Source organism: Choloepus didactylus, chromosome 12 (genome assembly GCF_015220235.1).
Source record: "Choloepus didactylus isolate mChoDid1 chromosome 12, mChoDid1.pri, whole genome shotgun sequence".
Classification (NCBI taxonomy): domain Eukaryota; kingdom Metazoa; phylum Chordata; class Mammalia; order Pilosa; family Megalonychidae; genus Choloepus; species Choloepus didactylus.
Genome location: NC_051318.1, coordinates 39,264,272 through 39,325,219, shown reverse-complemented (window position 1 = coordinate 39,325,219; position 60,948 = coordinate 39,264,272). Strand labels below are relative to the sequence as shown.

General features: G+C 36.6%; 1 protein-coding gene across 1 annotated transcript; it reads left to right on the top strand.

Annotated features, from left to right (window-relative positions):
• The first annotated feature begins 314 nt into the window (after positions 1-314).
• On the top strand, positions 315-49,467 carry RAP2A (RAP2A, member of RAS oncogene family). Its single transcript, XM_037800352.1, has 3 exons — positions 315-460; positions 605-958; positions 45,652-49,467. Exons 1-3 carry the CDS (start codon positions 432-434, stop codon positions 45,887-45,889), a joined length of 621 nt encoding a protein of 206 aa, XP_037656280.1. The 5' UTR covers positions 315-431; the 3' UTR covers positions 45,890-49,467.
• The last annotated feature ends 11,481 nt before the right edge of the window (positions 49,468-60,948 follow it).

Genomic DNA, 60,948 nt, shown 5'->3' with positions numbered 1-60,948 from the left:
AGGCATGCTCAGTACACAGACCTTGGTGTTCGATGGGGTGCGCTGGTAGGGTGTTGCTGAGTGGCCTGGGTGCTTGTTTGCTTAGCCGCGGGAAGAAGCTTCCGCCCGGCCTAAAGCCTCAGGCGAGCGCGCGAGGCGGTCGCCTAGGCGACTGAGGGGAAGGGGCGGGACCGCAGTCCCCGTCCCTCCCCAGGCCGCCGGGCCCCGCCCCCCCGTTGCGCTGCGGCTGGGGCTCGGGCGCGCGCTCCAGCGCCTGGGGAGGCGGCGGCGGCGGCGGGCGGGGAGCTGGGCGTGGAGGCGCGAGGGGCGGGGAGGGCGGCACTGCGGGTCCGCGGCTCGGGCAGCTCGGTCGGCTCGGGCAGTTCCGGCTCTCTGCTCGTCCTCTGTTCCTCCCGGCGCCGGCGGGGTCGCATTGCCGCCCGGCTTGGCTCATGCTGAGGGCCGCTCCTCGCTCAGCTGCCGGCGCCGCCGCCGCCGCCGCCGCCCGGGGAACCGCCGCGGCCGTGAGGTGGGGGCGGCCGCGGGAGGCGGCGGGGCCAGCAGCCGGGGCAGGGTCCGGGGGTGCTGCGCGGCGGGCGTAGGTCTATGTCGCGGGCGGCGGCGGCGGCGGCGGTGGCAGCACCAGCAGCAGCAGCGGAGAGACGATGCGCGAGTACAAAGTGGTGGTGCTGGGCTCGGGCGGGGTAGGCAAATCCGCCCTGACCGTGCAGTTCGTGACCGGCACCTTCATCGAGAAATACGACCCCACCATCGAGGACTTCTACCGCAAGGAGATCGAGGTGGACTCGTCGCCGTCGGTGCTGGAGATCCTGGACACTGCAGGCACCGAGCAGTTCGCGTCCATGCGGGACCTGTACATTAAGAACGGCCAGGGCTTCATCCTCGTCTACAGCCTCGTCAATCAGCAGAGCTTCCAGGACATCAAGCCCATGCGGGACCAGATCATCCGAGTGAAGCGGTGAGAGGGCCGGCTGGGGGCGCGGGCTGGGCGGGCGCGGCCGCGGGAGTCCCTTCCGAATGGAGCCCGGGGTCCTACTGGGGCGGCCCCCAAAGGGTCCAGGGAAGCTTCACAGTTGGACTCGCGAGTAATTGTCTCAGGGTCAGAAGTCCCCCGCGTGTGTCCGTGTGTAGGGGGAGCTGTCTAGGTATATGGCTGAGGTTTTAAGCGTTACTTTTGTTATCATTATCATCATTATTATTTTGAATCTCAAATTTGAGTGCTTTGTTTCACAACTTAAAATTTGGCATCCAGTTAACCCACAGCACAGCTCTTTGTCTCTTGGATAGTATTGGACGCGCTCGTACAGAACATCAAAGGAAACAAAGTTTAAAACTTGCAGGGGGGAAAGAGGTGGGTAGGTTTGTATTGGGAAGAGGAAACCTGTGCAAGTACAGGCGAGACATTTTCAGATTGAACAACAAAAAAAATCTACCTTTGCAATATTTGACAGCAAAAATTGCTCACACTTATCTGTAAAATGTCAAGTAGAAAGGAAAGAGACCTTTCTCATCTCATAATAGATTTAATGGTGCAAAAGCGTTTTACAAAAATGAACTCTAATTTAGTGCCAAACTTTAAAGACAGATTTGAAGACATCATAACAATTCAGTGGGGTTGGGGGACTTTTAGCATATAGGTGCATAAATATGCTGTTTACTAATTTTAAAATGCGGTTTAACTCTTTGGGGAAATGTTTTTTTTCCTTTTTTTTTTTTTTTCCTTTTCTTTTCTTTTCTTTTCTTTTCTTTTCTTTTCTTTAAATCTAGCCACCTTCCCCTCAAAAAAAAACCTTTCCTGGAAATGAAATAGAAACTTCTAAAAAGATGTGACTCAAGTATTAGCTCATTTAAAAGTTAAGGCAAATAAAGCCTTTGCTGATATAAACTCTTTTCTAAAGGATGCATTTTGGAAATGTGGCTGGTAGCTTAAATGGCTGAAAATGTTGGCTTTCTCTTAAGTTGACTGCATATATTTTTCCCTATAATTTTAAGCCTGTGAAATATAATATCTTAGTTCAAAGTTTTAGCAATTTTTTTCTAATTTCTATTTGATTATACATTACTGTTTTGTCTGGTTCTTATTATTAGTTCATCTTTGCTGATAATTTTGTGGATTTAATGTCACTTTCTTTTTCCTACCCAATTCTACCTGTAGCCATAAAATTGAAAACATATAGTGAAAATTAGCTTTAAGTTTACCATAAACACAATTATATTATAAATCAGTTTAAATCTATTAATTTTAAAAGAGTAAGAATCAAGTGTATACTCAGGGAATGCTCAACAATTCTTTACTAGTGGTGGATTTCTAATGCAACATATGAAATCAGAGGGGTGGCCCTCTCCTGGCTCCCTTAACTTATTGGGTATGCACTTTAATAGCTAAACTAAAATTTTGTATGCCATTTCTTGAGTTAAATTTCAAACTAGAATAAAGTGAATATTTTCACACCCTCTGTTGCTCTTCTGAGATCTATGAATCTGATATAGCTTTTTACTTTTACAGTCTTGTTTTCTTCAAGTTAATTGTTTATGGTTAACAGATGAGCAATTTCAGTGTTAATCTGAATATGTATATGACATTTAAGGGTCTGCATTCAAGGGACTCAAATGCTAAATTTTTACCCCACCCCCAACACCACTCAAAAAGAAAAAAAATCTATAGAACATGGTAGTCTAATACAGTGCCACATGGCGGCCTTTAGCCAAATACGTACATCAAATAATAATCTAAGTAAATGCCCACTGTCCTAACCTTCACATTCAAATATAAACATATAAAGATGCATGCATACATACTTAAAGTAAAATACTCAGGGTAAACTTCTTGATGCAAAACAATTTTGTTGTTTCTTTTCATTTAGTGCAGATTACTTTTCTCAGTTTATAATAAATTGTTAGTCTAAAATTGGTGTTCTGGAACATTTTCTTGCACTGTGGCCCAGGGAAAACAAAATTAGAGTAAAGTCCTACTTACTTGGATGTCATTTTACTCACTAGTTTCAGTTCTTGACTTAAAAAGACAATGACCAGCCAAAATAGTGTTCATAAACTCTTATCACTGGAATTCAGCCATTTTATCCATAAGAACCACGTGGACCCTTATACCTATGACCTGTTATTTTATACCCCACTCTAACCTCATCATCTGGCTTCCCAGCCTATAGCATATTATAAATAAATTAAAATTGAAACGGACAAAGCATCTGTGTATATTATATGCAATACCATACATATATAATGCATATATTATGCTAAAGCAGGCACTTAATATGCTAGTTCTTTAATTCTTCCTCCCACTTAAAGAGAATAAAACATGGTTTTCAAATAAGTATATTTTCTACTCTTTTGGGGACCAGTTTTTAAATTAACCAGTTACTGTAAGAGGTATTCAATAATTATTCCCTCCCCTCTGCCCATGTGCTAGATAGGTGCTTTACATAATACATACATGTCAAGTTGTTTTGTGATATTCAGTATTACCATAATGCAGGGCCAACTGAAGTACAGAGAGATTTGTTATCTTTCCCAGGACAGTCAGTGGTAGAAAAGAGATTCAAACCAAGATCTGTGTGAAACCGTGGGCCCCCTTTTTTTTCTTCTGTATCTGGTTGCCTTTCAACTTGGTATTTAATGGCAAACTCAACATCCAGCCTTTGGCCCAGGGCAGCACTGTTCAATAGAAATCAAATGTGAGCCACATGTGTAGTTTTAAATTTTAAGTAAAAAGATTTGGTGAAACCAAATTTTTTAATATATTTTATTTAATCCACTATATATATACAGAATACTGTCATTTCAACATGTAATCAATATTTTAAAAATTTTTAATGAAATATTTTACTTTCTTTATTTTTGTGCTGTCTTCAAATTCCAGTGTGTTCTCTATACATATGGCATCTATCAATTCAGATTGGCCACATTTAAAATGCTCAACAGCCACATGTGGCAAGAAGCCACCGTGTTGGACAGTGCAGGTCTATGGTATATATATTTTTAGGAAATGCTTGTCTGCTTCTCTTTCAGCCTCAGTTTCCTTCTGTGAAATGGAGAATAATATGTGCCTCTTAAATGAGATGATGCATTTAAAGTGCCCTGCTACATAGACATTGCTCAAAAAATTCTAGCTATCATTCTTACTTTTATTAATAAAAGTGACTTTGCCACCCTACCTGGCTTAAATTTTACCCTAGAAATAAATGTAATTTTAGAGGAAATAAATTAGTAATTGTAATTTGAAATTCATTAATTAGTGTTAAAAGGATGAGACTAAAAACAAAGCAATTAGGATTAAAATAATCCTTGGAAAATTTTTGTTGATATTCTTTCAAAATGTTTTCCTTTAAAGGGATCAGTTTTATGGGAAAGACTAGGAGAATGAATAGTTAACACAAATTAAATAGAGCACTATAACATGACTAAACAGTGAAATGAAACTTTTTATTGTATTATTATTTGAAATTTTTTACTTTTTAAAAAAATAAACCATACTCTCAATACTCTTAAGTATTTATTGGTCCACATACGTATTATACGTACACCCCTCATGCCAAAGTCAAGTAGATCAACAAGAAATGGCAGTGTTTGTAAGTTTATATGGCTTTTTTTTTTTTTTTTTTTTTTTTACATTAATTTTGGTAAGGTCACACACCACAAGAAGAGTGATAGGGATACAGAAAATGTCTCAACTGAAATAGAACTAGAATTCTCTGATTTCATAATTGTTTCTTTCATTTCTCCCAGGTGAGCTATGGTTCTGACTTCAAGTATCTTGAAATATAATATGTAAAACCTATTGGATAAAGCCCATAATCTTCAACATGACCTTATGAGGCCCAGTACACTCTTGTCCCTTTCCAACTTCCCCTCTTGCAACTCCTCCTCATCCATTACACTCCAGCACCTAGACCTTCTTTCAGTTCTTTGAAAGTGTCTTTCTCCCTTTCGCTTGTAGTGTTCTTCTACCTTCTTGCAGAATTAATTCTTACTCATTCTTTCATCCCTGCTTAAAAGGTCCCCCAAGCCCATCAAGGAAGCCTTGCCTGTCTTCCCAAACTAGATTAACATCACACCTCACCCCTTCCCTCAACCACCTGTACTTTGTGCTTTAGATTTGTCAACAGCATCCTGTACTCCCCCCGCCCCTTTTTTTGGTAGCACTCATCAAAACTTATTTGTTTGATAATTTATGTGCAATCTCTTTTTCTCACCAAACTCCAAGTCCACATGACTAGCACAGCTCCTTGCATATAGGAAACAATCAAAAGAAAAATAAATTGAAAAAAACAAATGTTCAGGAAGAAAAGTTTTTTGTCCTTGGGCCTGTTTCCCCAAACATTTTAATTTTATAGATGGAAGAGATAATTTTTCTTTTTTTTTTTTAACTTTGCAGAATGAGTAGATGATCTACCCTCAGCTCTAACATTTTGAGAAAACACTTCGGTTTGGGGCGATCAGGGAAGAGGTAAAGTTTAATATGAACCTTAAGGAACCAGGAGCTGTTTGTTGGGTGTTAAATAGAACAGATTGGCTAAGATAGGAATATGTATAGAAGTGTGAGAAGAGGTAAGGCTTAAAAATTTAAAGCCAAGTTAACAGCAATTTAAGACTTTGGACTTGATCCTGTAGTCTTGGAATGTGATCAAAATTGTTATAGAAGGAGTGATATGGTGGTGATATGATAGATGGCTTAGTAGTAATAGTCTATATTCAGGGAGAAAAGTTGCAAAATATTGTGATAATCTGCTTTTTATATGAAGTATGAAGATTCTGAATTAATGTGGTGTCTGTAGGGATAGAAAGTGTGGAAGTAAGTGATGTAAAGAATGAATTAACAAAACTTATGGTAGAGGGAGAGGGAAAGGACTAAAGAAACTTGGACATTTTGAACATGAGTGAATAGGATTATGAAGCAATAGCTGGGGAAGATTATTAGATTTTTAAAAAGCCTAAAAAGTTAGGTTATGTATGGATTTAAAGACTTGGCATCATATGCATAGTTTAGATTTGGAAAGTGGATGAAACCTACTGGGTATGGTATAGAGAGATAGAAATGAGTGATTATAGCCAAGGATAGAATGTAGAAACCACTAACTATGGCCAAGGATGAAACTTGAGAGTTGTGAGATGTATAGAGGAGACTTCATAGAGTACAATAGGCTAGAAGGTATAGGGTGTTTTAAGACTGGGGACAGAGAATAGGGAGATGGTTGATTTGGGCTATCCGACATGAATAAGTTAGGTTTTTTATTATCATTCTATGTCAGTAGAATGATCCACTTTCAAGTGACCCAGCTGCTTGTTCACACTTTTTCCCCCCTCATAATAAGAAGCCATAAAAACCGACCCTAAAATAGAGGCAAATTGCTAATTGCCACACAAAGATCTTTGATCTGTGACAGATTGATGCTGGGTCCAAAGTAAGTGAAACTTCCGGATCTCTGCTACTATTCCTTTCTCCACAAACATTGCCTTCCCCAGTTTGATAGCTGCAGTAACAAAACTGTAGTCCAAAACTGGACCTCCAAGCTACATAGCTTAATATCCATGCGCTATTTTTTATAGCCCATGATTTTTTCCTGACAGGGAAACTTCTGTTTTGCTGCATTGTAAAATGAGAACATCACAATAGAGTAGTTTTCTTTTTGCCATCCCAGGATTGCCATCACAGTCTGAGAGATGAAAACCTAGGTATGTTGTCTAGTTAAGATTTGCTGATAATATTATCAATAAAATCTATAATCAGAGGAATCACACTATAATGATATTTATTTTTTTAAAGGGGTAGTAGAAGTAATTCAAATAGCCAACCAACCATTCTGCTGCACACAGACAAAAGTACCAACTGCCCTGCATATCGGTAAATCCTCTGACAAGAACCTATGGATGATTTGAAAGGGCACATAACTAACCACTGAATGAGAAATATTCAGGCCACCAAGCAAAAGTAGATGATGTTGATTTTCCTGAAGTTATCCTTCAGGATAAAAATTGGATAATTAAATAATAGATAAACACTAAGGAGGAGGTGGGGAAGATGATAAACTGTCTAGATGATGCAACCAACAGGAAGAGCCAACCAAGGAGGAATCGTTGTATTTGCTAAAGTTTTCCAGTAGCGATACACTTGAGTGAGTTAATTTCTGCATGCAAGCTTCTAGGAAATTATATACGCTACATTAAAATGCGTGTATATTTCCGAGCAAAGTTGTTTACATAAGACCACATGCATTATACTTAATTTAAGGGATTCTTTTCAAGAGTAATTTTTATTTTAAACAGTTTTCCTCTTAGTCATTTTCTTTAGCTTCTCAGCCCCCAGGGAAGGATGTGTGGTTCTACTCTAGGGTTTCCTGTGCTTTTTTGACTTTTTCCTGTTACCTGTTTCTCTCCATCTGTTCTTACCTACTGTCTTCTTACATACTTTCATAATTCAGGCTTTTTTCATAAAAAGTGTTGTAAGTAAATTTTTTTGGAAAAAAGATTTGAGTTTGAATATTAGTGGCCTTACAAACAACAGATAAAACTGATGGAGACAGAATGGTTAGAAAATTAAAAATGTTAGAAAGATTATTTCTCTTGGAAATTTATCATGAACTCATAATGGCATGCAGAAATATGCCACTTATTTTATATATATATATATGTTTGCCTTTTTATTTGTTACTTGGACAGTTGTGGTTCATTCCATTAAAAAATATTCTCAGCCTGATAAAAAGTTACATTTCTTAAAAATGCCTTTATGCTTTACCAGATCAGAGTCTTTTAGTAGAGTAACATCAATAAAATAATAGTATGATTACAGACATCAGTAAGATGTGTACATAAAATATAACATTATTGGTGAAGTTTAAGGTTATAAAAAGATCTAAAATACCATATTTTAAGATGCAGCTTCATATTCCTTAAAAATTGAAACCTCTTTGGAAATGTGTCCTAAAACACCTATTTCTCCCTTTTACCTTGTAGGAAAACTCTAATAAAAAATAAACACCTACAATAGCCTGTTTTTTTTTGTTTTTTTTTTTTTTTTCATAAATTGCAGTTTAAATTAAGGGCATTACTATGAAATAAGGTATTTTAAGCATGTGAATCAGAATAAGATTATTGGGTATCTGATCACATATCCACAGTATATTATATTGAAGTCATGGTTTGGTAAGTCCAGTAACAAATCAACATTGGAAGTCTTTGGAATTTTGATGCATTAGTTACATAATACTGATTAAGCCTACTGGAAATGTACTTCTAATCATACATTGCTGAAAACCTAAATATATTGGCTATCAATGGTGCTGATATGTTTTTGTAACTCACAAGGAATTGTGATGATTTTTAGCAAAAAAATTTAAATATAAAAAATATTTTATTAAAAGTGATCGTACTATTAAGCATTTTTTGAATATTTTTCTTTAAAAAAATTAGTTGGTAACAATCATAGACCTGTTCATGACCTGAAAACCAAGAGTGAGCTGAATTTAATTTTGACAGTATTTATGAGTAGTTATAAATAGTAACATATTGGCAGAGCTGTTTAATAAATTGATTCCAGAAAATGTTGTGTCTTTCTTTGTATAAAAGTCATCATTGTCAACATAAAATAATATGGTTTAAGACACCTCATTTCCATAGCATTGCCCTGGGCATTATGCAGAATAAATACAGGAGTCTATCTTTGTCCTTCTGGTATGCTAAAATGCACTACAAATGAATATATATTAGACAGCATTGAGTTAATTATATATATGCATGTGTGTGTAGAGAGAGAGAAATAGAATTTTTAAAATAATTTGCATTCTAAATTTCAAAAACTTCTTCCACAAAAAAACATTGGTTTACGAGGCCGTGTTTCCAAGGCTGATTATAGAGTCAGAAATCTGTCTGTAAGTCTAGTGTTGGCAATTATCTATTTATTTTTGTACTTTTAGTACACTTTTATCCTCCCTGGAAGTGAAATCTTATTTGTATTTGGTTGTAGAATGGTTTGAACAGAAATTACTACTTTAGAAAACTTTAGAAAAGTGAATTGGTTTTTGGGAAATTGAGGGAAAATAGCAAATAGATTAGTAGGAGTCCAGGGAAGATAGTTGGGGACTATCTAAAGATAAAAATTAGCTATCTGGGATAATCTAATATAGATTAAGTAACAAAGAATATGCTTTATCTTCACTTTTTTTTTGTTTTTGCATTAGCACAACTAAAATATGCAAACATAATATATATATATAAAACCATACTGTCTGGAATATAATTCTCCCCTTCCCTCAATTGACCTACATACACTCAGACTGTGTTTCCTTTTTCTGTTTTGTGAACCAACACTTCAAACAAACTCTAGCCATCAGCAGTGTTGGCGTAGTGAAGGGCTGGATGTCCATTGTTAAGAAGACTAAATACATATGTGTGTGTACATATATATATATATAAATATATACACACACACACACACACACACACACACACACACACGTACTTGAAAGCTAACTAGAAATTAAGATTATTTTTAAAATTTATTTTTGAAGAGTGGAAGATGAGAAAAGGATTTCTCAATGGTTAATTCAGTTTATGCATAATACTAAATGACACACAAAACTTTTTTCAGTAGCCTAGCATTAAGGAGCAGAAATGTTTGCATAAGCCTCTATATCTGATCCTGCTCTGAAATGGCTATCAGCCAGTCCTGAAGTGCTGTTAACTTTATGAGGAAGAGTATAAAGGAGACTTAATCTTGGTAGATGTGGCCGTGTAGAAAGGTCCCTCCAGCCGAGTGTGGGCTCAGTGGAAAATGCTGCCATGATCCACTAGCAACATTTACCCTGAGAGAGCCAGCAAGGGATGGTTTTACCATCCCTGCCTAAGAAATCAGTACCTCCCACAGGCATATACATTTTAAAGGGCTAGTCTTGATGACAGAAAATGTCTATTGCTAAGGCTACCCTGAGCATATCTTTTGGTATAATTGAAAGAAATACAAGTACATTTATGCAGGCAGGGAATATTTGGGGGAAGGAGATTTATTCCACTGCTCCCATCAGTACATCCTACTAAAATAACAACTCCTGAAGCTTTTCTTAAAAGGCTATGCTGATTGACTTCTAACAGTTCTCTCCCTCTGTCAGTCTGTCTTTTTATCTATCTGTCTATCCTTTGAATTAGTACCACTGCTTGATCTGTTCTCTTTTCTAGAACAGTGGTCATATGTCTCTGTTTAATCCTTTCCATCTCAAAAGTGTCTCAATTTGGGTGATAAAGTATATGGACACTCTAGACCCTTACCTCAGATTCCCTAAGAATCATGGTTTGGATCACATTTTTGCATATATTTTTGTGGCCTCTAGTCTATATAAACAGTCTTTTTCTTTGGCCTGGTCAACATCATTTTGTATTGTATTTCTTAATTTGGGTAAACAAATTCTTAGGGACGGGAAATTTTGCTCGTTTAGCAATAACTATTTTAAAAGATGACATCTTTCTTAGTAAGTGTGTTTGATTACAGATGACTGCAGTTTCTTTGATACTTCTCCCATGGAAAGGTAGGATGTATTTCCCCTCCCCTTGAATCTGGTCTGGCCTGTGACTACTTCAACCAATAGAGTACAGTAGAAGTGATGCTATACCAGTTCTGGCTCAGATCTTTAAGGGCACTGGCAGCATCCACCTTGGTCTCTTGGATCCCCGAGTTCCATGTAAGTCCAGCTATTCTGCTAGAGGATAAGTGATGAGGCCCCAAGACTATGTGAAGAGGGAAAGGGAGCTTCCATTCCAGCCATTTCCACCAGGTGCCAGGCCTGTGGGTGAAGCCATCTTTGACCCTCTAGTGCAGCCCCTCCACTACCTGAGGATACCACTGAATGACCCCAGTCAGTACTCAATGAGCAAAAGAATCACCCAACTGAGCTGTGCCCAAATTACCCACAACATCATGAGATATAATAAAATGGGTATTTTAAACATTAAGTTTTGGGGTAGTTTTTTAAGCAGTAATAGATATCGGGAACAATAAGACATTTTTAGGTAAACATGACAATATTTTGAAGTTATTTTCATAAAATAATACTGTTGATCCTTTGGATTTGTTTGTAAAGATATTTAAAAATATTTACTGAAGATTTATGTTTTATGTATATTTCCACAATTAAAAAGAAAGATAGATAAACTGAAGAGATAATGACAAATGCAATACATGATACTGGATAGACTCTAAGAATGGAGGAGAAAAAGCTCAAGAAGGCTTATTGAGGCATAAGAAAAAATTGGAATATAGAATGTAAGCTTTGTATCAGCCTTAAATTTCTTGAACTTGATAACTGCACTTAAGATGATTACATAAGTGAATATTCTTGCTTGTAGGAAATGTACATGGAAGTATTATGTGTTCAAGGAGTATGATGTGTGCAACCTTTTCTCAGATGTTCGGTAGGTAGGTAGGTAGGTAGGTAGATAGATAGGTAGATAGATAAAGGTAAAGGTAAAGGTGGCAAAATGTTACAATTGAAGGATCTGGGTATCTGGTGGACCCGGGGGTATGTTGGAGTTCTCTGGGGTTTTGGTGATTATTCCACTGTCATGTAAGTTTGAAATTACTTCAAAATAAAAAGTTAAAAAAACACTCATAGATTGAGTGACTATGAATGAATGAATGAATGTATCTTAATTCTTAAAAAAGTGGCACATTGATGCAAGCACCTACCAAATGCCCTTGCAGTTTATCTGTACTGTGCCATTTTACAGTTCCTGCCCACACATGACTAATTACCCTTTAAGGATCACATTTAATTTTATTAAGAATGTAACAGCTAAGTAGAACATCTAAGTATCGTCAGTCCCTATCATTTGGAGACTCTGTATTTGAGAATTTGCCTGCTTGCTAAAATTTATTTAAAACACAAAAAATCAATACTTGGTGACATTTACGTGGTCATTTATGGACATACACAGAGTGGCAAAAAATTTGAGTCACCCAACGCACACATTCTCAGCTGAGGTCAAGCAAGGTGACATGCTTTGCCCTATTGCTTGAGCTCTCATACTGAGAATGTGTACTTACCACAGTATATTTACTGCCACATTTTTCACATTTTTGTGCTTGTTGGTGGGGATTTCTCTTTAAAATCCCCACAAGTGTAGTACTGAAGTGCTGTCTAGTGTTTCTGAGCTCAAGAAGGCTGTGATGTGCCTTTCAGAGAAAATACATGGTTAGACAAGCTTTGTCCAGGCATGAGTTATATAGTGCTTTTGGCTATGAGTTCAGTGTAATGAAACAACAATATGTATTAAGTAAGGTGTTTTTAAACAGAAACACACACGTACAACAAGGTTATATATTGATTGATTAATGAAATGTTGTGACCAGAGATTTGCAGGACTCTAACTCTGTATTTCCCCTGGGGGCATTTGTTCGGTAATTCATTGTTCATAGTGACTTGATTGAACATAAATACTGCCAATTATGCCCACAGTGCATTATTGTTTATAAAAGTTATTGACATATCCATCTAAATTATGTTAACAACAAAAAAAGTTACCTTAATGTATTTGATGGTACTCTGCTTCAATTTTGATATCCGGCACATGGCACAATGCCTGCCACATTGAAAGCACACAATAACTGTTTGTTGAATTCATGAATAAATGTCCCTTCAGGTCATTACATTCTGTATTTTGAACATTTCCCCCCAAAATCTCTAGAGACCCCTATACCTCTAATCCATTTAAGTATTTCATCATCTAATACAAGGCATAATAAGGAATACAAAATGAAACATTCTAAGTAGTGTACATTCAAAAATGCTTTTCAACCTGGTGACCATGGATATGATTCCTTTGCTTTCAGTACCATTTCCATTACTCACATACCATAAGCTACATGAGAAACTGTCAAATGTGAAAATCATCACTACATTAATGCATTCTACTTTGTAAGCTTGTAAGTAGCAAGAATTGATTCCACCACTGGGGATACAGCTACATATAAAACCTTCATAGCCCTTGCCTTCCTCAAATCCCAGATGGAACTTCAAAGGAAACACAGCTGGTTTAAGGCAAGCACAAAACTTTTAACTCCTAATTCTGTTCAGAGTTTTTTCTTTTTTCTTTTTTTCCCTTTTTCTTTTTATTGCCCCCACTGTCTTGTAAATTCTTCAGATCTATGGCTCATAACCAGTGATTTGACTTAGTATTGTCTGGAGCAAAAAGATGAATAGAATAGGGAAAGAAACCACTACTTTTTGGAGAAGATGGTAAATTGTCAGTCTGTGATATTAAAGTAAATAGTATCTATCCTGTTTTTCTCAAATCTTTTCCACAAGGGTTAATGGTCTTCAGACTTGATGGTTAGATTTGATCATCATTACCAGAGGATTGAAGGCAGAGGTAGGAGGTAAACTATTAAGTAACAACTTTTGCACATTTTTACAGCTTTATCAGTTAATCTACAATTAAGACTCTAGAACTACCTTTTACTAACAGATGATTTGAAAGAACTTAGAAAAGAATAATTAACATTTATGTAGTAATTTACAGTATACATATTGCTTTCATAGATAATTCATGTAAACGGCTTAGAACAGTATCTGGCACATACTAAGCCCTCTACAGATGTGTTAACTATTATTCATAGAGTCATCACCATCATTTTCCTTAACATGATAACAATTAAGTATTATTAATATTTCCATTTACAAATGAGGACCCTGAAACTTTGAAAGGTAACATGTAATATCCAAGGGAGCAGAGTTAAGACTCAATTCTCTGTCCTCTAAATCCAAATTCAATTTTCTCTTCCTTGCAGTGCACTCCATCTTGATTTTATCTAGTGACCAAATTGTCATTGGTCTTGATTTTTAACCTAGGAACAGTCTTTTTATCCTGGTCATTGGAGAGTTACCATATATTTTTATGGGGGAAGAGAGGACTGTGTCGAGGCAATGTTTTAAGATGATTATTGGACAAGTGACATATAGGATAGAATACAGGCTTGGGAGACAGGATATGGGACCAGTTAGGAGACTGTTGCAGTAGCTTAGGTATGAGTTATTTTGGAAATGAAAGGGATTTTGTATTGGAAATGCAAATGAAGGGACAGATTTCCTCACGTCCAGTAATTCTTGGCTATGCCCATCCTCTGTAATCAGTGCTATACAAGACCTGTTGTTTTAGCCTCTCTTCCCATATCTGATTACTGTTAGAGACTTTTTGCTTAACACCCATTCTTCCTTGCCCCCACAGTGATTTCTTAAAACTACATGTTTCTGACTTCTTTTATTTCAGTGTTGGCTTGAACCCTGTATCGGTAACTCATCATTCTCCCTTGGCTGCTGTTGGGAGCTATAATCTCTGCCACTAATGATAGTTTTCCTTATTCGTTTTACATTTGTTTTATTTTACCTTTTCCGTCTGTCACCTATTCCTTCTCCTGGTTCAAAAGACCTTTTTAATAGATAATACCAATCAATCTTATGCCAGTTAAACTAACCAGTTACAGCATGTTGTGTATAATCTATGTACTCCTCTTCTGAATTGTTTATTGCTGTAGAGAAGAAATATGAATTTTGTTGGTCTGATAACCTGAGCTTTCTAGAAAGCTGGATTATAAAGATTCAGCTTTTTTGAACATAATTGCTTTATTTGATGATATTTGCAGTTAGTAAGTTGGAAATTAGAAATATTTTAAGATCTTATTACAACTCTAGAAAAGTATTCTAGGATAAATACTCTCCTGTCTATAATTTTAAAATTTCTAAAAAGTCTTAGCTCTTCTTAGTTTTGAAACATCTTTAAATCTTCTCCATAAAGATGTAGCTTTAAAAAAGTAGTTTTAATTAAACTTAAACTTTGTTAACTGTGTATCAGATACATCTTAATTTTTCATTCATGCACATTTTTGTCAAGGATTCTGAAATGAAGGAGTGCTGGGAAGATACATCCTATCATTTAATCCAGATATAAATTCAGGTTATGAATAATTTGTGTATTCCAGAGCCATTGACTCAGTGTAGTCTCTTCAAGTACAATAGCTGGATCTGTTCTTTAATGCACAGTTTTCAGATTTCAACATTCACTAAAATAAAATGCATGTTTAATATCTACCTTTGATAGATGAAAGCTGTGTATTCTTCATACGTATGCCCAAGCTTGAATTTTCCTTGCTATTTAAATTATTTAAGAAGAAGCAGGCTTATTGACTGATTTTAAATGACAGATTTTTAATTTGGTGGTGGAATGGATGCTAAATTGCAAGTTGAACACTAAAGTATTGAAAATAGACTCAAAACTGCTTTCCTCTACCTTATTTTGGATTTCTTGGATATTATGCTTTAAAACAAAAAAGAATCAGCTGATTTATTTAGATAATTTTTGCATATGGTTTCTAAATGACAAAGCTTTAAGCTTCTAGTTGGAAGCTTTTCCTTACAAATAACACATTATTGGGGTCGATAATCTCTATTTCTATTAAAACAGTATATTAAATGTAGTCATCATCACATTTTCTCTTTTTAACATGGATTTTTGAAGTACTGAGGCATCTTGATGTGCCTGAAAAGAATTGAAGTCAGAGGGATGCAATTTATGGCTCTCATAATCACAGTGAAGAAAATGTTGGAAGTATTATCATTTTTATTTCCAATAACATGTACTTTAGTGTTAGTATTCCTTACGCTTTCTGTTTTTCAGCTAATAGTCCATTTTTGATACAAATCAAACAGCTTAAGACTTGGGCAGAAATTTGAAATTGAATAGCAGTATTCAGCTGACTAACAAACTGACTGATTGACTTAATCGTGCCGGCATTTAAAACCCTTAATCAACATGCATGCACATTCAGTGTTTCAGAGGTTATTTTACTGTTCCTTTTTTAAGACGAAATTGTTTATGTAATTCTTGTTTATTAATTTTTTGTTTCAATTAATTTTTATTGAGGATAACTTTTATGCAGTAAAGTGCACAAATCTTGCATATACAGCCAGATGCATTCACCCATGTAAACAGATCCCAGATAAAGATGTAGGACAGATAGGTCAAGCAACACAGCAGGCTCCCTCATGTTCCATCACAGTCACTTCCATAATCAGAGATCACCATGGATTACTTTTGTGTCTAATATTGAACTCTTGCCTTCCAACATCCTCTTTGTGAGATTCATCAATATTGTTGCATAAAGTAGTAGTTAATTCTTTTTCATTGATGTGCAGTGTTCCCCTTGTGTGAATATACCACAATTTTATTGTCTTTTCCTCTGTTGATGGGCATTTGGATAGTTTCTAGTTTGGGGCTATTATGAATATTGCTGCTGTGAACATTCTAGAGTATATCTTTTGGTGAATATTCGTACACCTTCCTCAAGGGAAATACTTAGGAGTAGAATACCAGGTGATCAAGTGTTCAGCATTAGTAAATGATTTTCCAGAGTAGTACCAATCTACATTCCCACCAGCAAGAGTTCCAGTTGTTTCACATCCTGGCCAACTAATCATTGTGTTTTTTAATCATATTTTTTTATTGTGGAATATAACATATATACATAGACGTGATAACTTTCCAAGTGCAGTTTAACAAGTAGAGAGCTAATTTCAAAGAATGCTATGGGTTACAGTTCCACCATTTCAGTTATTTCCTTCTAGCTATTCTAGTATTGTCTATATTTTATGTTTAGCTATTCAGATAGGATTCCAGTGATATCTCCTTGTGATTTTAATTTTTGTTCCCCTGATGTGTAATGATGTTGAGCACCTTTTTCATGTGCTTAATGGCCATTTGGTTATCTTCTTCTGAGAAATATTTATTCAAGTCTTTTTGTCCATTTTAAAAATTGGATCATCTTTTTGTTTTGACTTGTAGAAGTTCTTTATATATTCTGGATACATATCTCTTGTCACATATATGTATTGCAAATACCTTTTCCAATACCTTTTGCCATTTTTCTCTCTTAATAGTTTCTTTTAATAAGCATAGATTCTTAGTTTTTATGAAGTTCAGTTTATTAATCTCTTCTTATGGTCAGTTCTTTCAAAGTTACAAAGATTCATCCTTCATACTTACTTCTAAGAGCTTTATTAATTAACTTTACTTCTGTGATCCATCGCTAACTAATTTGTATGAATGGTGTGAGATAAGGAGTAACAGGTTCTTTTGCCTGTGAATATCCAGTGGACCCAGAACCACTTATTTAAAAGACCATCATTCTCCCAATGAATTCTAGATGCACCTTTGTCAAAAGTCAGGTAAATCTATGTGTGGATCTGTTTCTGGGCTCCTATTCTGTTCTGCTGTTCTATTTGTCTCTTTTTATGCCTAAACCACACTTAATTATTGTAGCTTTTTGATAAATCTTAATATATGGTGTCTAAATTCTCCAGCTTTGTTGTTCTTCAGATTTGCCTTGGCTCTTGGAGGTATTTTCACTTTCCATGAAATCTTTTGCATTCCAAGAATCACCGTTAATTTCCACATGCAAAAAACCTGCTAGCATTTTGATTACAATTGCATAGACTCTTTAAGTCAATTTGGGGAGAACTGACATGTTAATGATATTGACTCTTCCAATCAATGATCATAATAGTATTCTTCCATTTGTTTAGGTCTTCTTTAATTTCTCTCGTACTGTTTTGTAATTTTCATTGTAGAAGTCTTGGACATCTTTGATTAGATTTATTTCTGATATTTGATATTACCTGGTGTAATTGTAAATGGTTTGTTGTTAAGTGAATTTTCTAATTTTTTTTGTAATTCTAATACAGCTGATTTCTGTATATTGATTGACCTTGTATCCACAACCTTACTAAATTGAATTCACTTTTTAAGTAAAATAGTTTGTAGATTATGTTTATGTTCTTTCATTTTTGTTTTTATTGTTGTCTTAGTGTTCTGGCTGCCAAAACAAATACCATGCAATGGGTTGGCTTAAATAATGAGAATTTATTGGCTCATGGTTTTGAGATTAAGAGAAGTTCAAATCAAGGTATCATGAAGGCGATGCTTTCTTCCCAAAGATTGGCATTCTGGGGCTGGCTGCCAGTGATCCTTGGTCCTTGGCTCCTCTGTCACATGCCAGTGCACATGGCAGCCTGTCTTGTCCTCTCCCATCTCCTCCTGGTTTTGTTTACCCACAGCTTCTTGCTTTCTGTGGCTTTCTCTGTGTGTCTGCATTTCATTCTGTCTATAAAGGACTCCAGTAATAGAATTAAGACCCATCCTGATTGAGTTGGGACACACCTTAACTGAAGTAGCCTCATTAAAAGGTCCTACTTACAATGGGTTCATACCACAGGAATGGATTACATTTAAGAACATGTTTTTCTGGGGTACATACCTCCAAACCACCACCATTATTGTTATTGTTTTTGGCCTATTGCACTGGGTAGGAATTTAATTGTACTCAAGTCTCCCTTTTTTATACTCAAAGCTTCTTTTTACCATTTCTGTTATAAAGCATAAACTACATAAATCTTTACCTTACTTTTTTTTAACTTATTTTGAAATACTTTTAACATTTTAAACATTTTGCCACATATGCTGTATCTGTCCATCCATCCATCCATCCATCCATCTGTCCGTCTGTCTATTTCTCAGGCTGTTTTCTGAACACTTGAATGTAGTTTATGTACATCATGCTTCTCAAACAGCTGTGTATATTTTCTAAGTACAAGGATACTCACTTATTTAGTCACCTTAAGTAGTTATCTTATTAAAGATATTTAACATTGATATAAAGTTTACAGTCTATATTCCAATATTTTCATATGTCCCAATAATGTGCCTTTGAGCCTTTTGTCCTCCCTTATTTGATCTCATTCAGGATCACTTATTGAATTTAATTGTTATTGTCTCCATTGTTTTGCTCTGAAAGTTTTATTGTTTTACATTTAAGTCCATGATCCATTTTGAGTTAATTTTTGTATAAGGTGTGAGGTTTAGGTCAAGGTTTATTTTTTTTGTTTTTGGATGCCCAGTTGCTCCAACTTTTTGTTGAAAAGGCTATCCTTCTTCCATTCAATTACTTGTGAACTTTTCTTCAAAAGTCAGTTGGACCTATTTGCATAAGTCTATTTCTGGATTCTCTATTCCGTTTTATTGATCTATGTCTATCCCTTAGCCAATACCACATAGTCTTGATTACATTAACTATAGTCTTCAAATTGGGTAGACAGATTCCTCCTACTTTATTGTTCTTTTTTAAAATTCTCTTCCCATGTAAATTTTAGAAAAATCTTGCATATGTCTACAAAAAATCTTGATAGGATTTTGATAGTTATTGTTTTAAACCTGTACATCAATTTGAGGAGGAAAGACTTCTTTATTCTGCTGAGTCTTCCAGCTCATGAGCATGGTATGTCACTTCATGTATTTAGATCTTATTTGATTTCTTTCATCAACATTTTACAGTTTTGTCCATACAAATTCTGTACATATATTTCATTTTTTGAGCAATTGTAAGTGACATTCTAGTTTAAATTTCATTGTCTACTTGTTCATTGCTAGTATGTAAAAATACAATTGATTTTTGTATGTTTTTCTTGTATCTTGCAATCTTGCTGATCTCACCTGTTAATTCTAGGAGTTTTGTTTTGGTTTGGTTTGTGGATTCCTTGGGAATTTTTAAGTAGACAGTCACATCATTTGCAAATTGGTACATCTTATTTTCTTCCTTTCTGTATTAGTTAGGGTTCTCCAGAGAAACAAAACCAACAAGATATGAATGTGTATGTATATTTATATATGTATATGTAAATATTACGAGATTTATTATAGGAATTGGCTCTCTCAACCATGAGGATTGGCAAATCTAAATTCTGTAGGGCAGGCCCCAATTGGAAACTTGGTGAAAGCGAAGTTGAATTCCCAGTAGGCGCCATAATTTGGGAACTCCCAGAAGGTGATGATGAACTCCCCAGGAGAAACAGGCTGGCTGGAGTAGAGATAGAAATTCTTCTTTCTTCAGGTCTCCCTTTAAGACCTCCAACTGATTAAATGAGGGGACACTTCTCATTGCTGAAGGCCATCTCCTTTGTTGATTGTTGATGTAAACAAGCTACAGATGCAAACAACTGACTACTGATTTAAATCCATCTGCAAAAGACCCTTGTTCTAGTTTGCTAGTGCTGCAGAATGCAAAACACCAGAGATGGATTGGCTCTTATAAAAAGGGGGTTTATTTGGCTACACAGTTACAGCCTTAAGGCCATAAAGCGTCCAAGGTAACACATCAGTAATCGGGTACCTTCACCGGAGGATGGCCAATGGCGTCCAGAAAACCTCTGTTAGCTGGGAAGGCACGTGGCTGGCGTCTTCTCCAAAATTCTGGTTTCAAAATGGCTTTCTCCCAGGACGTTCCTCTCTAGCAAGCTTGCTCCTCTTCAAAACGTCACTCACAGCTGCACTGAGTTCTTTCTCTTTGAGTCAGCTCATTTATATGGCTCCACTGATCAAGGCCCACCCTGAATGGGTGGGGCCATGCCTCCATGGGAATATCTCATCAGAGTCATCACCCACAGCTGGTTAGGGCACATTCCAAGCAAATCTAATCAGCACCAAAACATCTGCCCCACAAGACTACATCAAAGATAATGGCATTTGGGGGACACAATACATTCAAACTGGCACAACCCTCATAGTAACAGTCAAACCAGTGCTTGTTTGACTAAAACAGCTGGTCACCATAACCTAGCCAGATTGTCACATGAAATGAACCATCACATTTTCTGATTTGCATGCCTTTTCATTTCCTTTTCTTGCCTTATTACACTGGTTAGAACTTCCAGTAGTATGTTGAATAATAGCAATAAGAAAAGACATTTTTATCTAGTTCCTCATCTTTGAGGGAAAGTATTGTCTTTCATCATTAAGTATGATATTAGTTGTAGGATTTTGTAAAGATTTCTTTATCAAGTTGAGGAAGTTCCTCTATATTCCTATTTTTCTGAGAATTTTTATCATGAATGGGTGTTGAATTTTGGTACATCTTATTTGTACCATCAAATGCCTTTACTGCACTGATTGGTGTAATGTGAGTTTTATTCTTTAGCCTGGATTATTTTGCTTGATCTTCAAGTATTGAACCAGCCTTGCATCCCTGGAATAAATCCCACATGCTGATAGTGTATAATACCTTTTTGTATTGCAGAATTCTATTTTCTGAAATCTTAAGGATTTTTGAATATTTTCATGATGGATATTGGTTTCTAGTTTTCTGTTTTTTGTACTGTCTTTGTCTGGTTTTGATTATCAGGGTAATGTCTTTATTAAATGAATTGGAAAGGGTTCCATCCCTTTCCATTTTCTAGAAGAGAGTGTATAGAATTGGTGTAAACTTTTCTTTAAACATTTGGTAGAATTCTGCAGTGAAACCATCTGGGCCTGGAGATTGCTATTTTAGTTTTTTAATTTCAAATTTAAATACATTACTAGTTATAAGGCTATTCAGTTTATACTGGGTGACTTGTGATCAATTTGTCCTTTTCAAGGAATTGTTTGAGGTATCTTCAATTGCATTGGGACAAAATTAGGCATCATTCACCTTTTCCCTAGGACCAAGTCAGGGCAATAACAGATTTTACCATCTTCCTCTCCCCTGCTCCCAGAAACACCAGAATTTTCTGAACTTTGTTTTTTAAATTGGAACTTGTGGCCTGAGGAGAATATGTGCTAAAACGGCCTAATAGAGAAATATGATAGAATACTTTTTCTTTCTTAGGAGGAGCTAAGAAGGGACATTGTTGGAGTTGTATTTATTTGTACTTGCCCTTTACCAAAAAGTATCTGAGTCTGTGTTAAATGATGTGATATTTCTCTGACTTGATTAAAATGATGATCCTGAAAGAGATTTAAAAAGGTACAGTTACAGTGTTGAGTAATTGTTATTCAGAAACCCCTAAAAATAAAATGTACAAGTTTTTTGGTGAAAGTCAATGGCCAAAATCCCATTCTCTTTGTATTAGGAGAAATTTGAGAGTATGTGGAAAGCCCTTCAATAATGCATACATCCGAGTGGCAAATAATTCTTATCTTACCTAGTAAAAGAAAAGTTTGTATCTGGAAACATGTTTTTTTTTTTTTTTTTTTTAAAGACTTCCAGGTAATTGGCAAAGGATAGGTGAAGATAAAGAGGTAATATTAAAGTAAGCATGAAGTGAATTAACCTGGGTAGCATATTTGAAAAATTAAATATTTGTAGATTATTACTTGATATGGAAAAGGATGTAATGCTACTACCGGAAAAATAATCATTTTATAAATTTTAGGCTAAGAGGAGATTGTGTTTTACTGTTTCTTAAGAAATCCACAATATACTAAAAGTTTCTTTGTAAAGAGTAGTGATTTGGATATGGTAGTGGGTTGAACTGTGTCCCACGGAAATATGTTTAAGACCTAACCCCCAACACCCATGAATGGGACCTTATTTGGAAACAGGTTCTTTGCAAATATAATTGGTTAAGCGAAAGTGAGGTCTTCTGGGCCCTCAGTCCAGTGACTGGTGTGCTTATAAGGGAGAGGAGATTTATATGTGCAGATAGGCATACAGGGAAGAAGGCCATGTGAAGACAGAGGCAGAGAGTGGAGTGATGGAGCAGCAGTCACAAGATCTCTAACACATGTGCCATGTAACTTCCCTGCTTAGAAACCTTCAATGCCTTTCTCCTGCTCTTTGAATAGATGCCTTACTTCAGCCAAAGATGCCAAATATTACCTATTTCCCAGGTCCTTCTTCAGTCTCCTCTCATGCTTCTTCCCCCTCATTCCTTAGGTCCTTTTTGTTCCTTGAATAAGCCTAGCATTTTCCTACCACCTGTCTTTTACATTTGCTTTCCCCTCTATCTGAAATGTTCCATCCTTGTTTTTCCCGTAGCTGACTTTCAAGCTTCTGCTCAGATTTCATCTCCTTGGAGAAGCCTTCTTTGATCACCTCACCTAAAATTGACCTGCCAAAGTTAGTGTATATTAATCAGTATTTCTTTCCTTTATGGCAACTCTCACAGTCTATAATTATCTTGTTTTCTTGTGTATTGCATTTTCCTCTACTTCAACATACGCGCCAAGGACTTTGTCTTGTATCCCCAGGCCCTAATACAATACCCAATACAAAACTCAAGAAGTAAATGAATGAAAACTCACAAACAACAAATTCTTAGTGATTTAAAATTGAAGTAAGAGTTCAGAAAAATGAGCCATCAACTACAGTAAGGGAAGATTTTAAAGAGATGAAATTTGACCTAAGCTTTATATAGTAGTTAGAATCTGATTGATGGGAACCCCTATGGTTAGAATACAAGCCTGATCAAGGAGACAGAATTTGTAACAGAAGTTTCTCTTTGGACAGTTGTAGGAGGTAAGGTTGTATTAGATATGAGGGGCAAGAGTTTGGATAGCTAAAAAAGCTAAGTAGGGGGCTTATATATGATTTGGTTAACAATGGAAGACTATTTTCAGCTCCTTGGGGAGCAAGGATGGTGTAATATTAGTAAAATTAAAATTAATGAATTGGTCCTTTTCATCTAAGCTTGGATCTCTGGGGTGTATTCTTTAAAGGGCACGGTCTGTAATGATTCCTCTCTTTCATTTGTAGTATTATTAATTTGTGTCTTTTTTTCTTGGTAATTCTGGTTAGAGGTTTATCAATTTTATTGGTCTTTTAAAAAGAACTAGTGTTTTGGTTTCGTTTTTCTAAATTATTTTTCTGTTCTAGATTTCTTTGATTTTTACTCTTTATTTCTTCTGCTTAATTTGGATTTAATTTGTTATTTTTCTTGTTTCTTGAGGTGGAAGCATAAATCATTGATTTGACACCTTTCTTTTTTTCAAATATAAGTATTTAGTGCTATAAATTTCCCTCTGTGCACTGCTTTAGCTGTACCACATAAGTTTTGATGTATTTTATTTTCATTTTTGTTTAGTTAAAAATATTTTATATTTTCCCTTGTATTTTTTCCTTGACCTACAAATTATTTAAAAGCATATGGTTCAATCTCCAAATATTTGGAGATTTTTCAGATATCCTTCTGCTATTGATTTCTAGTTGAATTCCACTGTTACCTGAGAACATACTTTGTATTACTGCAGTTCTCTTACATTTGTTAAGGTTTTTATATACAGCTGAAAATATGGTCTATCTTAGTGAATGTTCCACTTAAGAAGAATGTATAGACTGCTGTAGCTGGGTGATGTGTATACTGCTGTAGTTGGAGGGAGTGGTCTGTAAAAGTTAGGTAAAGTTGAGGAGGCGGGGCAAGATGGCAGACTGGTGAGCTGTATGTTTTAGTTACTCCTCCAGGAAAGTAGGTAGAAAGCCAGGAACTGCGTGGATTTGACACCACAGAGCAATCTGACTTTGGGCATACTTCATACAACACTCATGAAAACGTGGAACTGCTGAGATCAGCGAAATCTGTAAGTTTTTGCGGCCAGGGGACCCGCGCCCCTCCCTGCCAGGCTCAGTCCCGGGGGAGGAGGGGCTGTCAGCTCCGGGAAGGAGAAGGGAGAACTGCAATGGCAGCCCTTATCGGAAACTCATTCTACTGATTCAAACTCCAACCATAGATAGACTGAGACCAGACACCAGAGAATCTGAAAGCAGCCAGCCCAGCAGAGAGGAGACAGGCATAGAAAAAAAACAACACGAAAAACTCCAAAATAAAAGCGGAGGATTTTTGGAGTTCTGGTGAACATAGAAAGGGGAAGGGCCCTGAGGCGCATATGCAAATCCCGAAGAAAAGCTGATGTCTCTGCCCTGTGGACCTTTCCTTAATGGCCCTGGTTGCTTTGTCTCTTAGCATATCAATAACCCATTAGATCTCTGAGGAGGGCCCGTTTTTTTTTTGTTTTTTTTTTTTTTGTTGTTTTCTTTTTTAATCCTTTTTTCTTTTTCTAAAACAATTACTCTAAGAAGCCCAATACAGAAAGCTTCAAAGACTTGCTATTTGGGCAGGTCAAGTCAAGAGCAGAACTAGGAGAGCTCTGAGACAAAACGCAATAATCCAGTGGCTGAGAAAATTCACTAAACACCACAACTTCCCAAGAAAAGGGGGGTGTCCGCTCACAGCCATCATCCTGGTGGACAGGAAACACTCCTGCCCATCGCCAGCCCCATAGCCCAGAACTGCCCCAGACAACCCAGTGTGACGGAAGTGCTTCAAATAACAGGCACACACCACAAAACTGGGCGTGGACATTAGCCTTCCCTGCAACCTCAGCTGATTGTCCCAGAGTTGGGAAGGTAGAGCAGTGTGAATTAATAAAGCCCCATTCAGCCATCATTTGAGCAGACTGGGAGCTTCCCTACACAGCCCAGCAGCCCAGAACTGCCCTGGGGGGACGGCACTCACCTGTGACATAGCACAGCCATCCCTCAACAGAGGACCCGGGGTGCACGGCCTGGAAGAGGGGCCCACTTGCAAGTCTCAGAAGCCATATGCCAATACCAAGGACTTGTGGGTCAGTGGCAGAGACAAACTGTGGCAGGACTGAACTGAAGGATCAGACTATTGCAGCAGCTTTAAAACTCTAGGATCACCAGGGAGATTTGATTGTTAGAGCCACCCCCTACTCCCTGACTGCCCAGAAAGACGCCCCATATACAGGGCAGGCAACACCAACTACACACGCAAGCTTGGTACACCAATTGGACCCCACAAGACTCACTCCCCCACTCACCAAAAAGGCTAAGCAGGGGAGAACTGGCTTGTGGAGAACAGGTGGCTCGTGGACGCCACCTGCTGGTTAGTTAGAGAAAGTGTACTCCATGAAGCTGTAGATCTGATAAAGTAGAGATAAGGACTTCAATTGGTCTACAAATCCTAAAAGAACCCTATCAAGTTCAGCAAATGCCACGAGCCCAAAAACAACAGAAAATTATAAAGCATATGAAAAAACCAGACGATATGGATAACCCAAGCCCAAGCACCCAAATCAAAAGACCAGAAGAGACACAGCACCTAGAGCAGCTACTCAAAGAACTAAAGATGAACAATGAGACCATAGTACGGGAGATAAAGGAAATCAAGAAGACCCTAGAAGAGCATAAAGAAGACATTGCAAGACTAAATAAAAAAATGGATGATCTTATGGAAATTAAAGAAACTGTTGACCAAATTAAAAAGATTCTGGACACTCATAGTACAAGACTAGAGGAAGTTGAACAACGAATCAGTGACCTGGAAGATGACAGAATGGAAAATGAAAGCATAAAAGAAAGAATGGGGAAAAAAATTGAAAAAATCGAAATGGACCTCAGGGATATGATAGATAATATGAAACGTCCAAATATAAGACTCATTGGTGTCCCAGAAGGGGAAGAAAAGGGTAAAGGTCTAGGAAGAGTATTCAAAGAAATTGTTGGGGAAAACTTCCCAAATCTTCAAAACAACATAAATACACAAATCATAAATGCTCAGCGAACTCCAAATAGAATAAATCCAAATAAACCCACTCCGAGACATATCTGATCACACTCTCAAACACAGAAGAGAAGGAGCAAGTTCTGAAAGCAGCAAGAGAAAAGCAATTCACCACATACAAAGGAAACAGCATAAGACTAAGTAGTGACTACTCAGCAGCCACCATGGAGGCAAGAAGGCAGTGGCACGATATATTTAAAATTCTGAGTGAGAAAAATTTCCAGCCAAGAATACTTTATCCAGCAAAGCTCTCCTTCAAATTTGAGGGAGAGCTTAAATTTTTCACAGACAAACAAATGCTGAGAGAATTTGCTAACAAGAGACCTGCCCTACTGGAGATACTCAAGGGAGCCCTACAGACAGAGAAACAAAGAAAGGACAGAGAGACTTGGAGAAAGGTTCAGTACTAAAGAGATTTGGTATGGGACAATAAAGGATATTAATAGACAGGGGAAAAATATGACAAACATAAACCAAAGGATAAGATGGCCGATTCAAGAAATGCCTTCACAGTTTTAACGTTGAATGTAAATGGATTAAATTCCCCAATTAAAAGATATAGATTCGCAGAATGGATCAAAAAAAATGAACCATCAATATGTTGCATACAAGAGACTCATCTTAGACACGGGGACACAAAGAAACTGAAAGTGAAAGGATGGAAAAAAATATTTCATGCAAGCTACAGCCAAAAGAAAGCAGATGTAGCAATATTAATCTCAGATAAAATAGACTTCAAATGCAGGGATGTTTTGAGAGACAAAGAAGGCCACTATGTAGTAATAAAAGGGGCAATTCAGCAAGAAGAAATAACAATCGTAAATGTCTATGCACCCAACCAAGGTGCCACAAAATACATGAGAGAAACACTGGCAAAACTAAAGGAAGCAATTGATGTTTCCACAATAATTGTGGGAGACTTCAACACATCACTCTCTCCTATAGATAGATCAACCAGACAGAAGACCAATAAGGAAATTGAAAACCTAAACAATCTGATAAATGAATTAGATTTAACAGACATATACAGGACATTACATCCCAAATCACCAGGATACACATACTTTTCTAGTGCTCATGGAACTTTCTCCAGAATAGATCATATGCTGGGACATAAAACAAGCCTCAATAAATTTAAAAAGATTGAAATTATTCAAAGCACATTCTCTGACCACAATGGAATACAATTAGAAGTCAATAACCATCAGAGACTTAGAAAATTCACAAATACCTGGAGGTTAAACAACACACTCCTAAACAATCAGTGGGTTAAAGAAGAAATAGCAAGAGAAATTGCTAAATATATAGAGACGAATGAAAATGAGAACACAACATACCAAAACCTATGGGATGCAGCAAAAGCAGTGCTAAGGGGGAAATTTATAGCACTAAACGCATATATTAAAAAGGAAGAAAGAGCCAAAATCAAAGAACTAATGGATCAACTGAAGAAGCTAGAAAATGAACAGCAAACCAATCCTAAACCAAGTACAAGAAAAGAAATAACAAGGATTAAAGCAGAAATAAATGACATAGAGAACAAAAAAACAATAGAGAGGATAACTATCACCAAAAGTTGGTTCTTTGAGAAGATCAACAAGATTGACAAGCCCCTAGCTAGACTGACAAAATCAAAAAGAGAGAAGACCCATATAAACAAAATAATGAATGAAAAAGGTGACATAACTGCAGATCCTGAAGAAATTAAAAAAATTATAAGAGGATACTATGAACAACTGTATGGCAACAAACTGGATAATGTAGAGGAAATGGACAATTTCCTGGAAACATATGAACAACCTAGACTGACCAGAGAAGAAATAGAAGACCTCAACCAACCCATCACAAGCAAAGAGATCCAATCAGTCATCAAAAATCTTCCCACAAATAAATGCCCAGGGCCAGATGGCTTCACAGGGGAATTCTACCAAACTTTCCAGAAAGAACTGACACCAATCTTACTCAAACTCTTTCAAAACATTGAAGAAAATGGAACACTACCTAACTCATTTTATGAAGCTAACATCAATCTAATACCAAAACCAGGCAAAGATGCTACAAAAAAGGAAAACTACCGGCCAATCTCCCTAATGAATATAGATGCAAAAATCCTCAACAAAATACTTGCAAATCGAATCCAAAGACACATTTAAAAAATCATACACCATGACCAAGTGGGGTTTATTCCAGGCATGCAAGGATGTTTCAACATAGGAAAATCAATCAATGTATTACAACACATTAAGAAGTCAAAAGGGAAGAATCAATTGATCATCTCAATAGATGCTGAAAAAGCATTTGACAAAATCCAACATCCCTTTTTGATAAAAACACTTCAAAAGGTAGGAATTGAAGGAAACTTCCTCAACATGATAAAGAGCATATATGAAAAACCCACAGCCAGCATAGTACTCAATGGTGAGAGACTGAAAGCCTTCCCTCTAAGATCAGGAACAAGACAAGGATGCCCGCTATCACCACTGTTATTCAACATTGTGCTGGAAGTGCTAGCCAGGGCAATCCGGCAAGACAAAGAAATAAAAGGCATCCAAATTGGAAAAGAAGAAGTAAAACTGTCATTGTTTGCAGATGATATGATCTTATATCTAGAAAACCCTGAGCAATCGACGATACAGCTACTAGAGCTAATAAACAAATTTAGCAAAGTAGCGGGATACAAGGTTAATGCACATAAGTCAGTAATGTTTCTATATGCTAGAAATGAACAAACTGAAGAGACACTCAAGAAAAAGATACCATTTTCAATAGCAACTAAAAAAATCAAGTACCTAGGAATAAACTTAACCAAAGATGTAAAAGACCTATACAAAGAAAACTACATAACTCTACTAAAAGAAATAGAAGGGGACCTTAAAAGATGGAAAAATATTCCATGTTCATGGATAGGAAGACTAAATGTCATTAAGATGTCAATTCTACCCAAACTCATCTACAGATTCAATGCAATCCCAATCAAAATTCCAACAACCTACTTTGCAGACTTGGAAAAGCTAGTTATCAAATTTATTTGGAAAGGGAAGATGCCTCGAATTGCTAAAGACACTCTAAAAAAGAAAAACGAAGTGGGAGGACTTACACTCCCTGACTTTGAAGCTTATTATAAAGCCACAGTTGCCAAAACAGCATGGTACTGGCACAAAGATAGACATATAGATCAATGGAATCGAATTGAGAATTCGGAGATAGACCCTCAGATCTGTGGCCGACTGATCTTTGATAAGGCCACCAAAGTCACTGAACTGAGTCATAATGGTCTTTTCAACAAATGGGGCTGGGAGAGTTGGATATCCATATCCAAAAGAATGAAAGAGGACCCCTACCTCACCCCCTACACAAAAATTAACTCAAAATGGACCAAAGATCTCAATATAAAAGAAAGTACCATAAAACTCCTAGAAGATAATGTAGGAAAACATCTTCAAGACCTTGTATTAGGCGGCCACTTCCTAGACTTTACACCCAAAGCACAAGCAACAAAAGAGAAAATAGATAAATGGGAACTCCTCAAGCTTAGAAGTTTCTGCACCTCAAAGGAATTTCTCAAAAAGGTAAAGAGGCAGCCAACTCAATGGGAAAAAATTTTTGGAAACCATGTATCTGACAAAAGACTGATATCTTGCATATATAAAGAAATCCTACAACTCAATGACAATAGTACAGTCGGCCCAATTATAAAATGGGCAAAAGATATGAAAAGACAGTTCTCTGAAGAGGAAATACAAATGGCCAAGAAACACATGAAAAAATGTTCAGCTTCACTAGCTATTAGAGAGATGCAAATTAAGACCACAATGAGATACCATCTAACACCGGTTAGAATGGCTGCCATTAAACAAACAGGAAACTACAAATGCTGGAGGGGATGTGGAGAAATTGGAACTCTTATTCACTGTTGGTGGGACTGTATAATGGTTCAGCCACTCTGGAAGTCAGTCTGGCAGTTCCTTAGAAAACTAGATATAAAGTTACCATTCGACCCAGCGATTACACTTCTCGGTATATACCCGGAAGATCGGAAAGCAGTGACACGAACAGATATCTGCACGCCAATGTTCATAGCAGCATTATTCACAATTGCCAAGAGATGGAAACAACCCAAATGTCCTTCAACAGATGAGTGGATAAATAAAATGTGGTATATACACATGATGGAATACTACGCGGCAGTAAGAAGGAACGATCTCGTGAAACATATGAAAACATGGATGAACCTTGAAGACATAATGCTAAGCGAAATAAGCCAGGCCCAAAAAGAGAAATATTATATGCTACCACTAATGTGAACTTTGAAAAATATAAAACAAATGGCTTATAATGTAGAATGTAGGGGAACTAGCAATAGAGAGCAATTAAGGAAGGGGGAACAATAATCCAAGAAGAACAGATAAGCTATTTAACGTTCTGGGGATGCCCAGGAATGACTATGGTCTGTTAATTTCTGATGGATATAGTAGGAGCAAGTTCACAGAAATGTTGCTATATTAGGTAACTTTCTTGGGGTAAAGTAGGAACATGTTGGAAGTTAAGCAGTTATCTTAGGTTAGTTGTCTTTTTCTTACTCCCTTGTTATGGTCTCTTTAAAATGTTCTTTTATTGTATGTTTGTTTTCTTTTTAACTTTTTTTTCATACAGTTGATTTAAAAAAGAAGGGAAAGTTAAAAAAAAAAAACAAAAAAAAAACAAGGAAAAAAAAAGTTGCAGTGCCCCCTTGAGGAGCCAGTGGAGAATGCAGGGGTATTCGCCTACCCCACCTCCATGGTTGCTAACATGACCACAGACATAGGGGACTGGTGGTTTGATGGGTTGAGCCCTCTACCACAGGTTTTACCCTTGGGAAGACGGTTGCTGCAAAGGAGAGGCTAGGCCTCCCTATGGTTGTGCCTAAGAGCCTCCTCCCGAATGCCTCTTTGTTGCTCAGATGTGGCCCTCTCTCTCTGGCTAAGCCAACTTGAAAGGTGAAATCACTGCCCTCCCCCCTACGTGGGATCAGACACCCAGGGGAGTGAATCTCCCTGGCAACGTGGAATATGACTCCCAGGGAGGAATGTAGACCTGGCATCGTGGGACGGAGAACATCTTCTTGACCAAAAGGGGGATGTGAAAGGAAATGAAATAAGCTTCAGTGGCAGAGAGAATCCAAAAGGAGCCGAGAGGTCACTCTGGTGGGCACTCTTACGCACACTTTAGACAACCCTTTTTAGGTTCTAAAGAATTGGGGTAGCTGGTGGTGGATACCTGAAACTATCAAACTACAACCCAGAACCCATGAATCTCAAAGACAGTTGTATAAAAATGTAGCTTATGAGGGGTGACAAGGGGATTGGGAAAGCCATAAGGACCACACTCCACTTTGTCTAGTTTATGGATGGATGAGTAGAAAAATAGGGGAAGGAAACAAACAGACAAAGGTACCCAGTGTTCTTTTTTACTTCAATTGCTCTTTTTCACTCTAATTATTATTCTTGTTATTTTTGTGTGTGTGCTAATGAAGGTGTCAGGGATTGATTTGGGTGATGAATGTACAACTATGTAATGGTACTGTGAACAATTGAAAGTACGATTTGTTTTGTATGACTGCGTGGTATATGAATATATCTCAATAAAATGAAGATTAAAAAAAAAAAGACATAATGCTGAGCAAAATAAGCCAGGCACAAAAAGAGAGATATTGTATGTTACCACTAATGTGAATTCTGTGAAAAATGTACATTGTTTTATACTGTAGAATGTAGGGGACCTAGAGATACCAATTAGTGGAGGGGGAATGATAATCTAATAAGAACAGATAAACTATGGAGGGTAATCTCAGTGTTATGGGAATGCTCAGGAATGATTATGGTTTGTAAACTTTCTTGGATATAGTAAGATCATGTTGGAAGCAATAGAGTTATTTTAGGTTTTTTTAATCTCTTATTCCTTTGTTTTCTTAGGGGTTGTTAATTTTCTTGGGGTATGGTAGGAACATGTTGGAAGCAATGTAGTTATTTTAGATTATTTGTTTTTCTTACTCCTCTGTTTGGACATGGTTTATTAATTTTCTTGGGGTATGGTAGGAACATATTGGAAGCAAAGTAGTTATTTTAGGTTATTTGTTTTCCTTAATCCATTGCTTTGTTTGAAATGTTGTGGGGTTTTTTTGGTTGTTGTTTGCCTGTTTGTTTTTAATTTTTTGATAAACAAAGTTAAAAAATTGAAAAAAAATCAGTAGAAAAATGGGAGTAAAAACTAAATGACAAATAGGGTGGGATGGGGGGATGGTTTGGGTATTCTCTTTTCACTTTTATTTTTATTCTGATTCTGATTCTTTGTGATGTAAGGAAAATGTTCAGAAATAGATTGCGGTGATGAACGCATAACTATATGATCATACTGTGAACAGTTGATTGTATACCATGGATGACTGTATGGTTTGTGAATATATTTCAATAAAACTGAATTAAAAAAAAAAAAAAGTTAGGTAAAGTTGGTTGATAGTATTCAGGTCTTCTGTATCCTTTCTGATTTTCTGTCTACTTGTTCTGTCAATTACTGATAAAAGTTGATGTTGTTTACTGGGAAAGGTGTGTGATGACTCCAAATACAATTGTCTGTTTCTCCCTTCAATTCTGTCAATTTTTGCTTAGTGTGTTTAGAAGATTCTTTATCAGGTGCATGTACATTTAGGATTGCTCTGTTTTCTTGGTGAATTGACCCTTGAGCATTACATGATATTCTTATTATCTCTGGTGTAATGTTCCTTGTTATGAAGTCTGCTGTGTCAGACATTAATAGAAGCACTCCTGCTTTCTTTTGATTAGTATTTAAATGCTATATCTTTCTAACCTTTTACTTTTAACTTGCATATATCTTTATATTTAAAGTGGATGTTTTATGGATTACATATCTTTGGGTCTTTTTTTTTTTTTTCCCCAATTGAAAAATCTCTGTCTTCATATTTGAATGTTTAGGACCTACATTTATTGTAACTGTGATAAGTTTCAATTAGGGCTACCATTTTATTTTTTGTATTGTTTTTTTACCCTGACTTTTGTTCTTCTCTTCCCCCTTTGCTGCTGTTTGGACTCTTTTGAGTATTTTTTCATATTCCCTTTTAATTTGTCTGTTGACTTTTTGTTTATATATCTTTGCATTATTTTTAAAGATTGTTCTCAGTAGGTATTGCAGTACAAATATCTAAACTTTCAGTCTACTTAGGGTTCCCATGTTACCACTTCAAGTAAAATTTAAAGACCTTACAACTGTGTATGTTTCTTTGACTTCCAGTTTTTATATTTATTTCGTCCACATACATGAAAGTCTGTTATAATTTTTTCTGTCAACCTTTATTTTTAATGAACTTAAAAGGAGAAAAACAAATTCATTTTTACCCAGGTATTTGCCATTTCTGTTACTCTTTCTGCATTCCTTAAGTTCCAGGTTTCCTTTTGGTATCATTTCCCTACAGCCTGAAGAGCTTTCTTTAGAATTTCTTTTAGAATACGTTTGCCAGCAACATATTCTCTTGTTTCCCTTCATCAGAGAATGTCATTATTTTACCTTCAGTTCTGAAGGATATTTTTAATGATACAGAATTCTGGGTTGACTTTTTTTTTTTTGCATACTTCAAAGGTATTGTTCCACTGTCTTCTGGCAGGCAAAGCATCCATGGTTTCTAATGAGAAATCTTCAGTGATTTTGTTTTTCCCTCCATATGTAATGCATTTATTTTCTTTGGCTGCTTTCAAGATTTTTTCTTTATCTTTATTTTTAAGCAGTTTGATTATGATGTGCCTTGACATGGTTTTGTTTGAGTAATCTTGTTTGAGATTTGCTGAACTTCTACAATTTGTTAAGTTTAATTTTTTTACCTAGTTTGGGAAGTTTTCAGCCATTATTTCTTTAAATATACTTTCTGAACCAGTCTCTTTTCTCCTCATCTCAATTCTAATGACATAAATGTTAGGTGTTTTCACATTGTGCCACAGAACTGTGAGGCTTTGCTCTTTACTCCCACCCCCAGTCTTTTTTCTTCCTGTTTTTCATATTGGATCATTTTCACTGACATGTTTTTAAGTTCACTTACTCTTTCTCCTGTCATCTCCATTCTGCCCATCTAGTGAATGTTTTATTTCAGGTATTGTATTCTTTAGTTCTAAAATTTCCATTTGCTTCTTTTTTATATTTTATTTTTCTCTGCTGAGAACATATATCTTTCCATTTATTTCAAAAATGTTTATTTTCTACTCATGGAACATGGTTATAATAGCTTCTTCAAAGGCTTTGATAACAGCATCTGGGTCATAGAACTGTTAGCATCTGTCAGTTGTCTATTCTCTTTGAGAACTGGTCATATTTTCCTGGTTCTTTGTACGTGTAGTAATTTTAGATAGTTTTGGACATTTTGAATATTATTTTGCATAGACTCTGGGTTCTCTGATTTTTTTCTTTTAGCATGTAACCAACCCACATAGGTTCAAACTACAAGTTCTTTTTTGTCTTCTTTGGGTGATGGTTCCAATGACAGTTCAGTTTTTCAAAGCTTTTGCTATACTGTCTGATGCAGGCATTATTCAGGGGCTAGTCTGAGACTGGGGCAGTGATTTAAATTGTAGTTCAGTTCTCAAAATCTTTGCAGCACTGCTTTGGGTCTTTCTCATCCATATGAACCTCATGGGTAAACTTAGGTCAATTAATACATAAAATTAGGAAATCCCCTTCTCTAATTGTCTTCTCTCCAGCATTCCTCCAACACTCTTCAGACCACAGAATTCCTTTTTCCTATTCCTTTGGCCAGAAATACCGTGTTTCTCTCAGCACTAGCTTTCTGCACTACCACACAGTTCTCACAATTGGGGCCATGTTCAGGGCAAAGAGGCAGAGAAAAAAAGAAAAGGAGAAAAAGGGGATTTCCCACAACTTCTTTGGACTTCAGAGAGCCCTTTTCTCAGTTTCTCTAGCCAAAAAAAATTCTAATGAAATTACCTGATGGCATTGCCCCACCATCACTCTACTAGGGGCCCACTCCGGGTGAGCTGTGAGATAGAAAAAAGAAAAAAAAAAAATGAAGATTTTCCACCCACACACTCTCCATTTCAAGGGGGATCCCACTACCCTGATCTGGTTAGAAAGACACTTTTTCTCCCAGCTTTAACTATCTGAGCACCACTTATTACCCACGCTCAGCTCAAGGCCACAAGGGAAAAGAGGGAAAATCTGGGAAACAACTCCATATTGGGTCTTTTTTTCAGTTTTGACTCTCCTCTCCAAACTGCCTGCTTTACTTTACTTTTCAGAGGCTGTTGTATTTTATCCTGAGTTTTTATTTGTAATTTGCAGGAGATAAAGGCTTTATGGGGCATACTTCATGTTGGCCACACTGGAAGTCCTCAAGTGGCTTTTTAATACATTTAAAATACTTGTGGATTTTATTCCATGATCATTTGGCCTGTCACAATCAAAACTATCAAGGACCAGTTCTTGTTATACAGTGTTAGCTCTTAATTTATATGAACACAAGTTATTTTTATTCACATTGCTATGGGTACCCTGATAGCTTTGAATATCTTTTTTGGTATCATTTATTCTCCTTAATTAATTTTAAATGAGAATAGTCAAATTTCTCTCTGTTCTTCCTCAGCATGCATTCTGAAACTGAGAAAGTCAGAGAAAAGGATTATATGGTTTCCTTTCCTTAGTCAAGCTAAATTATCAGACATACCCTTTTAAGATGAACTGTTTAGTCACTTCGAAACTAGCCAGTTTAGAGACAGGCGGCTTCACTTAGTGCATGTTTTACATCCTTACCAGACATATTGATGCGTTATGCTAAATAAATTGTGGTAGGAGCTTTCTAATCATAGCGAAAAGCAATTGTTCTCTTCAGAACTTCCATACCACTTTATTAGAAAATTAGAAATATCATTCCAGAGGGCAGAAAATAGGAACTCAACATAAGCAGTGTTGGTTGTAGTATAAATTTCTAGATACCAGTTGGAAAATATGCGTGCGTGTGTTTACGTGTGCGTGTGTACGGCAGTCTGATGAAGTACCTCTTGAAGTATGATTTCTGGCTCAAAAGGGTATGCATTATATATATATATTTTATATATATACACACACACACACACACACACACACACACACACACACACACACACACCTACATCATACATGTATATACTCACATGCACATATACTACTAGGTATAGTTATATAAATTGTTCAGGTAAGTGTAAATTACACTTCCAGGAGTGGTCCATCAGATTGTTGATGAAAAAATGGAAGGCAGGGGACCCATTAATGGGGAAGGAGTAAATAAATTATGGTGCATTTATAGTACAGATTCTATAAGATGGAATACTACTTTGCCACTAAGGTAATGTAAATCATTTAAAGTCCATGGTATTAAGTGAACATGAGGCCAGACTAAATTAATTAATATGATTTAACTTTTATACAAATTAATATCTATGTTTATATACATATGCATAGGAAAATAGTCTAGAAGTTTAACAAAAATATGTAACAGTTGATGATTCTCTCGAGGTGGTGAGATTAAGGTTTTTTTTTTAATTTTCCTCTTAAATACGTTTCAGTATTGCCAGGATTTGATTTTAAATGATCATATCTTATTTTTGGATCTGGGGGGAGGGGAGGAAAACATTTTCATTTTGGAGAAAATAAAAGATTTCTATATTCTAAAGGGTAAAAGAACTAGAACCTATGTGGAAAAGGGACAGAGTGTTACAGATCACAGCTCATTGTCTAAGGATAAGTTTTCTAATACTCAGAACTGGCAGAAAGAACAAAATAGGTTGTCTTGCGATGCGAGCAGCACATCACCAAAGACTGTAGACGATACATCCGTTTGCTGAGGTCCTCTGTGAAGGGTTTGAAGCATCAGGTGTTTTGACATTTTGCCTTGAGATTCTTGGTACATGAGATTTTGACATCAGATAGAAAGTTGAACAAGGAGACCTCTAAAAGTCTTTCTGATTCTCATTCTCAATTCAAAGAGGGTATTTCAACTTGTTTATGAAAAAGTGACTGAGAAGACGAAAGCATGATAAAACTTCACATGCAGTTTGGCCTTCTAATTTTAGCATGCTATAATATTAGCACCCTTGAAAGGAAAGTTAAAGGAACTGCAGTTGTATCTGTCTACAACTTATCATTGGTGAAAAAATGAAGGAAAGAAGGGATTGATTTTGCCCTTCCCACAATATAAAATCCTGAATTAAGTAATGTTCTTTAATGTCACAAAGTAGTAAATTAGATCGTGAATCCTAAGCCCTGCTGAACATCATAGTTAGTATGTGTGTATCTATATACTTACATATGTGTGTACATACATACATACAAACACGCATGTGGACATGTGCACGCATACACACACACTTGGGTCCTGATCCTTCGGATTTAGTAGCTCTGCAGTAGGGTCTTGGAATCAGTATTTTTTTTTTAATTCTCAAGTTGTTCAGATAATCAGCTAAGTTTAGACACCTCCAGAATAATATATACATACAGACATATCAGGAAAGTTACAAGAAAAGAAGAAAGCCACATATAGTACATTGATTGAACACGTCAAATGCTTTGAGCTATCGCTGTTTACAAAGCTGCCTTACCAAGCAGCCCATCAACATTCAGCAGCTAATGATGATCCTAGAGCCACTATTTCTGATGTTTCATTCAGTACACTAGGCAGAGCTGCTTAAAATGACATTTGTTTTATACATTATGTAATCATGCTCCCGAATACAATAAACAATATGAACATTCATGTTAAAAAAACAAGTGGTTTGTATGGTGTGTGAATATATCTCAATAAAATTGCAGTTAAAAAAATAAAAACAAACAAAAAAGCAAGTGTTTGTCCACAGATGTAAACAGAAATAAAATTACTTAAGCTACATCAGCCACTGTATGATCCTGGTCATGCTCCTAAAGGAGATAATTGAGAAAGATATGCTAAAATTGATGATAAATTACCAATGTTTACAAGGTGGATGAAGTGGTATCCTACAAACTGAAATTTGTATATGAAATTTGGAATTTTGGATCTTCAACTTCATCCCCAAATGACATTTAGAAAATGGGAAAAATGAAGACAACTATTAATTAATGAAAACATTGATTTTTGGTATGAATATGAAAGTAACTTTGTCACCCCTAACAAAGCACCTTTGAATAATGTATGTGGACCTGTCGTAAATCACATTTGTCATGTTTGGCATTCTGAGGCTGTTCTTGCCTCCAAATTCCCAAATTTTATTTAGCCTCAAATGAACAGGTTTCCTACAATGCAGGGTTTTGGATTGCTATTCCTTGAACCTCCAAGCATGCTCCCACCAGCTTTTTCACTGTCTAGTCTATTCTGCCTGTAATGTTCTTCTCCCAGACACCTGCTTAGCAAACTCTTACTTCCTTCAATTCTTCACTCAAATGTCACCTTCCTTATGAGGCCTCCTCTGATCACCTTATAGAGAATTGCACCTTTGCTCCCATCTCCACTCCCTGATCGACATTTTCTTTGTTCTATAACATTTAATACCTTCTAATAAACCTATAATTTACTTATTTACTTAGCTTTATTGTTGATGTCTGTCTCCTCTACTAGACTATAGTTACTGAAGGCAGAGATCATTGTTCTGTTCACTGTTGTATCCTCCCAAGTGCCTAGAACAATATCTAGTAAGTAGTAGGCCTTTAGTAAATATTTGATTTATGGATGAATATATGATACATTGTTTAATACTAATTATTTTTGCAGCAGCAGGCAGTTTTCAGTATAGTTTTCATTATTCACACGGTCAAAGCCAACCTGAGTATTTGTGTTTGAACAATACCATCAGTGAAATGCAGCTCTTTAGGTCTTGAATGCATCTTTGACTTCTGCCTTGTGAGTCGGAGCAAGCTGGCAATAGCTGCTCTACTTGTGGAGTTGAAAATCTCTGCTGCTGCTCAGTGTTTTGGTCCCTCGAGATCTGTGAGGTTTTTTCCCAACAATTTGGCATTACTCCTGATATGTACTTTCATATCTCCTATAAAGATCAGCCTGTTGGATGTTGTTCTTAGAACAGTGCTAAGTGCTCAGCAATTGCCCAGTAAATGATATATGATGATTGTGGGAGTGGCCCCCTCTTTCTGTTCAGATTTTTAACTTCACAGTTTAGGGGCTCCTTAGAAATTATCTAGTCTACCTCATTTTGTAGACCTGGGAACTGAGGAACTAAGAAATTAAGTTAATTTTCTGAATTCACAAAACTAGTAAGAGGCAGTTCTGGGACTGGAATCCTGTCTGTTTTTGTTTGTTTGTTTTCTTTTTAATCCACCATATTGCTACACCTGATAATGAGACCTGTTTCCTCATGCCCTCCTCTGTTCTGTCAGCACCAGGCTTTGCTTCTTTCCTTTTCCTTCTCACCCATCTTCCTTGAGGATCCAGTTTTCTCTAAATCTTACCTCCACATCTAAGACCCTATTCTGTCACCCAACCCAAAAGTGACATAGTATTCCCTTCTCCACAGGTGTCAGTATTTCATCTCTTCAGTCCCCAGTTTTGAGAATGCGTTTCTGCTCCTCATTTTCCTCATTACCATCATGCTCAGCACCGGGGACTCAAGAAGAAACAGGCCAAGGTCAGGTGGCTGTTTCACGCCCCGCTTTCTTTTGCCTGTGTCAGGGTGACCCCACCCCTCCACCCCCTGATTTGGTAGGCTCCTCCCCCAAGAGCTCCTCTAGCCACCATGCTCAGCTTCTCCTGTTCCTTGACACCCAACAGCTCCTCAGCTGTGGGCTCCCATCACTGGAGTCAAGAGGAAAACACTGCCCTGCATTTATCTCAGACTTGACTGACTTCTATGTTTTCTCATTTGACCTTTACAGAAACCTTGTATGTTAAGTGGTGACAGATACACACTTATTCCTTTTCTATTAACAAGGAAATGAAATACAGATGAGTAGAGTAAGTGATTTGCTCAGGTTTGCAGCCTCTCAGTGGCAGGATTGGAAGGTAAACCTCCAAATCCCAGTTCAGACTCTTCTGCTCTCCCGTATTTGAATGTTAACAGAAAGGGAGACAAAATTTATCACCTCTGGTATTCTCAAATATATATAATATACCATTTCCTGAAGATATTATTCAGTCTTTTAAGATGTTCTGAGGATATTAATCTGCATTCCTCTAAGAGTTTAAGCATCCTCAGTTCAGAAAAGACCTCTGACAATTCAGTTAGTGATATGATGGACAGTGATATAATGAACCTGTAATGGTAGGTTCTCTGGCACTGACTAAATTGTCATCTTTATTTAACAATTGTTAAATACTGTTGAATGTGGACTTATGTTCGTGGTGTTCTGGTTGCCTTTTTTAGACTATCAGACTCTGGTTAAGATTTAGTTATATTCTTTATTCAAACAGTGTATCATACTGTTAATGATTTGATATTTTTACAGTAGTTTTGAAAATCCATATACATGTATTATGATAGATCCTGTCGTTTTTAATTTTAAAAGTATAAGAACTATTTCTTCTGTAAGTATAAAACATACAATACTGTAATTAAACTCAAAAATATTCCTTAAAACATTTACCTCTTAATAATAGAAGGAAGTATCTAACCACTTTACATTTTCTTGTTAAATACTCTACACAGAGATTGAAATTAGTTTTTAACTTAAATTGAACCAGTAAGTTTTACTCGGTTGTATTCATGTTTGTAAGTTACTTCATTGCCAAAGAAAGCATTTTAAAGTACACTGTGATGTATGTACTCTCATAAGAAAAATGAAATGCAGTTATATCTTTGCAAGTTGACTTTGCAAATAAGGACAGAAACTGTCTCTGTCTGTCATGACTAGCAGTGTTACTTCCTTGCCATGTTTCTCTGTACAGCAGATCAAGAGGGCTTCTATGTGAAGTAGCCAATATATGATGTTTTGTAAGGCAACTGCGTTCACACTGCTGTTTGCCCTCCCGGAGGCCAAAGTGTATACATAATTGTGTGTTAGGGTCCAAGAAGATGTGGGGGAGAAAACAAAACAAAACATTGTGTCATAGGTTGAGAGCTGTCAGTGTGATCTGGGGCCAGAAAGTATAAGGCATAATTGATATACAATAAATTCATTAAAGACCGTTGATATAAATTGGCATTATACAAGTCCAAATCCATTTCCTGCAAAGTCATAATATCCCGATTCTAGATTTACCCCTTTCTGTTGCTTCCTCCACTCATTTTCAGGCTTTGTTAAGTGTTTCAGCTTGCTAAATGGCACACTGCCTAAAGTATGCCCTCTTGTTACAAAAACCATTCTCAGTCTGATCTAATGCCAAAGACAAAAGTGAGACTCTGTTGGGAATACAGTTTTCTTTACAAGTTAGGGCGAGTGGAGTGAACCATCTTGACAGGATGATGAAATTGTGGAAGTATTACCCCTATTATTCAGTTTCCTGAATGATAAAATTTCCATGCATCCTGTCTCAGTAAAGCCTTGACTATATTATAGTTCTCTGTTTCTAAAAGATTAACTGTGTCCAGACATATTTGTCATTTGTATGCAGTTTTGCTGTTTACTTCCTTTATAAATCAGGGTGGCATTCTGTTGGGGGTGGGGATGGAGTGGAGAGAGGATATATTTTTTATTTATATTAAATCCACAGAAGCATAAAAACCTTTTAAAATAACATTTGAAGTAAACATGATAGCTTTATGAGAACACATTAGCAACATTTCTTAGAGCAAATGTAAACAGTAATGTTAAACAAACATGCAGAGAGTACCATGCATTTTCACACTATTATCTACCATACCATGTGCCATATGGAGTAACCATTGGAGAGAGAGTCATCTCCACAGATTCTAAAATAATTCCAAACCTTTTTTTTCCTTTGTTCCTTTCTTATCTTTTATTAGCTTTATTAGCTTAGCTTGTAGTAAACATGTTTACTCAGAGACACCTTTCCTAGTTAGGAAGGAAAAGAAGAGATAAGATCAAATAAAGCTAATGATTGTGTTCTAGTTTGCTAATACTGAATGCAAAATACCAGAAATGGATCGGCTTTTATAAAAGAGGGTTTATTTGGTTACAAAGTTACAGTCTTAAGGCTATAAAGTGTCCATCAACAAAGGGTACCTTCACTGGAGGATGGCCAGTGGTGTCTGGAAAATCTCTGTTAGCTGGGAAGGCACCTGGCTGGCGTCTGCTCCAAAGTTCTGGTTTCAAAATGGCTTTCTCCCAGAACTTTCCTCTCTAGGCTGCAGTTCCTCTTGGGGTGTTTGACCTCTCTTAGATCTCCAGAGCAAGAGTCTGCTTTCAACGCCATCTTCAAAATGTCACTGTAAGCTTCAGTTCCTCTCTCCATTCCAGTGCATTCTTCAAAGTGTCCCTGTTGGCTGTAGCTCCTCTTCAAAATGTCACTCTCAGCTGCACTGAGTTCTTTCTGTTTGTCAGCTCATTTATATGGCTCCATTGATTTAATTTAGACCCACCCTGATTGGGGGGGGTGGGTAACAACTCCATGGAAATTACCCAATCAGAGTTATCACCCACAGTTGGATGGGGCGCATCGCCACAGAAACACTCAAAAGAATTACAATGTAATCAACACTGATACATCTGCCCACACAAGAGTACATCAAAGATAATGGCGTTTTGGGGAACATAATACATTAAAACCAGCACAGATTGAAATGCTAAGTTCTTGCCAGGCCGAAAAAATCATAGTTGTTTCTGTCTCAACTCGCTAATCTATAACAGTTTTAGAAAGTCATAGAGTGTATTTGTATTTGGTGGTTTTCTATCCTAATGATTTTTAGTACCTTTTTCTTCATTCAGGAACTGTTAGAATGTGATCAGTTTTGTATACTTATAAAGCATATTAAAATGCTGAAAACGGTAATTTTTTATTTATGTAGTGCAGTTATTATATAATGAACCACAAAATTTTAAGTAAGCATCTCAGAAAGAAGGTTAAATTAAACCATCTAAAAGGATTTTAGTCTGAGATTCCAGGAATAATTTCCCAAGTATATCTAGAAAGATAAATTGATTTTAAAAGATGTATAACTGATTAAAGATCATTTTTTTATTAAATTCAGTTTTACTGAAATACATTCACACACCATACAATCATCCATGATATACAATCCACTGTCCACAGTATGATAACATAGTTATGCGTTCATCACCACAATCTATCTGTGAACATTTTCCTTACATCAGAAAGAACCAGAACAAGAATAAAAAATAAAAGTGAAAAAAGAACACCCAAATCATCCCCCCATCCCACCCCATTTGTCCTTTAGTTTTTATCCCCATTCCTCCACTCATCCATACACTAGATAAAGGGGGTGTGATCCACAAGGTCTTCACAATCACACTGTCACCCCTTGTAATCTACATTATTATATAATTGTCTTCAGGAGTCCAGACTGCTGGGTTGGAGTTTGGTAGTTTCAGGTATTTACTTCTAGCTATTCCAATACATTAAAACCTAAGAGGTGTTATCTATATAGTGCATAAGAATGTCCACCATGGGATCAGACACCCAGGGGAGTGAATCTCCCTGGCAATGTGGAATATGACTTCCGGGGAGGAATGTAGACCTGGCATCGTGGGACGGAGAACATCTTCTTGACCAAAAGGGGGATGTGAAAGGAAATGAAATAAGCTTCAGTGGCAGAGAGATTCCAAAAGGAGCCAAGAGGTCACTCTGGTGGGCACTCTTACGCATACTTTAGACAACCCTTTTTATGTTCTAAAGAATTGGGGTAGCTGGTGGTGGATACCTGAAACTATCAAACTACAACCCAGAACCCATGAATCTCGAAGACAGTTGTATAAAAATGTAGCTTATGAGGGGTGACAAGGGGATTGGGAAAGCCATAAGGACCACACTCCACTTTGTCTAGTTTATGGATGGATGAGTAGAAAAATAGGGGAAGGAAACAAACAGACAAAGGTACCCAGTGTTCTTTTTTACTTCAATTGCTCTTTTTCACTCTAGTTATTATTCTTGTTATTTTTGTGTGTGTGCTAATGAAGGTGTCAGGGATTGATTTAGGTGATGAATGTACAACTATGTAATGGTACCGTGAACAATTGAAAGTACGATTTGTTTTGTATGACTGCGTGGTATGTGAATATATCTCAATAAAATGAAGATAAAAAAAAAAAAAAACTGCCCTAATCTCTTTTGGCAGTTTCTGTTAGCATTTATCTCCATGTTTCTAAATAAATAAAAAAAAAAAAAAAAAAAAAAAAAGAATGTCCACCAGAGTGACCTCTCGACTCCATTTGGAATCTCTCAGCCACTGAAACTATTTCGTCTCATTTTGCATCCCCCTTTTGGTCAAGAAGATACTCTCAGTCCCACGATGCCGGGTCCACATTCATCCCCGGGAGTCATAATCTGCATTGCCAGGGAGATTTACACCCCTGGGAGTCAGGTCCCACGTAGGGGGGAGGGCAGCGAGTTCACCTATCGAGATGGCTCAGTTAGAGAGAGAGAGGGCCACATCTGAGCAACAAAGAGGTACTCAGGGGGAGACTCTTAGGCACCATTACATACAAGTTTAGACTCTCCTTTGTGGTAATGAGCTTCATAAGGGCAAGTCCCGTGCTCGAGGGCTCAGCACATCAAACCGCCAGTCCCAATGTTTGTGACAACATCAACACCAGTCCAGGTGAGGATGTCCAACACATCTGCACCTTCCCCCAGATCCTCGGGGCTGGGGAGGGGGAGGCTGTAAATATATTTTTTATTATCTGCCCAAATTACTCTAGGATGTGTCACTATTTCACTCCAGCCTATACTAACCTACCGTATCTCACTTCCTATTCAAAGTTCCATGCAATTGTGGTGTTTGAACAAATCGACTGTAGAGTTGTACCGTTTAGAAAATTTAGATCCTGTACCAAATAGATATCTATTCCCTTGGTCTCATATGAAAGTTGAAGTTTTAAAACACAATCAGTTTCAACCTTTATCCTTTGGCCTGGCTTGTCCTGGTCTTAACCAGACCTGCTTCATTCATATCACTAATTGATTAATTAAAGATCATTTTGATAGTCATGGATGACCCACTAAGAAAGCAGTTTCTAAATGCCATTGGGTTGGTGTCACGTCAGATGGAGCAAATAATTTTTCTTGTAACTAAAGAGAATATTTAGAATGGAATATAGTATAAAAAAGAGAAGATATATTTTACATTTTTAACTTTGTACTGCTGTCTACAATACATTTGTTTTGCTTATTTCCTTGTAGGTATGAGAAGGTGCCAGTCATCTTGGTTGGAAACAAAGTGGACCTGGAAAGTGAACGGGAAGTTTCATCCAACGAAGGCAGAGCCCTTGCTGAAGAGTGGGGCTGCCCCTTTATGGAGACTTCTGCTAAGAGTAAAACGATGGTGGACGAACTCTTTGCGGAAATTGTGAGGCAAATGAACTATGCTGCGCAGCCGGACAAAGATGATCCGTGCTGTTCTGCATGTAACATACAATAGCATTCGCATATGGCTATCCTGGACAGGACTTGCCCGATATGGTAGGCGATCCAAACCTCGTCTACTCTACTGCGGAGTTTGCAGGATGTGTGGTGTGAATCTATAGTGATATAGCACCCCTTATTCAGAATTGAGCAGTGATTGTCAATTGATATCTCTGAGTAATATTTGGGTTCTGTAACTACAGCTTTCACCATTGTCCTCAGTCTCCTTTATACACCTGCAACTTTAAGGCATAGCCAATTGATCTTACAGGGTGATCTCATTTGAAAGCTATGATGGCATTGTTGCCGTCAGAAGCAACTATTGCTTAGGTTAAAAATAATCTTGAGGGAGAAACCAGAAGAACTACTATGATCATTTACAACTAAAATATTTTGTCTTCTTTAAAAGAAATAAGTAAAGGAGTAATATTTTCCTACATGAGTACGGAGTTTCAGGAATTGGGATACTGCTTCTAACCCTTTGTATTCTGACAAGTAAGATAATAACAGCTGACCTGCCAACAGGATTCCTGGGAGAGATTTTTGCTCAGCTGACTTACGTCTGTTTTTCAAAACTGATGCTTAATTGTAGATGTTATCCTAATTTGTGACACAGAACTAACTCATGCATCAATCCTTGATAGAGAAAAAACCAAAACAGGTTATGTAAAAATACAATCTTACTTTAGAGTGTGTTAAATCACCTGCTTTGCCACAGAAAACGGAGGCTCTCACAAGGGTTTGATCATAATTAAAACCGCAGACCCACCCTCTGTTAGCCAAGCAGGGAAGGTCTTTATTACTTTACTGAACAAGAAGGAAGCAACTGTGATTAAAAGAAATTGCCTAGCCTTACTAACAAGAAGCATTCTGGTAGATAAACTAGTACTATCATGTAAGGAAAATGAAGCCATGTTGCATCCAGATGTTCCTGTTTGCAGAAACTTCACAGGACAGTAAAATACCTTGCATTTTTACATTTGTCAAAGCAGCAAATTCCTTCTTGCCTTTAAGGGCTACGGTTGTGGTGTGATCCCTGGCTAGCCTGCTTTTGAAATCAAGTTTACTATAGCAGAGCTGCATTTCAGGCATTTTAAAAATTGAATAACCATGTGAAATAATTTGGGTTTAAAAGTAGAACATAAATTATAGAGTGGAAGGTGAAGGACAAAAGGCCTTTTATCTTTAATTTTCCTGGAGAGTTATATAAAGGTTTTCTTATAACAATTTTGCCCTGATTACTGAAGTAGCACATAAAGCTAGAGTGAACACTTTGTTTTGAAAAGGTGCTCAAGCTCTGACATTTTTGGTTTTCATGGCCGTGAAGTATTTATCATTTGCATGACTAATGGCACAGGAAATACCTATTCATAAGTTTTACAATCAAGTATAAAAGGATTTTCAACTAACTTCAGAGTCATAAATGATGAAGAAATTTCTTGAGCTGGACCTCTAGAGATAAATTTGGCCTTCAGAACTGCAATATCACTGAGCCTGTGATCTCCATACCACCCCACATATTATTGGTTTCAGTCTTGTGCAGGTGACCTCTGGTCTTACGTATGTAACTGAGAGAAGAGTATATGTTTGGGTGTGCATGTGTTTTATTGTTTCTAAGAATGACACAAGTCAGAAATAATTGCCTCTAGTGAAAATCTGTACTGCAGAAAATAGTGCATCAAAAACATTTGGGGATTTTTCCTTTTAAACTGTTTAAATGTTTTTCATACATCATTGAAATCATTTCTAGCCACCTAGGTGTTTAGTAATTGGCATTAAGCTTAGAGAATAGAAAAAAAGGTTGGTAGCTAGTACTTTTGTGGATGAGAAAACTGAAGAGATACGTAGGTAACACCAGGCTGTGGTTGTCAAAAATCTTTGAATTGTGAATATTTATATTCTTCAATATAATTTCTACAGTTCTCAATTATGAAGCACCTTGTTTGTAGAGCAAAAAGTTTTAACCAAATTTATTGAAACTAAGTTCACTTATATGTAAAAACTGATTTGACTCAAACATGTGAAGAAATCAAAGATCCAAGAAGTATGATTTATCTACTGAAGTAGAGATATTTGTTAGTGAATCAGTTGAATTTTGAAGCCTCTAACTTCTCAGAATGATTCTATTTTTTAAAATTCCACATTTAATAGCAATATGTGACAACTAAGATTGCATATTAGAAACATCTATAAAGATTCCACAGCTTTATGTTATGATTGCTATGCAGACATTAAAAAGAAGTAAAATAATATGAAAGGTATGGCAAAATGTAAGGCAGAAATGAGTACCTAAAATTTTAGTTTTAGATAAAAAAAAGTTTGTATCAGAATACGATGGGCTTTTAATGTAAAGATGTTAATGATAACTCATTTGGCTACCTGATCAGTGTTTCCACACAGCCCTACATATTTAGTGACAAGGCATCACAAGACATCCAAAAAGCATAAATCCTTTTGTGCTCTTATTATCGGTATTTTCACCTGGTATGAATATAATCCAGCTTCAATGAAAGCAATGTGTTTATGGAGATGTTATAAAAAGATTAAGAACAGGAAGATTAAATTTGTTGGCACATGAAATAATAGTGGCTCCTGAGGAAAGTTGGTGACCTTGGGTCACTATTTATTTTATGCCCTGATCAGACTAGCAACTATAGAAGTGAAAGTTTTTCTAACATGCCTTAAAATTATTATGGTTTGATCCAAAGACCCACTTTTTCTTTAGCTGTTGTGATAGGGTTTTGTTTTACTTTTATACAAAGGCAACATTTTAAAAGTTGTTTTTTTTTTTCCTTTTAATGTGCAACTTTTGATTCTTTTAAGCTGTGATAGTGATGGTAACTGATGCCTTTCATTTTGGTCAATTTACGTAAAACAAGCCAGCATCTGATCAAAAGTATTACATTAAATCTTTCTTAATTGTTGAAGGGTGCTTTGAAGACTTTCTCCTTTGATTTGTAGAATTAGAAATGAATTTTTGATTCCAGTTGTTACAGTTGCCATCACTTTTCTGTGATAAAACTACTGATATTTGCTTTTCTATATAAAGAAATGTTGCCTAAGGATGTCCGCTATATGTTCTCAAGGGTTTCCGAGTATGAATGTTGTCCATGCATGTATGAATATGAAAGTGTTTATTAAATTGTTGTTGGTGGTAGGTTTTTGTTGTTGAGCTTTTTTGTTCTTTCCTGTGGTCCTGTGTTAGCACTGAGTAAGCTTTAATTGTGTCTTCTTAGCCAATCAGATGTTTCAAATGTTAAAGACTATGGGAGTATTTTTTTTTTTTTATAACAAGTCATTGTGCATCTATTAAATCTTGATCAGGGTTTCAAGAATGACTGCAGTGGGTTTTGGAAACAGACTTATCATTATTGATTTGGGGTTTCCCAGAGATAAATATAGTTCACAGTTAATTGTTGAGCTCTAATACAACTGACCATTTAAAATTGAACAACAGTTTATTGTTTTGTCACAATGTCAGTTGTTAAACATTGACATTTCAATAAAAACATGAATTGTAGTTATAACTCAATGCAAATTCAACAGTTGTATTTGGAGTTAAATTATTTTAACAAATAAATTTATTTAATGAAACTTCCTCTGAGTTTGTTTTGTTTTGTACATGTTCATGAGTGAAACTTATTTAACAACTACAAAACAACTAAAATTTGCCATATAGCAAATTTAGTACTTCTCATTCAGAAATACTTAAGCTGAATTAAGGATTCAACATTCAAAAAGTGAGGTTTGTAGATAATTTTTGTACCCCTTGAAAATAAAAATAACAGGAGAAAACCTCTAAAACCAGTAATTGTAAATATAAACATCTCCAAAAATGGTATTTTATATTCCTGATGATAGCTAGCTGGCTAATTTGATGTTAACTACGTTAATGTTAACAGAATTGTTCTAGATAATTAACATTAATTAGCAATTGCTTTATGGTCCTGCCAATATCATTAAAATGTATCATTGTCTTTCTACTGATGGCTTAGAGTTGCTTTTTAGTTTTCAAGTCATGTGGCTCTTAAGGTGCTAGAAGCTGAAGGTTGTTCTCTGTAGGGCTGTAGGGACTGCTTGTTCTATACGGGGCCCAGTGAATGGTGACAAATGCTGTTGTACACAGCCTTCAGCTGCTCTGATAACGAGCCCATTCATTCCCTAAGCCAATTTAAACTATGCCTTTTGGTTATGTTGCCTTCAAACTCTGTTGAAAGCCCCTGGCAACATTCCACTAGTTTAGAAGCTTCATTGTTTTAGAATATAAGAATAATTTGAATGAATATAACAGAGGCACTGTAGACAGAATCTCAAATATTTAAAGGAAAATGTGACTGTATTTTAGTACAATAAATATTGGATGGTTGACTTCATAATCCCATTCAAAGTGTTTGTAAAGTATTTAAACCTATAAAATTTGAACTTCCATTGAGAGAATTTCTTCGTGACTGAAATACATTTTGAAATTCTTTCGATGTTGTCCTGTTTGTTTATTCGTAAAAGTCCATGAATGAAAATATAAATAGCTGAAGGAATAAGGTACCACTCAATTTGGAACCAAGTAAAAATAAACTCCATCCTGAGCTCTGGAACCTAAGAAACAGAGAAAATTGTTGCAAACTCCCTAAAAAAGCTGCTGATCCCTGTTTCTTAATTTAAAAGATATAATTGCCATGTAAAGATGAATAAAATTTAGTGGTACTTCATTGGTTAAATAAATAGTTTAAAAATTTTCCATATAAACTAAATGGTCTTTGTCCTGTTTTTTGTTTGTTTGTTTTTTCTCATTAAACTTTTGGGTTTTGAGATATGTGCTACTCTTCCAGATAAGGTGATGAATTATTTCTTCTTATATTTTTTTTAGAACTGTAGTCTTCATGCTACCTTCTAAGGATTCTGACAATGCTTCAAGCCTTATTTGCAGATGAAAAAGCAGCTTGAAAGATTTAAATACAAAGACCTATTCATATGTATTTTAGTCAGGGTTCCCTAGGGAAACAGAATATCTATAATATATAAACATATTGGCTCACCCGACTTTGGGACTGGGCAAGTCCAAATTCTGTAGGGCAAGCCAACAATAGTTTTTGGTAGATTCTCCAGAAGAAGCTGGCTGGCTGATATAGAGATGGAAATGCTCCCTTCTGACTGCTGAAATCATCACTTCTTTTAAAGCCTCTAATAGATTGGATGAAACTCCGCTCTTTGTTAAAGGCAATCTCCTCAGTTGTGTGTAAGATGTAATCAGCCATAGATGCTATCAATTACTGATTTAAATCCATGCAATACTGTCACAGTAACGATTGGGCCAATGCTCGTGTGACTGAATAACTGACATCATAACCTGGCCAAGTTGACACATAAACTTAACCATCACAGTATGCATAAATTAGGAAGAAAAGAAACTGAAGGAATAAATGAAACTTATTTCGTTTATGGGAATTTTTATAAGAGCGTCCCATTTCAAAGATTCCAAAGTACCAGACATTTCATTGTTTTATCATGCAGTTACAATTTTATATTGACATTATTTTGAATACGGTTTACTTTTTTACCTTTAAAAAAAAAAAACAGGTAATGTGATAAAATTATTTAGAGAAAGTCTTGGGTCTCAGAGCCAAAAAAAACTATGCCCTACTTCCTGTTTGAACTCCCTCTTGAATTTCCTCTCAATATCTTCTGAAATTTGAAATGCCCACCACAGCAGCCAGCCCGAATAGCCAATCAAGCTGGTTTTGCCCAATACAAAATAAAGCCCACCTATAATATGGACAAACCCTCATCCAATCAATAGGAGTCAAACTAACTTCCTTTTGGTGTCATTAAAATCATTTACCACCCAAGAAGCCTGAACCTACTTTTTATAGGCGATCTGGTTTCCTGCTGCAGCAAAACATTGGTCCTCAAGAATAAAAATGGCATAATCTGCAAACTTGACTCCTATTTGTCTTTCACAAGTGAAAAATGCAAAGAAGAAAAAAAAATCACCCCACTTCCCAAATACCCCAAACAACTATGTTAACGTTTGTTGCAAATCATTCCAAATATCTTGCTTGATACATACACACACATAGGCAAAAGGATAAATAACTTGATTGTACTTATAAGAAGTAGTGGCTCTGATTACTTAAAATGACTTGCCCAAGGTCACACAACTAGTAAAATTGCAGAGTTGAGGTGCAGATGCAAGATTTTAACTTGAATTATCTCTTCCCCACCCACTGTTGCCCCTTCTCTTAAATGGTATCCACTAATTCAAGATGCATTCATTTGTAATTTTTGGAGGGTTTCTCCTACATCCAACACTGTAGCAATACCAAGATAACCAAACATAATCCCTGATCCTCAAGAATATCCTAGTCTTGTCTCCTAGCCTTCCCCCTTTTCTCTTTAGGCAGATACAAACTGGCAAAATTAACCTTTCCTATTTTTACATGCCTGTACACCAGTAATCCAGGCTGAGCCAAAGACTTGGGCACAGCTCCCAGGCTGCTGGTGGCTCCATTCTTTCTTTCCAAGACCAGCTCTACCATATTTGGGGGTGTGGGAGGCAGTACAGTGGGACTCCAGGGCTCTACTCTTATGAAGTGTTTCTACTTCCTAAGGCTAACAATAGAATTTATGAAGGACCAGCTCCTTAAAGGTGGGAAGCGGGGCTACCCTTGGGATGGTAGCAAAGCTGAATGAAGCAGGGGATCTGTATATCAGATACTACACTGAAGAATAAATGTTGGACCGATGCCTACAGCTAAATATTAGACTTTTTAGAATTTAGCGAGATCTTTCGTTAAAAACATGAGAATCAGAAAGTATTTGCTAAGGACCCCCTACAAAACGAGGAGTGAGTGATTCACATATACTTAGAGCAATTTAAATAAATCATTGTTTACTGGGGATCTACTAACTCCAAGAAATTATATACTATTAGTGGAAGGACAATGGAATTTCTGTAAAAGATTCAGAGTCTGAGTAAGACAGGGTAAGACAGGAAATAAAATAAGCCCAGAGGGACCAATGGTTTAATTTTAAAGCTAATCCTTTGTTAGTCATTTCTGCATGGTAAGAAAGTGAGAAAGCTAGGACCTAGAATGTGTGAATCCAGATTCTCCAGAAAGATCTGCCAAAAGGATGTTCTTGCAAATGTACACTGTTTATTTCTTTGGTTGAGTGTTAGCCCAAGTGTGTTCTGAAGAGGTCTTCAGATACTAAGATGTTCTGCAGAAAATTGTTCTAGTCAAGTAAGTTTCGGAAACCATGCATAATACATCTTAGTTCTTGGAATTTCACAACATACATTAGCCTTGAAAGACTCCAAGAAGTTCTGCTGATGTTTCCCAAACTAACCTAACTCCAGGACACTTCCTTCACATGATACCTAATTAACTTGAAACCAACACGGTAGTAATTTTACCGTTTGCCAGTCATGGTGTCTGTTGGGACTCCTCTGTTAGAGTCTCTCAAAGCTGCTCATACCCATGCCTTGGACTAGGCGTGAAGGGCAGGGGGAAAGCTGGGGTCCCCCAGGCAGGATTGGCTGGGACTCAACCCCAGCTGGACAACCAGAGTAGATGCTGCCTTTCATGTGCAGAGGGCCTCAGGGGAGTGAGTCCTTGAAGCATCAGGCCTTCAGAGTCCTCGATGGGGAAATATGATTCCAAGGACTGGAAAATCACAAAATAATGACTGGTCTTCTCATCACCACTCTAAGGGACTCCAAATAGGACAGAAAGAATACACCTTTCTGGTTTTATTCTATCTGCAGTGAAGCTAATGTACCTTCAAGATGACAGTTTCCTCTTATCTTCTTACAATGACTTCTTAGTCCCAGTCTTGAGCAAATATGGTCTGACATGTTAGCACATCAGTTGCTTAGAAAAATAAAATTAAAGGTACAGTGTACTAGAACTGAATAATCTAGATAACCTAATCACTCACTTTTAATTACATTTGGATGGGTTCTCCGTTGCCAAGGAAACTCATTCCTTAGCAAATTTTGGAGGCAGCACTTTCCTCCAAGTTCCACATTTCAGTATCTTAAAGAAATCTTTTGTTCTGCGTATGAGTTTACAAGCTATGCTGTAACTTTCCATTAGGATAACATGCAAACTTTGCTATTGTCAGATGCTTGAAACAATTACTATAAGAAAGCATTACATATTTCTGTTATAAGTTGTTTCTATATGGAACTGTTTTTCCTTGTTGTCTGTAGTTTGGTTGATTCATTAAGCTGCCCTCCAATACAGTAGCCACTAGGCACAGCCATGTATAGCTATTTACATTTCTATTAATTAAATTAAATAAAATATAGTTCTTCAGTAGCACTAGCCACATTTCAAGTCACACCAGTAACATTTTAAGTACCCAGTAGCCATAGGTAGTTACAGCTATGTATTGGACAGCACAGATATGAAACATTTCCACCATTGAAGAAGTTTCTGTAGAATAGCACTGCATTAGAATAAAAAATTGCTTGCATCATACCTATCCAGTTTTCTTTCTTCGGAAACAACAAGAGATGAAGCTGGCTTTATGAGTGTGCAATCTGTGCAGTCATAAAGGGCCCCACACATGGAAAGACCCTATGCTTGGTTTAAAGCTCTGTTGTTACAGTCTTAAAATTCTTGATCATGTTTGAATGAGGGGTCCTGCATTTTCATTTCGCACTAGGCCCCTCAAATTATGTGGCTAGTCCTGCTCATACGAGTAGGAGTTTGTTGAATTCTTGCATTTCCTTAACTTTTAATTGAATTATTTTTAGCCCTCTTTCCTATGATCTTTAGAGAGAAAGGAAGAGCAGCTGGCGTGGGGGATAAAATTCAGTTGCCTAGAGTCCTTCGGGTCATCTCATCAGAGAATCTTCCCAGGGATTCAGCTTTAAATAATGTCTGTTCCTAGGAATGATAAAAGCCTAAAGCTGTGTCCTGGCAACTTTTAAGGAAAAGTTTGGATTCTTACTGTTAGCAGGTGTTTTCTAACATGGATTCTGAGTTGCCTACTGTTCTGGTTTGCTAATGCTGCCATTATACAAAATACCAGCAATGGATTGGCTTTTATAAAGGGGGTTTATCTGGATACAAATTTACAATCTGAAGGCCATGAAAATGTCCAATTTAAGGCATCAACACAGGTATACCTTCACCGGAGGATGGCCAGTGGTGTCCGGAGAACCTCTGTTAGCTGGGAAGGCACGTGGCTGGTATCTGCTGATCCCGAGTTGTGTTCCAGCTCCTCAGCTCCTGTGTGTTCTTCAAAATGTAGCTCTTGTCCTCTCTTAGCTTCTCCGGAGCAAAGTGTCAGCAAAAGTCAGCTTTCAACGGCCGTCTCCAAAATGTCTCTCTTGGCTGCATCTGAGGTCCTTCTGTTTGTGAGCTCTCTATAAAGGACTCCAGTGATTAACTCAAGACCTACCCTGAATGGGCAGGGTGCATATCTCCATGGAAATAATTCAATCAAACGTTTCACCCACAGTTGATTGAGTCACATCTCCATGGAAACAATCAAAGGATTCCAATCCAATCAACACTAATACAACTGCCCCCACAAGATTGCATTAAAGAACATGATGTTTTGGGGGATATAGTACATCCAAACTGGCACACCCACAGTGGAATTCCTTTCCCTTAACAAGCCCTGCCAGAGCTCATTGTTAAGTTTCAGCCTGATCTGTCTTATTTCTCATTCATTCATTCCTTTATTCTTGCAATCATTTGTTCAACAAGTATGAAGCATCTATTACTTGTAAGGCACTGTTACAGGTATGAATAGAAAATTATATAAAATGCTTACTGTTGTCATCTGGCAAATTATATGTTGGAATTAGCCCAACATTAACAACCGATACAGGAGGACAGTAAAATCAAATGCAGCCTGAGTGCCATCAAGGATGGATTAGCTATTATTGAAGTTTCCACCGTCACATTTAAACAAAACCAGAATGAATGGAGTAACAACTCTGACTGATTTATGCACTGCATTATGAAGAGGAAAGTTTTCTTTCAAACCAAATTCGGGTTACATTTTTTTTCAAAAAATACATACCTAACAGAAAGAGGAGAAATAGCACAGATAATAATAGTATTAATATAATAATGTAATTACAATCATTGTCATTTTCACTTGCCTTGGAAAGTTGTAGGGTGGGTTTTTCTGAAAAGTTTGATTCCTAATTATGTTTGAATTAAATGAACATTTGCAGTGGTTGTATATTCCCTTAATTTATATGATCCAGGTACAGAACAAATGGAAGAGGGAAGATGGTATGTGATTAAACTGGCCAAAAAAAAAATTTGCAAAGCCAGAGACACTCATGCTGAGAATCAAAATATCATTTTAAAAAGTATACTTCTCTCTTTTCAAAATCTTGGGGAGTTTGCAGAAATGCATACCACATAAATTTATTAGGAAATAAGGGCAAAGGAATAGAAAATAGAAAAATAAGGAAAAAGATACCCAGGGGTAAAGTTATTTTTCACAATGCATGCCAAGATGTCCTGTATATTTTAAAGCTGAGCTTTTCACACTTGATTTTGAGTTCCCTGGCAGGCAAAACCAAAAGGAAAACAAAACTACAAGATTCAGTGTCCCTGAGATAAAATTAACCAACTCTGAAGATTTGTACCAGATGTTCCTTTAGATCCCCATAAAAGACATGCTCTGTTGTAGCAAATGATACTATCAACTATTTAGCTGGGATTATTTTATCGTTCATCTTTTGATCCCTGTCATTCGTTTATTCTTTAACACCCGTTCTTTCCAATGCTTTATGTTTATAGAATAACTTTTTGGATTTTCTGCAAAGGGGTAGGTTTTGACATATTCTATTTAGAGTATTAAAGGAAAATGAGGGTTTCAGTTTTCAGGCACATGATAACCCCACACTAATGCAAGGATGTTAATAATTGTTAATATGGGGAAAACTGGGGCGGGGGGGGCATGGATATTCTGCACTATCTGCATGATTTTTATGTACATCTACAACTGCTCTAATAAAAAAAAAATGTAACAGAAGTAAGACCAAACTATGCTAATGAACTTAAATAGGTTAAAGTCTCTGTTTAAAAGAGAATGGGACTTTAGAGAGAGTCTACCAATGAAATCCAACTATATGCTATCTTTAAGAGAAATACCTAAACCAAAGTGATTCCAAAGATAAAATAAGTAACATTTACATATGTTTGGGGGTCAGACCTGGTTGAAGGTGTACCATTTCTTTGTTGGGTTATCTTGGGCAAGTATTTAACTCTTTAAGACAATTTTCTCATCTGTAAAATGAGTGTAATAATATATATTTCATAAAATTGTGGTTAAAATTTAAAGAAACTGTTCTAGTTTGCTAATGCTGCCAGCATGCAAAACACCAGAAATGGATTGACTTTTATAAAAGGGGGCTTATTTGGTTACAGAATTACAGTCTTAAGGCCATAAAGTGTCCATCAGCAAAGGGTACCTATACTGGAGAATGTCCAATGGTGTCTGGAAAACCTCTGTTAGCTCGGAAGGCACGTGGCTGGCGTCTGCTCCAAAGTTCTGGTTTTGAAATGGCTTTCTCCCAGGATGCTCCTTTCTAGGCTGCAGTTCCTCAAAAATGTCACTCTTAGTTGCACTTGGGGTATTTGTCCTCTCTCAGCTTCTCCAGAACAAGGGTCTGCTTTCAACAGCCGTCTTCAAACTGCAGTTCATCTCTCAGCTCCGGTGCATTCTTCAAAGTGTCCCTCTTGGCTGTAGCAAGCTTGCTCCTTCTGTCTGATCTTATATAGTGGGCCAACACCTCCATAGAAATTATTCAATCAGAGTCATCCACCCACAGTTGGGTGGGGTGCATCTCCATGGAAACACTCAAAGAATTACAATCTAATTAACACTGATACATCCGCCCACACAAGATTACATCAAAGATAATGGCGTTTGGGGGAACATAATACATTCAAACCGGCACAGAAATGTAAAGAGACACTTCACTCAGAACAACTGCCACACTGTTAGTGTTGTTTTACACTACAGAAAATTCAGGAAAAAGTGTACCATAGACCAAAAAAACAAGGCTCATTTTTTAAGAAAACCTAATAAAGCAAACATTTTACAAGGAAGCTATATTATGAATGTATATGTGTAGCAATAATACCCATTGCTGGTGATGGTGTAGTTAGATGGACACTACAGTGTAAAATGGTGCAAACTTACCGGAGTGTAATTTAACAATAACTACCAAAAGCTTCAAATATGTATCTACCCTTTGATGCAGTAATTTCTAGGACTTTAACCTAAGAAAAATTTAGATAAGGGCAAATCGCTTAATTACTGTTTTGTATAACAACTCAAATATTCAAGAGAAAAACTAGTAAATAAAATATGATATATCCACAGGAGAATATTTTAGGCTCTCTATATATATATGTCAATAAAGAATTATATATGACATACAAAAATACTCATAGAAGAATAAAGAATATATACACTGTATAATCCCAATATTGCAAGTTAAAGCTATATAGATATCTATATCTATATATGGAAAAATATATTGACTTTCTTTTTGATTTTCTCTTTTTCCAAGTATTCTGCAATTAGCAATTATTTGTTTTATAATAGAAAATATATGCTATTTAAAATAACATATATATGAGAACATTTAGGCTGCTGCAATTCAAGAAATTAAAGAAAGGTATGATATCTGTACATTCCTTAAATGGAATAAAATATAGAATTCTTCTTCTTCCTTAGTATGGTTTAAGTAGTTTCACATTTTTGGCATTGATTTTGGCATTGATTCAAATTATTTAAAAGTCTCAGGGTTATCTCTGAAAATATTAATCATTCTACAGTATTTACAGTATTAAATAGGAAAAGATTAGATTCTAATATGTTTTAAGATGGATGACAGAACATTTCCAGGAATTGTGTATATGGACATTTATGTTTTAACTGGTGGTAACAGGGTTACCAATCTTGTAAATGTTCTCTTTCTCTTAAAAAAAGAAATTCAGTTAAAAAATAAGTTATCTGAGGGTCACAGTTATTTGTATTCTTGTTAATGGAGAGTCTTTTACTTAATGAAAATCAGATTGTGTGTGTGTGTGTTGGTGTGTATACATATAAATAAATTCCTGTACTATTGAGGAACAACAAAACATGACCCTAGGGACATGTCAAATCTTTGTCAAAGTTCCAATTAACTCACTAACTATATGACTTTGTCCAAACTATTTTACCTCTATCAGAATCAGTTTTCTAAACTGAAAAAAATGAGGCCAATCCTGAGAGTTATTTTGAGGTAATTCCTGACACATGAAACTGAGGCTAGGATTAGAAAATTCGGGCTTTGCCCCAGAGAAATAAATTTAGTGGACAAAATTTTAAATAAAAAAAAAAAAAATAGAAATGTGCAATTTAGAAATGTGTTGTATTTAAAAAATAAGAGCAATTTAACATACTCTTAGCAACTCAGAAAAAACTGAGTTTAGGACATAGCAAAGAAGTGATTAAAACTGAATTGTTAAAAAAAAAAAAAAAAAAAAAAATGAATTGTTAACATCCATCTGTGAGCCCTGCCAAAAATTACAATGGTGATCAGAGGGTGTGTTTGGAGCCAGATTCGCTAGTCTGGCCTCTATGAACATATTCCTCACCCCACTACTATCCTCCTATATAACCAGGATGGTTAGAAATGGAGTTCTCTGATAAATTGAATATTTTTGATTAACTGATATGGCTATACATACCAAAGGCAGTATGCCGGTTTGAATGTATTATGTCCCCCAGAAAAAGTCATATTCTTTGATGCAATCTTGTGAGGCAGACATATTAGTGGAGATTAAGTTGGAACATTTGGATTAGGTTGTTGCCATGATAAATGTGCCCCACCAAATTATGGGTGATAACTCTGATTGGATAATTTCCATGGAGGCGTGGCCCCGCCCATTCAGCATGGGCCTTGATTAGTTTACTGGAGCCCTATATAAGCTCAGACAGAAGGAGTGAGCTTGCCACAGCAAGAGGGACACTTTGAAGAATGCACAGGAGCTGAGAGAGGAGCTTCAGCTTAGAGAGACATTTTGGAGATGGCCTTTGAAAGCAGACTTTTGCTCCAGAGAGGCTAAGTGAGGACAAACGCCCCAAGAGCAACTGAGAGTGACATTTTGAAGAGAAGCTGAAGCCTAGGGAGGAATGTCCTGGGAGAAAGCCATTTTGAAACCAGAACTTGGAGCAGACGCCAGCCATGTGCCTTCCCAGCTAACAGGTTTTCCAGACACCATTGGCCATCCTCTAGTGAAGGTACCCGACTGTTGATGCGTTACCTTGGACACTATGGCCTTAAGACTGTAACTGGGTAACCAAATAAACCCCCTTTTATAAAAGTCAATCCATTCCTGGTGTTTTGCATCCTGGCAGCATTAGCAAACAGGCAGTTTACACATTCCCAACTAACTAAAATCAAATAAATTGCATGGCATCTGAAGCTACTCTGGACACAACCATATCTCTGCAGATTCAGGATTAGTTCAGGAACTGTTAATGCCTCAGTTTGTCAATTTAGATATTATTTACATAACTCAGTAAATAAAAGCCCTGTAATTTTAACTTTATGGCTTTCTGTGTACTCTATGAATAGGAGTTTGTGTTAACAAATATTATAATTATTGAAATAAGGTACATTACAATACCTTGGGAATCTCCTGCATCAGATCAGAGACAAATCAGGTCAGGTTTTGCCGAGCTCATTGATTATGTGGATATACATAGTGGACTTAGATATTTTAAACTACTCTCTTTTAAAGAGTTGCCTTTAAAAGTGAAAAAAAAATCAAGTACTGTAGCATTTTATTTATGAATATTTATAAGCTTGTTTGAATTTCCTTGTGTTGCAAATGTACAGGACCTTCTGAAAATCAGAAATCTCCAGGGCCTGGACAAATAAATAGAACATAGCAGAATATATATTTATACCCACATCCATTGTCTTTAAAGTATTTATAAAGATAAAAAGCAACAGGATTCAAGAGGAAAAAATAGAAGCTACTTAATACCAATAAAATATTCAGAAGTCTTTAAAGAGGTTAATTTTAAGAGGGAGAATCA

Coding starts and splice junctions, on each gene's coding strand:
- RAP2A (XM_037800352.1), top strand. CDS start 432: ATGCTGAGGGCCGCTCCTCGCTCAGCTGC. Junction 461..604: donor GCCGCTCCTCGCTCAGCTGC/CGGCGCCGCCGC, acceptor GGGCGGCGGCGG/CGGCGGCGGTGGCAGCACCA. Junction 959..45,651: donor CAGATCATCCGAGTGAAGCG/GTGAGAGGGCCG, acceptor ATTTCCTTGTAG/GTATGAGAAGGTGCCAGTCA.